Genomic DNA, 71,842 nt, shown 5'->3' on the forward strand with positions numbered 1-71,842 from the left:
TTCTAAGGGTTTCTAAGGCTAAAGATCTGGTTTTTGTCAGTGCTAGCCAAAAAAATTTAACCAAGGTATTTTTCCTGAAAATTTAGATAGTTAAAAAAAAATACAGATCATGACGAGAAATATTTATATTTGACCATTGAATTTCACTGGTTTAGGTCCTCTTTCTTGTGATTATTTATTTATTAGTCTGGTTTTTAAGTCAGATGGCATCCCCTGCCCAGCCTACAGCCAGAGGCTTCTTGCTGCCTTCCTGGCAGGAGATGTAAGGGGTGCATCTTGGATACAGCCTGGCAAGACATCCTGGTGCTAAGGTGCACATTCTCCTTAGAGCAGAAATGTTTCTACATTGATTCTTTTTTTCTTTTTAATTTTTTTTATTGAAGCACTCTACAATACTGATTTTTTTTCCTTTCTCCTGGGAAAGCTTTAATTTTCCATTGTTTTTCTTGCTTTTCATTTTCTTTTCCCCATGATAAGCTTGATATTTGATTTTCCAAGCCAGAAGAACAGCTCACAAGTGCCTCAATGCTGCTCCAGGCCCCATCTCTGCTCCCTGAATATTCACAAATGAGAGGGTCTGTGCTTCCAGGTCCCTTTCACTCACATGAAATTGTCTGCAACGCTGTGAAACGCATTGAAGTGTTTTTCTGAACATATTGCCTCAGCTCCAAGAGCTGTACCTGTGATTTTTCCATCCTTTAGTGTCAGCTCCTCATAAAATATCATCCTGTGTTCACTCCTTGTCTCTGCCTGAGCCAAGTGACATTGCACTGAAGTTATTGTCATGTGCTGCAAAGCTGGAGGCACATCTATCTTGGGAATGTGCCTTGATTATTTAGACAATGAAAAAAAAAAAGGATTTTTGGTTTTTCAGACCTGATTCATGCCCTGTTTAACAAGGCTCTTGATTGCCTGGCATTGCTCTGTCTTAGGGGATGCTGGAATTGCAGTGAAATGAGGAACACAGTGACAAACAGCTTAAACTCAGGAATAAACATGCACAGAGAGATTTGCTTTTACTCTTAGTTTGCTTTCAAAATACAGAAACAAAGTCCTTCAGAGTAATACCACCTGATGTGTGGACAGGAACTGAATTCAGGATGTTTATACCTTGTGACCGTGTTCACAGGGGTTTCAGGATGAGGGAAGAGATGAGGATCTGACTCCATGTTTCAGAAGGCTGATTTATTATTTTATGGTATATATTACATTAAAACTATACTAAAAGAGTAGAAGAAAGGATTTCATCAGAAGGCTGGCTAAGAATAGCAAAAAAAGGAATCATAACAAAGGTTTGTGTCTTGGACAGAGAGTCCGAGCCAGCTGGGCTGTGATTGGCCATTAATTAGAAACAACCCCATGAGCCCAATCCCAGATGCACCTGTTGCATTCCACAGCAGCAGATAACCATTGTTTACATTTTGTTCCTGAGGCCTCTCAGCTTCTCAGGATGAAAAATCCTAAGGAAAGGATTTTCCATAAAAGATGTCTGTGACAATATCTGGTTTTTGAGGTGTGTCAGTCTGGCTCTCAGATGTTGAGTGTTTAAGGGGTGAGAGGGAATAAATGCTCTGAAGGATGAACAGGACTAAAGCAGAAATTTAAAATGCCATTTTTCTCAAAGTCAGGCTGGGGGGAGCCAAGTAGAACAGGCAGAAGAGGAAAATTCCCTGGAGGGAACACAGAGGAGAGAGAACCAGCAAAATTCCCAGTGGAGATATTTGTTTCTGTTGCCAGCAGTTATCACCTCCCTGCAAAAGGAAAAAACCCAGAGCACCTTTTCCCCTAATCCAAAATACTACCAGTGAGGACAGCCAAGCTCTGCCACCTTGGAAACAAAGAGATAAGGAAGGTTTATCTAGGATTGGCCCTGCAATGGCCAGGATCACCTTTATTTCTGTTCTCATCCTCTGGGCAGCCACACAGCAGGGAAGGGGAGCTGAAACTACAGGTGAGTGATGCAAACCTGGCCACAGGACTGCTTAGTTTGGATGTTGCATAGATATTTCTTTGAAATAAACCAGCCAAGGTGGCCACTCTCTCTCTCTGGCAATGTCCCAGTGATCATTTGAGAATCCTCTGTTGATAATTGAACAGAGAAAATCTAACCAAGCAAAAAATGCAACCTTTGTCCCCAACCTTTCATCCCCAGGCAAAAATCCTTGTCATTTCCTTTGTGCCAGAAATGAACAAGGAGAATTTCTGCTTTGTCTTCAGTATTGTGCAAATTTTTATGAAACTTGTCTTTAAAATAAGCATTAGCAGGAAATGTGCCTGGCAGATTCCTGGGGATGGATGAGAGGAAGCTGTAGAAGACATGCTTAAATTTCATCTGTGGTATGGGCTGTAATTTTGAAAAACCCTAACCCAAATGCAACTGGTAAATGAACCCCTAATTTATTCTTAATTTCTGGTTTGATTCATTTAAATGAGAAAATATGATTTTTGACTGCTCTTCATTGCTTTTCTTTACTTATGTGGTTTTGTGAGTCTCAGTTAAATATAAACCATATTTCTTAGAACCTTGCAGGCTTTTCTGTTATTCTGTCAAAGCCACAGCTGAAAAGAGGTTTGCAGACATTAGGACCAATAGAATTCCCACTCCAGTGCCATCTAAAGTAAATGGTGTTGACTTTGAAATTTGGAATTTGTAGAAAAATCAAGTCCATGATCCTTTTTTCATTCATGTTTTGGAGCATTTGCATTTCAAAACTTGAGCTTGAATCTGCCCTCCATGAACCTGTTCCAACAGTTTATTTCTGAGGTTATGCCAAGACAAGAAAGGGGCTTGTCTTGCAGTCTGACTGCTCTCCAGTGAGAAAAGATTTGGCAGATCCCAGCTCACAGTGGCTCCTGTGGCACCTGGGTGGTGAAGTTTCCAGAATTGCAGCTCTGTCTGTGGCATCAATGCTATGAAGCATTTTTTTATTGCTGTTTTTTGGTCGTGCTCTCAGTTCTGATCTGGGTTTAACCTTGAGTTCCAAGGAGCCCATTCCTGTGCAGCCTTTGCTTTCCTCTCAGTGTTTGTTCCTATTAACAAAGGGTTTGCTTTAATTGTTTATGCTCTTGCTTTACATAAAAACAAAACTGATATTTTCCCTGATGGTGCTGAAAGCTGGTGGCTTCTGAGACAAAATTCTAAAATCCAGAAATGATAGGTGTAACACTCCATAATAATGGCAGGTGACTGCCTTCTGCTGTGCCATTGCCTTCAGCTTTGAGTCACTGAAAACAGCAGCCAGTGCATTTCAATTCCATTTGACTGTGCCATAATCCCATAGATGGGAGTAATGAGAACAGAAAGCCAATTTGCTAAAGAGCCCAAATTGATCCAAGCCACATTGCTCAGCAGCAAACTGCTGTCAGCAAAAGAATTGAACTCTGTGAGTGCCAAAGCTTGTTTTGAATGGTCTGGAAGTGATGGATGGGGCAGGGGCTGGTGGTGCTGCACCTTTCCCTGACACCTCCAGTCCAACTTCTTGCACTGAGGGCATCTTTTTGTACCACCACAGCCTCATCTCAGAGCTCCTCTTTAGGCTTTGGCAGCCTCATTCTATACCTACTGTGTGTGTGTATATATATATATATATATGTATATATATATACCTAGTATCAATGTTTAAGTATGAATTATGACTTCATATCTGCTCTGACAGCTGTAGCTTCCAATTATAAACTGTGTCTAATTCTACACCATCTTATTCTCAGTTTCATACCTGTATTTATGTTGCACATTGCTGTAGAGACTAAGCCAGCTCAGCTGACACTGGAATTTTTAGCTTTCCAGTGCTGCAGCCTCAGCTCTGCACGGACAGCACGAATCCTCAGTGCTCTCCTTACTCAGATTTTCCCTTCCAGTCCCTGCTTTGCTCTTGCCAGGCTTTACATGAGCTCTGGAGAAAAGGAGGGATCATGGGCATGAGGAACAAGGCTGAGCTCTTGCTTTTCACCTGCCCTACTCCCCTCAAACCTGATTTTATACTATAACAGTCTGATTCCTTAATGTAGGAGTTCCTCTTTCTCATTTTCATAGAACAGTACTTGTCCTGCTCCTGCCTCCTTCCCTGGTTACAACAGATGTTTGTGCCCTTTCTCCAGGGAAAGGCTATAACCAAAATTATTTAGGCATTAATTCTGCTCCACTCTGGTTATTTAGCCATCCAGGTTACAAACAAATTTTAAAAAAACCCCAAAAAACAAATTAAAAAGTTGGAGCAAGACTTTTTTTCCCCCCCACACCTACATGCCTAGGAGCATTTGCAGAGAAAGGTATTCTTGGAGCAGTGTTAACACATGGCAAGGCAATGCTTTCCAAAATGCAGTGACAGCTGCCTGCTTCTTGTCAGGCACTTGTGCCTCATGTGAGGTGCTACTGGATCAAACACATTGAATAAAAGGCAGCCCTTGAGCTCTGATTCCTGCTCCAGAACCCACATTTGCTGTCCTTTCCCATTCTCCCAGAGAGTTATCCTAAAGTTAGCCAGAGGCAGAGGTCCCCTTGCTTTCTCTGGCTCTCTTCTCCTTCCATTTCATCCTGCACAGCCACGTCCTGGTGGGAGCTCCATCCCAGCCTTTGGGCTCCTCTCCTGGCTCAGGCAGGGGCTTGATCCAGGCTTTGAGCCAGCCTGGGTGTCCTCTGTCCCTCCTGAGCACCTCCCTCCCTCCCTGCTCAGGGACAGAGAGCAGCCTGGTGCCTCTCAGGGCTGTGCAGACCCCAGCAGTGTCCCCAGAGCCCCAGGGAGCAGACACAGGGGGGTCCTGCTGGAGGCTGGCGGGGAGGAAGAAGCAGGGATGAGGTTTCCACTCTCAGTATTTTCCTGCTGACCTGCTCCAAGCAGCAGCACAGAGCCCCTGGAGCCTGTGGGAGCTCTCTGGCTCTCCCTGGAGCACAATCCAGCATCAGCTCTGCCTTTGGCTGCAGGAGGAAGGCACAGAGGAGGGAGGCAGAGCAGGGCTGGGCTGCCAGAGGCCATTTCTAGACACCAAAGTCTATTCCATGTTTTCTTCTGGACCGTCCCTGCACTGCAAATGGATCCTCCTCTCCAAAGCTCTTTTCCTAGTCCTGCTCAAATTGCACAAATGCCTTTTGTTTAGCTGTGATAAAAGCACGGGATTCCTAAAAGCCTAACAATTTTTTTTCCTTCTTGAATTGTTTTTAACACATTTCATGTTTTCAGACAGAAGATAAGTTGTACAAATACCATGAACTGTAAATGTTTTAATTGTCTGCCTGTTGTGTATATTGTGTTAGCTTCAGTCTGTCTGTTGGCTGACCCTGGTGCCCTCAGAGCTCTCAGAAAAAAAGAAAACAGTCCTGCTATATTTGAATCTCTGCAGCTAATTCATATTTATCCTTATTAAAGTTTCTTCTGCTTTGGCTGGAGGATGATGCAGGCATTTTAATTCCATCTGATCTATTTCCCAAGTGGGACACGGGGTGACTCAGCCCCTCTGGCTTCTATAACATCTCATTAGGAGCCAGCCTGATGGCTGTGACATGACTGTAGGTTTCTTACTGCTAATTCTTAAACTCCATCTGCTTTTGTTGCTGTTGTTGGGGTTTCTTTCTGCTGTTTGGTGTTGGGGTTTTTCCCCTATCCCTGCTGAAGTATTTCAGATTTAAGCAAAGCACCTTGTGGCAGTTCCAGTTGTGGGTTTCTCTGGGTCTGGATTGAAGGCACTTGAGATGGTGTTTCATGTTCACACTCGGGTGTTTATTATTTCTTATCAGTAAAACAGTCTCACTGCTGTGAGTTCTGCAGCTTTTCATTAGAAGGCACAAAATGGCAACAATCTCTTGGTACAAGGTCTTTTAAGACTAAACTATCCAATGAAGAACTGACACCTGGATTATTTTCCCTTTTAACCCAATAACTGATCCCACAGAGCTGCAATGGGGACTTTTCTGCCCAATTACAAAATGCCACCCAAACCCATGGAGAAGAAGGAAGAAGAAGCATGAAGAACAAACCCAGGACAGCACCCTGTGCCCTCCATCTTGCTTCCATCCACAACATACTAAAAACCCCAAAACCTCAATTTCTCACCAAGTGATGCACCTACACTGCTCTCTATAATCTATTTCACACTTTTGTGGATTCTGGTCTATCTTGAAGTCTGGGAAACTTTCTCCATGAATGAAGGTCAGAGTCAGTGCATCCCTGGGGGTCAGGGCAACCCAGAGCAGACAGAGAAATATTCCCTGTGTGCCCTGGGTTTCCACAGCACCTAACAAGTTCACTCCTCATCAGAAATGGTTTCAGAACTCTGGAGGCTGAGTCCCATCCCCAGACCTGTGTGAAATGATGCAGTTAATGACCTTATCACTGACTTTGTTTGTCAATGAAGCACTGCAGGTTTCCAGTGGCTGATCAACAAGGTCTGCTACAAATGCAGAGAGGCAGTGCAGGATCTCCAGGAATACCTTTTGTGTCAGACACCTGGAAGTGCTTCCCAGTGATGTATGAGTACCCAGTTTTAGCCTAGGGTGATGTCTGAAGGATGTCTTATTCCAGACATCTCCTGTGACTCATCTGCCCATGAGTTCCTCACCCTTTGTTCCCTTTACAGTCAGTGGGGAGTGTTGAAGGTTTTGGCAGCAGGAGGCTGGAGTGGGCTTTTAAACTACTTGGATGACTCTGCCCTGGAAGTGCCTATTGTGCTGTACTCGTCATTTATATTAACATATGTAAATTTCTTTAATATTAACTTGAGTTAAATTGCCCTTTTTCTGCCTCACTCCTGAAGGCACCAAGAACTCTTTGAATTTTCTGCCAATCTTCATCCTTTCATGACCAAAGTGATACCCATGACAAGCAGTCACTACCAATTCTTTTTTGTGTCTGTTTTTTGAAGAGATGTTCTTCCAAACGTCAGCCTTCCTGGGAATCATTCATCTGTGTTGGTTCTGTCACTGCTCTGTCAACATCACTCTGGGGTGATGTTGGAGTTCTGGATGCTGAGAATTTTAGACTTTCTGCACAGACAGACTCTGAGTCCCTGGAGAGCAACGCATTTGACCTGGAAGGCCTGGAACAGGCTTCCAAAATTGATTAACAGCACTGGGATTATGGGTGTGCAGTTGGTTAGAAGTGTGTAATATCACAGGGGAGGAAACTTAGAGTTTGGCATTTTAGAATATAGAAATAAATCTGAAGCAAGATGGAGGTTTTAGGGTGGAGGCAGGTTCTTCTTCTTCACCTTCTTCCTCCTTCTTCTTCATGGGTTTGGGTGATGTTCTGTAATTGGACAGAAAAGTCTGCATTGTGGGGTTCAAAGGATCATTTATTGGGTAAAACATGAAAATAATTTAGGTGTCATTTCTTAATTGGATAGTTTAGCCTTAAAATACCTTGTAACAAGAGATAGTTAACCATTTTGAGCCTTGCTAATGAAATGCTGCAGAACTCACAGCTATGGAGCTGTAACATTGAAAATAAACAATGAACACTTGGGTCTGAACATGAAGTATCATCTCAAGTGCCTTCAATCCCGGCCTCGACAGAGGTAGAAAAAGGAAACCAAAACCCATCAAGGTGACAAGTTAATGCTGATCCTTTTCTTCCCTGTTTCTGATTCCTAGAAAAAGGCCTCTCTTTGCTAGGGTACCACCTGTGCAACTACACCCTGACCAAAAGTGTGCTTAAAATGGTTGCCTACCAAAAGTCCTATGTGAAGAAGACATCCTGTGGAGGGTGGATCCCGTGGATGGTGTGTCCCCAGACACACCACAGAACAGAGTTCCACACTGTTGAAGTCCCTGAAACCATCACCCTCACAGATTGTTGTGAAGGATATGAACAAGTTGGACTCTACTGCTCTCTAGGTAAGTTTTAGCCAGATTAAGAGAGGAAATAAATGCTTCTTATGGAAGAAGATTCACTTCAGCTGAGGTGTGTAAAGGCTTAATTCAGTCCTGGGCCATAGGTTCCTATTCACTGAAATAAATGAGTGTAAAATCATGAACAGTGAACTTTGTCCAACATGGCAAGGAGTAAACATAGCAGATTAAAGCTCCTGATTCTTGCTCTTTGCCACCTCTAGTCACAAATTCACTAAACTTCCAGAGAGCCTGAGGAAGGCACCTGCTCATTAGCCCTCCAAGGGCTCATTACCTGTCCAGGTTCAGGCCAAAATCCCTGGCCAAGAGCAATAATTCACTGTCTGGTGCCTGCAATTCACTGAGCCTGCCTGCATTTACACCAGGAGCTTTCTCCTCAAAAGGAATTCAGGATGCACTTGGGATAGATAACATCTCCTTTGATGTGGAGCAGGGTCTGTTCCCAGAATGCAAACCCAATTTTGGTTCCCATTTAAAACAACCTGTGACCTCAGGGCAATGTGATATCAGAAGCTTTCCAACCAAAACTACACTAGGAGCCATTTTCTGAGGACTTCCTTGGTTACCTGTGTGGGAGGTCTGAGGACTGGTGAACTTTTTGGTGGATCTGATACAACATCTGAGTGTTAATAAGAGTCTATTCAGGAGGACTTTATCACCTTTGTCTCAAGATGGAAGCTTTTTCCCCTTCCTATATAAGGGTTACCAGCTGTCAATAAGAAATTCCCAGTTTTATCAGAACTTGAGCCATAGATGGAGGGGATTCCTTGGGGAAAAGGAACTTTCTTTTTCCAATGGATAAATTTAGATGCTTCTAAGCTGAACAGGCCTCTTGAATTATCTAAACCAGCACTGAACTTTTCTGTCATCCAGAAAAGTTCCGCAGGACGTAGTTTTGTCTCTTATTTTTTGCATTTTCCCTATTTCCACTTTTCAGTACGGACCTGGGTGTTAACATAACCCCACACAGGAACAGCAGATTGAAAGGAAAGGTCCTGTGGCAGCCATGGCCCTTGTTTTGGGTCATAAGACTTGGGTGACTCAGATCTGTGGGAATGTCCCCAAACCTGCTCCTGCAGAGGCTCATGTAACGTGCTATGAGGGGGGATGAGCCACATGTCCTGTCATGGGATCTGTCAAGAACAATGTGCTCATCCCACATTTAAGTTGCTTCAGAGCATTGGAAAAAGAATTTCCAAACATTATTTTTCCCCCACAGGCGTTTTCTCCACAGTCACAGGTAGAATATTGTGTGTCTAGCAGGATTTTAACAGGATGGGGTCACAAAAATGGTCTATATGTTTTATTTGTACCTAAAAATATTTTCTTGCTAGAGAAGAGAAATTAAAGCATAATTCCTAATTTACTGTATCCTGCTGTTGTTTGGCTGTTATGGAGTCCCAGCAAAGCAGAATTTGAGCTGCAGATTACTGTGTCCCCAAGCAGATTTGTCAGACAGGCAAAGGACCTGCTGCTGATCATCTCTATTTTCCAAGCATCAGCTCCATCTCCAGTGCATCTAATTCTGGTTGAAAAGTTACTTCAGTGAAGTCTTTTGGATATACAGACATGTGCATACATGTTTGCCTGTAAGTATCACATGGCAAGAGTGAGAGGCAAGAAGAGAAAATGGCTTTTTAATTCTGTAGTACAAGGAAAGAGCTATGCCAGCTAAATGTGGAAAAGTCACCATGGTTGTCACTGTTTGCACAAGAAATTCAGGTGTTTCTGAACCTCTGAAAGTCAAGACCATCTTCTTGTGTGGAAAAAAAGCATCCCAGTAACGCTTGAAATATTTCTTTCCCACTATAATTCTGTCTCTTAAAAGCATCTCTAGGGATATTTTAGGCTTGAGAGCTGTTGATGATTCTGTTTCATCCAACATGAACAAATCTGTAAATCTCTTGTAAAGCTCAGCTGCAGAATTTCCACCCTGCCATGTTGTTGATGGGCACTCTGGGCAGGTTTGTCCATGAAATGCTGTGGTCACCCTGGCACTTTTTCCTGTAAAAATTAATTTGGGAATATTTAAAACCATTTAAGGATTTGTATGGCTTCTAGGTGATTTCCATGTTTACATTATTCTGGTATCTTTGCTTTTTCAGGGCATTAGTCATAAATTCTGTGAATGGTAATGCACTGTCTAGACACAGTCTTAAATAAATGATGAGAAGAGAAACTGGAACTGCAGAAATTACTGCACAGCACACTGCTGAACTGCTGTTATTTTCTTCATGACATTATCCATGCTGGCATGCTCCCCATCCTGCCAGGGCTGGAAAGGTCTCCATGACCTTTCCCAGGAGCCTGCTCCTGGCCACTCCTCACCTTCTCTTCCTAGAAGGAAACATTTGCCCCTGCCTGGGATATGGCAGGCCCAGCTTTTATTATTTCTTTACTCTGGTCAAGTTGCTCTGGTAGTTCTCACACTAGTTGTGTGTCTGTCCATCAGGATACTGTTACAGGTGCACACACAAATGACTTTGACATTTTTAAATAACAGCTGGAAAGTTAAATATCTAAAAGTTAGGACGTGCTGAGATTAATTCTTAAGGTAGAATTAAATTAAAAAAAAAAAATTCTCTCTTTTTGCCCATGCATGCAGATCAGTGAACCATTTTAATTACCTGATCCAGCTCTGCAGTGCCCCAAGGACCACATTTCCCAGTGCCCAGGGATGATGGAGGAGCTCCCCAGAATGTGCCATCCTGACCTGCACATTCAGTGCTCTGCTCAGCCTCTCACTGAGTACAGAATTATTTATCACCTCTGGGGGTGAATCCTGGTGGACCCACAGGCAGCAATTTCACAAATTTCACAATTTCACAGCCTTCACAAAGGCTGTGGGTGTGTCGTTCACAGATGGGCAACTGAGCTGCAGAGAAACTGAGATCAAACCACTCTCTGTTGGTTTCAGACCTGCCTTCACACACCTTGGGTGCAGTTTTAATTTTTTATGGATTTATTCTGATTTTCATGGTGCTTAGTGCTGCTTTTAACAACTTGTGTGGTTGGAGCACAGGGCTGCAGGTCAAGCTCATGGACCTGTGAAACCCTGAAGGTTGTTTCATCATAAAAAACTTCCCCCAGCATCTTGTCTCTTAGGTAGAGACAGGACCCAGCTCTCCAGGCTTGTTTCCAGCTGCCTGAATGGATGCTATGGGTATTTCTCCTGGTGGCTGGCTTGCTGCCCACTTTCCAGCCTAAGATGAAACCAGAGAGCTCCTCATCTGCCATCTAACCCTGCCTGGTCCCAGCTAGGGAGGGAAAGAGTGCATCAGCACATGATGAAGACTGGTTTTTAAGCACACATGTACAAAAATACCTTGAAATAAGAAGGCTCAAGACAACTTTAATGGTGGAGTTTCTTGAGAGCACTTGATTTGCAATGGTAAAGCCAGGCTTTCATCAGCATGCCTTGTGTGTACAACTTCTGGAAAAGGTTTTTCAGAAAAACATTTTCAGAAAAACAACTAAAAAGTAAAAAAAGGCTCATTGTAGGTGTCCCTCAGCAGGGCTGGGACCTTGCAGGGCTGGCATGCAGATGTTCCCATGCTGGCTGTGACCAGAGCAGCAGGAGCTGGGCACAGCTGTCACAGGAAAGCCAGGGGACACGGGTGTCACATGTGGGCAGCACTGCAGCATCAGCCTGGGCTGGGAAGGTGCCAGAATGTCCTGTGGGACTGCACCCAGGAGCAGGTGGCTCTGGCTGCCCTGCAGTTTGTGTCCCTTGTGTGCCCCCAGCAGCTGCAGAAATGGGATTATTGACACCCCTGCCTGCTCCCCACAGTGTCTGCTGATGGGAATCCTGTCTGGGAATTGCCTTGTCCCTTTTTGAGCCCTCTGAAGCTGTCTGTCTCCACACCCCCTGTGCTGACAGATTGCAGAAGTTCCCTTCTGTTTGGGTGAAGAAGTGAGTTCTTTCTCCTGTTTTATTACTGTGGGCTCTGGTGAAAACCTTCACCTTGCCCCCTGCCTTTGGGATTTTGTAAACCTTGCCCATATTCCCCTCAGCCTCCTCCCCTCCAAGGCAAAAGGAACACCCAGCAATGGTGTTAAGTATTTGTCAGATGCTGGATCAGCACAAATCCCAGTTAAGGCCTTGGAGAGGCAATCAGGATGGAAAACACCCACCTGAGCAAGTAAAGCCTACCAATGCTCCAGGACCCCAAAACCAGGGCTGTGTGATGGAAACTGCCAGGCTGCCTTTGGAACAGACTTTCCCAGGGGCCTCCTCTGTCATTTCATAGATTTGTCTCCACCTTCTGATACCTGAGACAAATGCAGGGTGCTGTTCCCTGGCTCCACCACACACACCCTCTGGAAGAACCCATCCCTTCCAGAAAGAAGGAGGGAGAGGAAGGGGGTTATGGCTGAGCTAATGTTGTCCCTCAGCATCAATCTCCTGGGAGATGCCCCATCCTGCAGCCACAGCAGATCCAGAGGCAGGCTGGCAAGTGACCTTTGGTTGCTAAGCTGCAGTTCTGCTTCCATACATTTATGTAAATAACAGAGGAGAAAAGCCTGTACTTCATCCAAATGACACAGGACTTGGCTGCCTTGCTCCTCACTGCTTGCTCGGTAGGTGACTGTCCCCAGCATGATTGAAGGGGAGAGCATAAATTGAATTTCCAAAGTGCATCTGGTACAATTAGGCAGCAATGTGAAGTGAATCCATCTCTGTTTCCGTTGATCTGAAAAAGATGACCTTTTGATTTCAGATAAATGGCTCTGTGGCACCCAGCCAGGATTCAATAGTGTTTTCTGAGATTGCATGGCACTCATTAAACCATTTACACTGCAGTTAAACACACACACACAAAAAAGAGACACAGGTGGGAAAAAAAAAAACCTGCTTTGAATCTCAAAGCTGCTTGAAGTGCACTTGAATCTCAGAGCTGGAGGAATTTCCATGCCTGGGTCCAGCTGCCTGGTTTGAACAGCAAAGAGCACTGGTGAATAGGGAATTTTCTAACACAAGGAAATCCCTTGGTGCTGGTGTTTGTGCAAAATCCAGGATGAGAGGCTGCTCAGCTCCCTGCCCAGGAGGCTGGGAAGGAGCAATCACTTGAGGCTGGGAATGTGTGTGGGACTCAGCTAAGGGCAGCTGAGGCTGTTTCGCACCTGAATGTGGCTTTGAAAATCAAGAGGGATATTTCTAGGAAAAGGAGCTGTTTGGGGGAATCACTTGGGGAGTGACAGTCCCAGAGAGAGGAGGAGCTGGAATGTGTATCTGGCAGCAAGTTGTGTAGATTCAGTTTAAATCTTGGTTAATCAAGATAATTTCCCTGGCTGAGGCTGTATCACACCTGAATGTGGCTTTGAGAATCAAGAATGAAAATCACACCTGAATGTGGCTTTGAAAATCCATCTCCCTCTAGGAGAATGACCTGTTTGGGGAAACCACCTATGGAGTGCCAGCCCCAGAGACAGGAGAAGCTGGAACGTGTATTTGGCAGCAAGTTGTGTGGATTCAGTTTAAATCTTGGTTAATCAAGATAATTTCCCTGGCTGAGGCTGTGTCACACCTGAAAGTGGCTTTGAAAAGCAAGAGGGATATTTCTAAGAAAAGTTCCTGTTTAGGGAAACCACCTGTGGAGTGACGGTCCCAGAGAGAGGAGGACCTGGAACGTGCATCTGGCAGCAAGTTATGTTTAAATCTTGGTTATTTAAGATAATTTCCCTGGCTTTATAAGTTCAGTTTAAATCTTGGTTAATCAAGATAATTTCCCTGGCTAGGAAGGTTACTTGGCTGAGGCCAAAAGTGCTAGCTTCAATATCCCCTCCTGCTAGATTCAATATCCCCCTCCTGCTCAGAAACCTCACATTTACTCTCATCCAGAGCCTTGGGATAACAGAAATTATAAACCCACAATCTGACTGTTCATAACAGATTTATGGTTTGCTGTGGACTTTTCACTTGCTCTGGACTTTATTACGTCAAATGTGGTTTTCCTGCACCACAACTGTTCCTGTTGCAGCAAACAAGTTCATTTTCTCCTGGCTGACTTCAATTGCTCAGTAAAGGATCGAAAACCTGGAGGTGCAAAATGAATGGAAAAGAGATTTCTTTCAGGTTGCTTAGAAAGACCAGAGCTGAGCATTGCTTGGAGCTGTGCTTGAGAGTGTGGGTAAAGAAGGGAGTTTGTAGGGCTTGGAAATATTTTCTCTGTTCCTCCCTAGAAGAGATTTTGTGCTGGCACTGAGTCAGAACCACTGTCTGCCCTTGGCTTGGGAATCAGCCACCTCCTGCCTCAGCTGCCCTCTCTGCAGGGCTCTCTGGTGTGGGCTACCAACAGTGGCCAGCTGGAACAGAATTACTGCAACTTAGGTTAAATTTGTGCCACAAAATGTTAAATGAAAGTTCTCAACTTCTACCTTACACAGTACCTGTTTCCTTTGATCATTAGATATTATTTGGATTAGTCACAGCTGCTATCAGCCATATTTTCTGTTTCTCAGTGCTTCAGTGTCTCCACATTTAGAAACTTACCTATGAACCCATCCATCCATAATTATTAATGAAAAGTTAGAAACTCAAAATTTCTGTAACAGAAATGTCATGGACAAGAGAAAGATCTGAGAATATTTACATCCTTGAAATGAAATAATGGCATTTTAGGCTGCTGTTTTCTTCCCATTAAAAACTCAGAACAGACACGCTTCTAAAATGAGGAGGAGGTGTTTGGTATAAATTAAATATCACAATTTCTGTACTTTTGTTCTCAGAAATGTTTTTCTTACTTAGTACTCAATAGATCCAGTGTATTTGCCTCAAGACCTGGTATTTGTCCAGTGAAGGATATGGAAACATTTGATTATCCTTGCACGTTCGATACTGAATGTCCAGGGCTGAAAAAATGCTGCAGCTCATCCAAAGGAGCAGGCTGTGTGGATCCCATGCCAGAGGGTATGTTACTGATAAATTCAATGCTGCTTCTAATAGAAATATCCTTCATTTTCCCTCCTGAGGGTGGGAGTGGGCAGGAGAACTGTTACCACAGCTCTTCCTAAAACAAATACAGGAATGTGCCTTGGATGGATTCCAGGATATTCAGCTTCAGTGCTTGCACCCCTGAGCAGTGTGTGGGTGCTGTGGGTCCAGCAAACCTTCCCTGGCTCCTTCTCCTGGGCTGGCTCCCCTGCCTGTGGCATATGGCAAACGAGGCCCTAGCTGGGCTCTTTGTGGCCCCTCAATGTTTGCCAAGTGAAACCTTGCTTGGTTTCCTCAGAGCCTCCCTGCAGCCCTGTCGCCTTCTGTAGCAGCAGACCTCAGATGACTTGGCTGTTTTATTTCCTACACTGCAGGGAGGATGTTCTGGTACAACGTGACAGTGCTTGTGAAAATGGAGTTTAGTGAATTGATCCGGGTGGATTCCCACCTTCTGAATCATTCCCGCCTCTTGCACTCCGTGGTATGTACAAAAACAAACTCTTCCCTCCTTGTGCCCACGATTCTGTTACTCAGGGGCCACTCTTTGCTCCCCCTTGGTTCTGCCAGATTGATTTTTTTTGGTCCTATTTCTGATTATTTCTGTATTTCTGATTACTGAATGCCGGCTGCATCCATAAGCATTTCAAGTAACATTGATTTATCAGCTTCTTTAGCAAAATTTTCAGGTCTCTTCCAAAGGCAATTTAAAGACATATTGAAATAAAGAGGGGTTTTTTTTCTGCTTAAGCAGTGCTTGCTCCAGCTTTGTCTCAGTTCAGTTTTGGGCCTGTGAAAGACTGGGACCAGACTTCAAGCCCTTCAAAGCATGATGTTTTCTGATATGGAATTTTAAGTTAAGCCTTTCCAAGATAAACCTACCCGCCATAATCTGCTGGCACTGATGGGCAGCAGAATAGAAATGATAACAACAGCATGGGTGTCCTTCTTCCTCCTGATTTCCCCTTCTCATATCCTAAAAAAGCAAGAAACCCTGGTCCTGTTGCTGTGTAGTAGGGAGTAGGGGCAAGGATCCACCAAGGCTTTTACATCTTGGTCTAAAACAAGCAATGTTAAAGGCAAACACTCAATAAATGGGGAGTTGAGGTGAAGCTGTTCAATGAGCTGCTCCTCAGAGTGTCCTGCTGTCTGTTCCACTGATTCTTAATGCTCAGCTCACCAGCAAATCCCTTCTCTCATTCCTGACTCTCAGTTGGGATGGCTTGGTCTCTCTGGGGTCTCTCTGTGCCTCTTAATCCCACCCCTCATCCTGAGTCTATTGCTTTTCCTCTTTTTCTTTCTATTCCCTTTGCCAGCAGTCCATTTAGCTGTTCAAAGCAGCTTTATTGCAGGTGAATTGCAGTGGCCTGTGTAATTTATTGTAATCCACTGAGACTTTGCAAAGCAGGACTTTTCCCACCTCCTCCTGGATTAGTTCTTGTCTTGGTTTGAACAGACAGGTGCCTGCTAAGGAAGGCAGAAGCCACCCTTGAAATGGAAAAATGTAAACTCCCTCCCTCCAAGTTATTATGATTTTGAAATTAAGGGGTTCTCAGGCAAAGATATGGGAATGGGAATAACAGTTCTTTATTAGGGAAGAAAATAAAAATAAAAATGCAGTAATACAAACCAACACTGCCAGAGTCAGACCATGCCCTGTCCCCCTGTGTGTCAGGGGATGGCACAGCCCCATCCCATGGGGGCTCAGCCCTCCTGCAGTGCCAGCTGTGGCTCTGCTGGAGCAGGGATCCTGCACAAGGGGGGAGTTTTCCTTTGCAGCTCCAGGGCTGCTGGAGATGGGCCTGGGCTCCCTCTGGCAATGCAGGGCAGCAGAAGCTGCTCCTCTGGCAATGCCCTGGGCAGAGGCTGCTGGGCTGTGCCAGCACCTCAGATTGGATCCAGGTAGGAATGCTTGGCTCCTCCCCTGGGCAATGCAGCATCTCCCCATGGGATGATGGGATTGGATCAGCCCTGCAGGGACACTCAGTGGCCATGGACAGCAGAGATCTCCTGCAGGGAGGATTGGCTGTGGGAGAGAGAAAGAAAAAACTGCCCCATGGACAGCAGAGAACTGCCCCAGCTCTGACAGATGGGCAGTAGAACACACACTCATCTTACAACCCAGGACAATCCTTCTGCCAAAGCATTTTGAGATCAGCTCTACACCCCCCTAGGCTTGGCATTTCTGTAGCATAAATCTGCTGTGAAATGTGAAAATAAGAACTCACCTTTCATAAACACAGGCCTAAACCACTTGGCCGTGGTTTCTGAATTTCTTCCTCCACTCAGATTATGATAATAACCACTGCATAATTCATGTGCTGGGAAATGACCAAGGTGCTCCAGTGTTTGCTGCCCTGTTTTCCAGATCACTGGTGCATTGCAGCCCCTGAATGCCTCTGTGCACCACATCCAGAGTAACCCTGGGGACATCTACACTGGGACAGTGGCCTCCCAGCTTCTCCTGGGCATGCAGCATCCAGCTCCTCTGGCAGAGGTTTCCTCCTCCCTGAAGGCCATGGTGAAGCGCGTGTATGAAGTGATTGACACACAAGTGCAAGGTCACTGACTGTAATCCTGTCACATTCTAGGGGATTTGCCCCTCTTCACTTGGGATCTCATTTATATAACCATTAATTTGCTTTCAAATAGCACAGAGATATACACAAGATAGCACAGAGGATCTTGCAAACTTTGCAAACACAGCCCTGACCTTTCTGTTATAGGATGGAGAACCAATGATTATTTTGGAGTGAATAGTTTGGAAGGGAGTGCTTCTGAAACCTCAAATTTATTTTCTCCCAGTAACATAGTTTTCCAGATGAAAAAGCAAATATGTGCCTATTTGTAGCACAATTATTAGTTGTATTAAACAGGCTCTTAAAAACCTGTTTTCTTGGGAAGCAAATATATTGCTTCCAGTAGCTTGTATGAAACGAGTCATATTTGTAGTCTGTTAATTACTACAGCATATTGCTACATACTTTTTAAATGTTACATAAACATTTCAATATATTAGTTTTAAATTATGTCAAGCTACTTATTGCTCTGCAGTTGTCTGAACATTTTCACTCCTAAAATGCAGTCTTCTTATTCTGTGTTTGCTCAGTTCAGCTTTCAGTGAAATCACTGGGTAGTCCTCCTTCCTCCTGTACTGACATCTCAGGTTTGGAGGGCATCCTACAGGTGTAAGCAGGAGCTGCCCCTAATTGTCCTCTAATTCCAAAGAACTGGGGTAAAAAGTGATAGGGTGGTAACATCCAGAATGGCTTTAACAGCATTACTGCAGATTTACACTGGATTTATCATAGCCACAGCCTGGTTTACACACAGTGCAGATCAATCTAGATGCTGCTCCCAATATCTGTGCAAGGTGTGTTGTTCTTCCTAGATGTCAATGAATGCTCCTATGCTGAATTCAACGCTTGCCCTGAGAAAAGCAACTGTGTGAACCTGGAGGGTTATTACAGCTGCCACCCCCAGCATGGACGTGCCACTGTCATCCCTCCCTGGCTGAGCCCAAGGAAGGAAGGTAAGAAACGTGAGTCTCACCCTGGGAAGTGCTGAGGATGTTCCTGCAGGACTTGGTGCTCCTTTGCAGGAGTCACCTTCAGGAATTTCTGGAGTACGAGTGCCCTTTCTCCTCCTGTTGGGAGAAAATGCCACATAAACCTGTTACCTGTTTCTGATGGAAATGCAGAGTATTTATTTCATTTATTTCACAGTCCCTCGTGTTTCTTCTGTTTCACCCTCAGCTGTCCTCACTCATCTGCCAAAACCTAAAACTTCAGACCCTAATGCTTCTCAGAGCACACTTGTTGTCAGTGCACCTCCCCAGCTGTGGTGGTGTTCACAGGGGTCCCAGGATGAGGAAAGAGATGAGAATCTGACTCCATGTTTCAGAAGGCTGATTTATTATTTTATGATAAATATATTATATTAAAAGAAAATGATATATTAAAACTATACTAAAAGAATAGAAGGAAGGATTTCATCAGAAGGCTAGCAAGGAAAGAGGTGGAATGATAACAAAAGCTCATGACTCTCAGAGAGTTTGAGACAGCTGGACTGTGATTGGCCATTAATTAAAAACAACCACATGAGACCAATCACAGATCCACCTGTTGCATTCCACAGCAGCAGATAATCATTGTTTACATTCTCTCAGCTTGTCAGGAGAAAAATCCTAGCAAAAGGATTTTTCATAAAATATCATGGCTGCACCCAGCCTCTTGAGAATCAATTAATGGCATTATTTCTACCATTTTCTTTGTTCCTATTTTGACTGCAGCCCAGACTCAGTGGTTGTGTGATCCCACTCTGAGCTCCTGCACTGCTGCTGAGCTCTCTGGCACTGGCTGAAATAATTCCTTCTAGTACCAGTTCAGCAAAATATACTTACAGCCCACAGACATCAATGGGCCTGCTAATAGGCTTTAGGATAATGAGATGAATAACTGCTTGCAGATTCAATGCTTTAATTAGAAAACAATTTTACAATCCCTTAATCTCAAAAATGAAGATAATGTATTGCTTTATGCTTTTGTGATATGATAACACTTCTATTTTTTATTTATATTGCTTCTATTGCTGCTTTTCATGTGGAAAACCTGAATGGTATTATTTTGAATTTGTTTTCTTAGAAATACTCTAACTCTGATAATATGATTTTCCCCTAGACATTGTAGCATCTACTCCAAGTTCAGTAAATGCTGTTAACACTGGCAGTAGCTCTCCTTCTGTAAGGAACTCAAGTCTCTTGTCCATAACCAACCAATCTACAGATGCTGAGTGCTGTAAGTAACCTTGGATTTTAGCAAATGTTTTCTTGATTTGTGATGGGAACCAACCTCAGTAGATTTGTGTTTGTATGGGTGATCCAGCCCTTTCAGGCAAGAGTTATTACAATCCTTTTAACAGCACCCTGTTCTTCTGTGGGAGGAAATAGATTTAAGTTGTTCTTTGAGAGTTCAGAGAGACAGGCTGGGTATTCTTGATCTTCATCCACAACTCCTGATCGAAGCTGAAGCCAGAGGAATTAAACTGAGGCCCCTCTAGCACAGGGGGGAGTGGCTTGGGGGGTGTTTGGCAGCCACCTGGCTCAGAGTGCTGGAAAAAATTGTGTTCTATTGATGAAAACAATTTATGAATGTATGAAAACAACCTTTTCTCCTTAGTCTACCCATTAGCATGAAAGAGCTGAAGCTGTGGCAGCAGCGTGCCGTGGTCTCTGGGTTAGTGTGGGGTGTGATGCTCATCTCTCCTGCTCTCTCCAGCAGAGGTGTCTTGTCTGGGCTCTCTCTCTTGAGCCAGACTGACTGGCTCTGCTGCAGGGCAACTCATCCTACCCAGTTCAAACACCTCCTCCTCCCAGGACAGGAATCATCTCTGAAGGGCCCTGTCTTTTCCCACTGACATGACAGTGACTGCACTGCACTAGAGTGCAATGACAGGTGAAGTGCTGCACACCACTCTCCCCCAGCCTCTGTTAGCTGGCTCTGGGGGGGTTTCCAGGATAAATCCAGGCAATCTTTGCCTGAACAGGGGCATTTTGATGATTAAAGTGACAGGAGGCAAAGCAGGTGTCAACACATGTAGAGTACCCAGAGTCAGTCTTCCAAACTTGTTCCTGTTGCTTGCACCCATAGCTCAATGGCTGATTATCTCTGTGACTGGAGATTTGGAGGAGATGAGGTTGTCCAGAGGGATTGTGGCTGCCTCATCCCTGGAGGTGTTCAGGGCCAGATTGGATGGGGCTCTGAGCAGCCTGGTCTGGTGGAAGGTGTCCCTGCCCATGACAGGGGGTGGAACTGGATGATCTTTAAGGTTCTTTGCAATCCAAACTTTTCTGTGATTCTATGATTTTACAGAATAGCATATTGTAAAAGGAAATAAAAAGGTCAAACACTAAATCAGTCACTCTAGTGGGGTGGTTCATGGATGAGGGGATCTGCTGGTGTGAGAGGGGCAGATTCTGTCCTGACCCTATTGACTGTCAAAGTGCTTCTCTGCAGTGGATTTAGAACAGCACAAGGTTTTGAAACTGAAATGTTGCTTTTTCTGTGCCAACTCCTGCAACAGATCCCTCTGCAGTCACAAACCATCGAATCCTCAGCGTCACCAGCAACAGCTTTGAAATGTCCTGGCTTGTCAGTTCCACTCTGAACCACACTTTCCATGTTGGGGTGGCCAAGGGCAATGAAACTGTGCAAAGCCTGAAGACAGAGGAAATGCAGGTGGATGTGTCTCACCTGGAAGCAGGTGTGATGTATTCAGTAGAGATCAGCTATGAAGCTTGTGGAAAAACCATTATCTCCCGTCAAAATGTTAAAACAGGTAAAGAAACACTTTAAAATACATTAATATAATATAATATAATATAATATAATATAATATAATATAATATAATATAATATAATATAATATAATATAATATAATATAATATAATATAATATAATATAATATAATATAATATAATATATCTCTGTCTTCTCCATTCTCCTCCTTCCATTCCCACTCATTTGCAGTTCAGCAATGACCCTTTGGTCCTCACTGAACAACATTTCCTACCTTCTTCAGCACTTTTTATCTCATCTTCTCCAGCATTTATCCAATCCAGAATATCAGGCAGCAGAACTTTGGCCTTAGTTGATAAAGCAGTGCAGGAGCTGATTAGACTATTACAGATATCAGGCTAGGCTACCTATAATTCTTTTTTTAAAATGTATTTCTTTGGTGCCTGCCACTGCTTTCTGCTGCCACCCATCTCCCAGGAGGCCTTGTTTTTCCCTGGTTGATGGCTGTGGTCAGAGGGAAATCCAGGCAACTGGTTTGTCAAGGGCTCAGCTGAGCTAACAGGAGTGCCCAGAGGAAGGGCAGATTCTGCTGAATAAAGGGTTAAAGAGAATTACAAGCTCTGAGTAAGAAAGCTGCAGACTACCTGCCCAGTTCTGTTCAATTAACTGGTGGTGGGAGCTTCCTGAGGCCCTAGTGTGTTGATCAAACATAATTTTGCTTTTTCTCTAGTCTTAAATTATTTCCTAAGCCTCCATGCAAATAAAGAAATAAATCTCTCCCCTCTTTTTCAAAGAGCAGGCAGTGAACTCTTTATTAGTGACCACAGCAGGAATGCTGCTGTTCATGTTTATCCCTAAGAGCCTTGCCTTTGATGAGATGAGGGATGACTTCAGTTTGGGTCAGAAGGAAATTACTCTCTTTGTGGAGGGAAAGTAGGAGGTCTAGTGGTTATGAAAACAGTGGGCTGAACTTCAGAGTATGAAGTTGGAGCCTTTGAGAAAAAGAAAATTTTTCCAAGGATCAGTCCAAGGAGTAACAGCCTGGGAGTGTTTATACAGGACAAAGCAGTTAGAGATTCCTTGGCTCTTGGTTTTTGGCTCCTGTGCTCTGTACAGTATCTGTCAGGGCTCACCACACACTCAAGGGGCATGCACAGCTTTCTGTTGTATTTTCAGTTTGAGAATATATTTACTATCCCCACTGCCAAGATCAGGAAAATAAAGAAAGAAATTAAATAAAAACTGTGACTGGTGGGCCAGAGATGATCCCACAGGCAATTCAACCCTGGGTGTGACTTCAGGGCAGGAGTTATGTAGGGTCAGGCCAGGGATGTGTAAACCCACACATAAAGTATGTGTACACCTAGTACATGCAGTTGCAATCAGGCACCAAAATATCTCTTTAGACCTAATATAAATGCATCTTCTCAATATATCAGAAGCTTGTAGGAGCCTATTTGCCTTATTTTTTTTTTTTTATTTAATACCAAAATCTCTCAATCCTGCCCTCCTTTCTTCTATCAGCTGAGATTTTGGTCCAGGTACATAAATTTTAACTGAATCCTTTCCTACTTTGTCAGTGTGTTTTAATGTTGTGTTTTACAGAGGCCAAGCTATTTGATGTTACTATGAGGATTCTCAACCACAACTTCACTGATGATTTCCATAATTCCAGCAGCTCAGCATATGAGGAATTTTCAAGACTGTTGCTTACAGAGGTAAAATGACTACATCTCTGGGTAATACATATGGGTTTTTTTTCAATGTAAAATTTATTTAATCTAATAGAGGATTTTATGCCTGGATGAAATAGTCCTTCAAAAATCAGCATACAATTTCCTGTGACCTTTCTTTATAATTGCAACAAAATTCAACTGACTAGACAGATCAAGCCCTTGGCCTTGTTAGCAATGAAGCCAGTGAGAATTTTCCTCTGCAGAAGAGTGGAGGAATTATAAATGCAGGCATGCAACAGGGGCTCCTTTCCTTGGATCTTTAATTTGGCAATAAACTCACGGTAAATTAACTTGAGGCTTTTAAATGGATTATTGAAATGGCATTCCTGGCATTCATTTCAGCACAGTCTGCTCAATAAATGTCTTTCTCCTCTCAAATAAATAGTTCTCTCCCTGCTGTCTTTCTTCTTTCAGGGAAAGTGTCTGGGTCAGGCTTTCCTCTCCTTACCTGCACACATGTGGCCACTGTCCACAGTCAGGTGTAATCAGCCTGAAACAAAACCTGAGTCGTGAAGTCTGGTGGCAGCTCTGAGCTTCCCAAAAAAGGGAGAGGTTTCAGATGGAGCACATTTCCTACAGTTTTGCTGCACAGAACAGGGCCCATACAGAGGTATTGGGATCTCCACCCAACACAAGGCTTCCCCAAAACAAAGGGTGAATTGTAGTTGTGTTTGAATTTAGATGCAAGAGAAAAACCCAAAACAGTAATGGAGCTATACATTCAAGGGCAGCAGAGGAGAAGCATTTGCCCAACAGAAATTGCAAGTTGAACCTCCTCACATGGCTTTATTTCCCACTGTTGCAAATTATTCACTTTTGTTGTGTAGGAAGATTTTGGTAACTGAGTCTTCTCTGGGATTAATGCAGACCTGATTGGCTTCATCAGGATGGGAAGAAAAAGGAGCATTGCCCATGTGTTGCTTCTGCCTCCTTGGGTGTTTGTGAGCACAACATCCCCCTCTCATTTCTTCTCTCCTCATTTTCTTGCCTTTCTACCCTGATGTGAGCTTAGACCAGCTACACATTTTGTTTGTAGGGATCTTTTTGAGCAAGCTCTGGCTGAATGGGAACAAAGCTGTGCTGATTTATGGCTCTGGATTCCTGCTCAAAGACACACTTTGAGGTGTATGCAGCAACAAAAGGCTCAAGCAAGGAGCTGCCTTCTAGATATGTAAGGTGAAACTGCCAGCTCCTGCACAGCTCAAATGCTGACAGCAGTGTGCCAGCTTCAGTGTTCAGAGTAATGCCATTTGTTCAGCTGGTTTGGTAATTAACCATGATGTAATTGTGATGCTGCCTTGAAGCTGGGCTGTCTCAAACACATTTTTTGAAGTTATCCACCCCCATTATTCTTGTCTCTCATCCTGAGTTTTCTTTATTATTGGACTGGGCTGCAGGCTGAACTTGAACTGGTGAGTTTCAAATGCTCCCTGGGAACTAAAGCCATGGTCACACTTGCAAATGAAACAAAATATATATGTGACATACAGAGATAACATCAAGGCTCTGCTGCATGCATTTACCAGGACAGTTCAGCTCTGCTGCAAGCAAAAGGGGCCAGGGGGAATTCTGCTCCCTTGAGCCAAAATTTGGAACTTGGTCTGTAACACCAGTGGTCAGATACAGTTTTCAAAGGTAGAATTATATAATCACAGAATGGTTTGGTTTGGAAGAGGCCTTGAAGATCATCCAGTTCCAAACCCCTGCCATAGACAGAGACCAAGTTGCCCAGAGCCCTGTCCAACCTGGCCTTCCAGTGGTGGAGCATCCCCAGCTTGTCTGGGCAACCTGTGTCCAGGCTCCACCACCCTCAGAGTAAAGAAGTTTTTCCTAATATCTAATCTAATCCTACTCTCTGTCAGTCTGAAGCCATTCCCCCTTGTCCTGTCACTCCAGGCCCTTGTAAATAGTCTTGCCTCATCTTTCCAGTAAGTTCCCTTCAGGTACTGGAAGGTCACAACTAAATCTCCCCAGAGCCTTCTGCTTTGCAGGCTGAACAATCCCAATTCTCTCAGCATTTCCTGACAGCAGAGCTACTCTGATCCTGCTGCCTCCTCTGGACTGGCTCCAGCAGCTCCTTGTCCTTCCTGTGCTGGCCCCAGGGCTGGATGCAGCTCTGCAGGTGGGGTCTCTCCTGAAAGGGGCAGAGGGGCAGAATTCCCCCCTCTCCTGCTGATTTTGAGGAAGCCCAGCAAACAGAGGTTTTCCCAGTGCACACAGCCAGGGCATGTCCAGCCTCTCATCCACACAAGTCCTTCTCAGCAGGGTTGCACTACTTTGTGCCACAATAATCTCTGAAAAATAAGATTTCAGAAACACTTTGGAAATTTTCTTTTTCCAGCATCTTCTATGCTGTGCTTATATAAATATTTAAAGAGGTACTTCTTGGCTCCCTAATCATCAATGCTTGTCTCCCTTTGCTCAGCTTGAAAATTCATTCCCACCCAACATTTCTGCCTTGTACAAATCTGGGAAGCTGAAAGTGCAGATTGAATCCCTGGCAGCAGGAAGCATCATTGTGAGGCTCAGAATCACCGTGCAGGATCCTGAGTTTCCAGTGGATGCCTCCACATTTGCCCCAGTGCTCTCCTACCTGCACAATGGCTCTGTGCTTGTGGTGGATCAGCAAAACTCTGCAGTGGAAGGTAATTTTTGTTATTGTTTTTTTCAAAGAGGAAAGCACCATTTGTGTTTTGATCACGTGCAGTGTCACCAGTATTCTTCTCAAAATAGAGAAACAAAGGATGTGGTTTGTTGAAGAGAAAACCATGATGTGAGAATTCTTCCAGGGGTTTTATCCATAAGCCCAGGAGGGTCAGACAAATGACCACTGGCTGTCCCCAGGTACCTGCAGGCACTGCTTCTCCTCACTGTGGTTAACCCAAGTGGAGCCCTTGGTTTCCCTATTCATTTTCCTCCCTCTCCTTTCTGTCCCCAGCTGGAATTTTGCCATATCTTTCTCAAGCTGAAAGGCAGACAGGATTACTGTGGAATATCTGTAGCCTCTAGATCCACACACCCTCTAGAGAGTTTTGTGCTCCAAGACTGGGGGACTGTATTTGGGCCAAGGTTTAAGAAATCTAACATCTTCCCTCTAGAAACCCAGCCAGAGGAATTCCCAAATGTCCTTCCTGTGAATAGGACTGAAGGAACATGCATGGAATTTATGTTAAGTTAGGCCTTTGTTTGATCTTCAGTAATCACCACTTTTATCTTCAAAGAACTGAGTTCTGTCCTCAAGTTTCCCAGCTGGCAGAGACAGCAGAGTTCAGAGAGTTGCCAAAGCCAACAGAAATGGGTTATTCTTCTCTCTTGGTGTGTTGAGCCTTTTTGAGCAGGAAAAGCTCCCTCTGGAGTTGCATATGCAGGCTAAGGAGAACAGGACAGGAAAAAACCAGGAGACAAATTGCACTTGAAGCCTACAAATATCACAGTGGCAGCTGAATTGCAAGAGGCTGATGTGTGCCAAAATACTTTGTAAATGTTATTGATCCTGGGACCAAAAGGCTGAGGAAGAAGAAGGTGATGGCTCTGGACTGTCACTTTAGCTGCAGAAAACCAGGTGGCTTCCAGCAGCACCACACTTATCCAGGGGCACAGCCAACACCTCCACTCCTCCTCAGGGACATTGTGCTAGAAGGGTCTTGGGCCTGACTCAGCACACATCCCTTTCTCTTCTCTCACCTTGCCCCACAAAACAGATTTTATTGTCTTTATTCATCGTGGCAATAAGTTTAATAATTAATGCATCTTCAAAGATGATTTCTTATCTCTACCCAAAGAAGAGTTTCTTCAACATGAGTTTCCTAAGTGGAAAATAAGGAGTGAAACACAGGAAGGAAGGATTTGTATAATGGGGTGTTTTCCTTCCTGACCCTGGAGAGCCCCAGGACATGACCTTTGGCAATAAGCCCACCCAAACCCTGTCCCCTGGATCCTCCCTGCAGCCTGGCCACCACCTGGCTTTGTGCTTGGTTTACTGACAGTCCATTCAGCTGTGAAAAGCAGGGCTGAGCAGTCAGAAGGGACAGCACAACTGAAGAGAGTGGATCAGATCTCTTTGAAGATGCATTAATTATTAAACTTATTGCCATGATGAATAAAGACAATAAAATCTGTTTTGTGGGGCATGGTGAGAGAAGAGAAAGGGATGTGTGCTGAGTCAGGCCCAAGACCCTTCTAGCACAATGTCCCATCCAGGAGCCAATTCCTGGAGAAGGCATCACCTCCCACAAATAATCCCTTAGCCAACAACTGGTTTTAGTTCCAGGACTCCCTGAATCCAGAGGGATTTCTTTGGGTTTGTTTATCCTCCATGGATCTCCCCCATCAAATCAGATAAATCTTCAACATCTGCAACATCATTTGGCAAGGAATGTCAAAGATTTTTACCCTTTGCATGTACCCCTTACAGGTGTAAAATAGGTAATCAGAGTGAACACAAAGGTGGCATTTTAATAATTTTTGGACTAGGACTGTTGGTTGAGCTGTGTGTAGGGAAGTGCCAAATGTGAAGGGCCAGAGAGGTGCCAAGAGTGCAGAAAGAGAGCTCAGAGCAGATTTTGGCTGAGATGTGATGGTTTGGACAGGAAAAAAGGGCAGTGTGTGTGTGTGGATGTGCACAAGTGATGCACCAGTCAGTGGCAGCGCTTTTACCCCATGCATGATTGAATGTGGCCATCAGAGGTGAAGGAATTTGCTTAAAAAGCCGTGCTAAGTGAGGAGAAAGGAAACCCTCAGAGACAATGGAGGCAGTGAATGTAAGTGATTTGGCAATTAGCATCTCTCAGATGGTGTTGGAAGCCACCAAGGGTCACAATTATTTCATAGCACAGTTAGGAATTAATGAGATTTCATCTCTGGTGTTCAGTCAGTCCTGCACCCTTCTTCATTCCCTCTAAGTGGCTTAGGCTGGAATAATAGGCAACTGCTGGCCATAGGCTCATGAAATTGTCTAATGGAGACTATCATGGATACAGCAATTACCCAATGACAAAAAAAAGTGAAAAGAACTGAAATATTAGCTAAAAGGAAGGAAAAGCAAGCAGAAAGATGAGTGTGTGTATGTGCATGCACATGGAGTGGGATATTCCTTTGTTTCAGAGAATTAATCACCATCATTAATCTGCAAGTTTGCAGATCAAGCACTTCTGTTAATTTGTTATTCAGAACAATTTTCTAGCCTCTGATCAGGATTATTTGTCCCAACACACAGTTTTTAGCCTCATTTGCTGCTCTCCCTCTTTCAGGACCCTGAGGCAGAAGGTGAGTGCAGGAGGCTGTCACACAGGGAGGGCTCACCTGGAATTCACTGGAATTATTCCTGTCCAAAGAACTAACTCAGCCCTTGCAGATTTGCTGGAATAGGGCCTGAATGGCAGCACAAGACTCCAGATATAAATCCCTCAAAAGAGAAGAGACTCAGCAATAAAATAGGTCTATAACTACATGAAAAAGCCACTCTGACTGATACAGAGCAGCTGAAATCAGACATAAGGAACACCCTTAGAGCATCTTCATGCATTGATGAATCAGGATGTCTTTTCTGACACTACCAGAAAGAGGGTCACAGTTTTACAGCATTACTTTTGAGAAGAAAAATTGTATAAAAAGAGATTTTGCCCTTAGCACTTCCTCTGTTAAGAACAGAACAGTGCTTCCCCTGGGAGTTACTAGCATTTACTTTTTATGTGAAGCAGAAGATTATTTGGATTAAGTCTCTATTTAATGTTGTATCTACTGGTAACTAGTGGTAACAGATCTATTCATTACCTGATATATCTGGAGGTGCTGTACATAGAACTTGGTGTAGTGAGTGATTTTGATATAATTGTAGTACAAACCTACAGCTTTTTCTCTTTAATGTGTTTACCTCCTAAAAGAATGATTTTAAAAGTCTTTACCCAGAGAAAATACTTTTCAGAGTACAAGAACAAGAGAATAACAAAACAGTTAGTGTTCTGCATCACTCAAAGCTTGGCTGACAGGTAAATGATGAAAAAGGAAGACCACAAAAGTAAATTAAAAAAGGACTACTTAATGATTATTTCTAGCCTAATGCAGCCAGCAGGGAGGCTCTCTGACCCTTTCTCTTGTTTTGGTCCCACAGACTGGGATGAATGTGCTTCCCAAGCTGAGAATGACTGCTCTGTGTTTGCAGAGTGCATCAATTTGATGGGCTCCTACATGTGCAGATGCAAGACAACCATGGATACCAATCCATCCCGACCTGGAAGGAACTGTGAGGGTGAGAAAAAGGCTGGCATGTAGGGTTTTATTTTTGCCATGAAACATGGGAATAAGTTGTGGGGTTTTACATCTGCTTTTATAGTGTCTGTTTATATAATTGCACCTTTGCAGTCTGTGGCTGAAGGGGTATATGTGACCTGTCTCTAAATATATATATATATATATATATGTATATATATATGTGTGTGTGTGTGAATAAAATTATTCTTTAAATAAATAAATAAATCAATAAACAAATTCAGGTGAAATCTCTCTGAGATCCTCCTTGATAAGCTTGATAACTGCAAGGAGTACTTTTCCCTCTTTTGCTTTGTCTGTGGCTAATTTCCTCCCACCAAACTGATCCACAGCTTTGCCAACCAGAACAGGAGACCCAGGAACCAAATCTGCTTCTTTGTGTCAGCCCAAACCAGATTCAACCCCACAAAAATCCCATGTTCTACATTGTGTTCATGACCATCCAAGACCTGGTTTTGTAATGCTGCCATGGGTGGTTGAGCGCGCTCGGTGCCATTTTCAGGCCAGGCCCTGGTGCCTCCTCATCCAGTTTCAGGCCCCATTTCAGGGTGTGTTTTCTGTGTTGCAGGTGAGATTGTGGATCCTCTCACCAAAACCGTGGCTCCTGAAATAAAAACCAGCACGGACTTGGCTCCTGAAGAAGGCAGAAGCCCTGCAGGCCCTGCTCCCACTGCCACCATGGGGACAGCGGCTGCTGCAGGCCCTGCGTCTGGCGCCACCACACTCCTCCCTGCTGCGCTGGCCTTGAGTGACAAACAAGCATCCCACAGTCCCAGCAGTGCTCCTCCAACCCCTTGGCAAAAAGGTCTGTCCCCACAAATGACTTTCAGCAGGGCCAGCAGCCCCGTGGCCGTGGGGGTCACTGTCAGCAGGGCACTGGCCATGGGGGCAGTGGCTGCTGCAGGCCCCACATCTGGTGCCACCACACTCCTCCCTGCTGCGCTGGCCTTGGGTGACAAACGAGCATCCCACAGTCCCACCAGTGCTCCTCCAATGCCTTGGCAAAAAGATCTGTCCCCACAGATGGCTTTCAGCAGGGCCAGCAGCCCCATGGCCATGGGGGTCACTGTCAGCAGGGCACTGGCCATGGGGGCAGTGGCTGCTGCAGGCCCCGCGTCAGGCACCACCACACTCCTCCCTGCTGCGCTGTCCTTGAGTGACAAACGAGCGTCCCACAGTCCCACCAGTGCGCCTCCAACCCACTGGCAAAAAGGTCTGTCCCCACAAATGACTTTCAGCAGGGCCAGCAGCCCCATGGCCATGGGGGTCACCTCCAGCAGGCACTGGCCATGGGGGCAGTGGCTGCTGCAGGCCCCACATCTGGTGCCACCACACTCCTCCCTGCTGCGCTGGCCCTGGGTGACAAATGAGCGTCCCACAGTCCCACCAGTGCTCCTCCAATGCCTTGGCAAAAAGATCTGTCCCCACAGATGGCTTTCAGCAGGGCCAGCAGCCCTGTGGCCCTGGGGGTCACTGTCAGCAGGGCACTGGCCATGGACACAGAAACCATGAGCCCATTGCAGCAAAGCTCCATGGCCAGGGCTGCTCTCCCAAGCACACCCATGGGCACAGCCAGGCACGAGCAGCTCGGCTCACTTGGGCTGTTTCCAACTCAAGCAGCCTCAGCTGCCACCAGCACTCACACAGTGTCCCAGGGCAGCTCTCCAGGTGGCCCTGACACAGCTCTGCTGGCCACCAGAACGCTGGCATTGCCACCCCCAGAGCAGATGGAGGGGTGGGAAGGGAGAACAGCTCTTGGTCTGAGGGACATTCTGGAGTCCTGGGGACACCACCTTGGCCAGGCACCTCTCCAGCCCCCAGCCTGGACCTCAGTGAGTGCACATCCCATGGGGTCTGCACATGTGGGAATTCACCTGGGGGAGGAGCAAGTCTCACTCAGAGTTCAGAAAAAGGCATCTAAAACTATCTTTTCAATGTCAAAGTTATTGTCTTGGTGCCTGCAATTTTTTCTATGTCAATAATATTTTCTGCAGGAATTGGCACTTTCTCTTTGCTAAATCAGCTTGTGAAAGCAATTCCTCTTCCTGGCAATTTAGCAGTTGCTTTTATTGATGTTACATTTCTTCACTCCAAAAGGAGGAAGCACAATAAAAGAGTGCACTGAAATGTGGCTCATGGCAACATTTGCTGCTTGTCTTTTTGCCACATATCCTGGTTTTTCTTGCAGCCTCTGGCACCAGGACACGGCAGCAGCAGCTGTCTGTGGAGTTAATTTAGGGAGCCAGGGAGGAAAAGGACCTGCCTTCCCATTGCTCTCAGCAGATGATGATTAGACAGAGTCCTCCACAAATCCCCTGTGAGGCAGGAGCTGCCTGGAAACCCGAGAGACACTGCTTCAAGAGATGCAATTGAGAGCAACAAAGCTGCTGAAGGTTTCATCTGTTTGGGTTTGGGCAGATGTATTGCAGTTAATTAGGGGATTTTTCTGTTGGTTGGAGCTGAATCATATTTCAGAGAGTCAGATTTGGTGTTAAAATTACAGTTCTGTTTGGGGTAGGAATGCTGCTGTCTCTGCCCATCACTAATGTATATTTTTTCTGTAGTGTGTCACTATTTAGTTTGGCTATTTCAGTTTTGCTTCTGCTTGTCTTTATTCTGTCTCATGCCCTCTACATCTCTCTGATCCCAAGTCACACATTCCTCTGCTCTTTTATCTCCCTCTCCCCCTGTGATCTCATGTTCCTGGTGGTCTCCACAGTTCCTGCCCCACTTCTGGTGCTCCCTCATTCCTTTCTCCCTGGAAAATGCCTTTTTCAGCCATGTAAAGCCAGTTCTGCTGCTTCTCCAGCCTCTCTTGTCCCCCCAGCCCTGCTCACCAGGTGTCCTTTCCTGCCATCCTGCCCTGCCTTGGTCAGCTGTGCCACTGCCCTGCTCAGCTGCTGCCTTCTCTTCTCTTAAAAAGATGTTTTGTTTTGTTTTTTAAATGAAAACAAAGATTTTTTTTTTTTAATGCAAACAAAGATTTTTTTAAAGTCTAAAATTAGCTATTTTTAACTGACAAAAAGCCACATAAAGGCTGTTCCCAGCTGGAAAAAAAAAATGAAGAATTCTACACAAAAGGAGTTCAGTTTATAAAAACTTGTTTTATATTCCTGATGAATCAAATATTTAGCCAAGTGCTTTTGCTGGGAAAGAAACTTGTAGAGGGATTATGCCTAAGGAATAAGAGCAAGAGCCACCAGAGTGGCATCTCACTAGCCTGGGGCAGGAAATCCAGAGGGCAAAAGCTCATGTTTGGTGAGGTTTCATATGCAGCTCCTCCTTGTGGCATCATCTCTGACCTGGAGGCTCAACCTCAGCCAACTCTTCATAGTTTGGTCTTTTAAATACCAGGGGACGTTTTTATTATTATTTAAAAATTGTTCAGAACATTTTCCTCTCTCACCTGAGACAACTGAATGTGTTTTATCCCCTAAATACCTGTGCTCACATGACAGGACAAGCCATGGCAAAAAGCAAACCCAAATGCTTTGATCTGACTCTCAGTGGTGAGGATTCCTTTGGGATCAGGATTATGCTGGGATGAAGGAACCCTCCTCCAGTGGGCTCAGGAGGTTCAGGCAGGCATTTCTCCCCTCCTCTGTAAAGCTTTACCTGATTACTATTTCCTTTCCTCTAGTACCTGTCCTGGTTCAAGTGATTATTTTCCCAATGTGAGTAGAACTTGGGTGTAAAGTGGTCCACAGAGATTATGCAGAGCTTTATAATTCCTCCTGTTTCAAAGAAAGCAGCTGAAATGGCAGATTAAAACTGAATATAGGAGTCAGACAGTCTCAGAGCTGGAACCTGGTGCCTGATCCCCTGTGGAGGTGCAGTTGGGTGTGTGCAGGGGGGAAAGCAGGTTGCTACAGCAGAAAGCAAAGACTGGTAACTTGATTCAGAATTTTAAACTGAATCCTTAGCCAGATGATAAAGTTCTTGAGGTTTTTGGTGAAGACAATCTTGTATTTATATAAACCAGTGAGACATTAGGTTTTGCTGTGGCAGGAGTGATGATTTGTTAGGAGCTGGGGGCAGAGTGAAGGCAATTTGCTGGCAATGGTCACAGCATTGGATGATTGCAGTCATCACTAAATGCATGCCAGGGCACAAACCATGCCTTGAGAAGCCCTTTCTCTGCTCTCTGATCACTTCAGTGTCTGTAGTAACAATGCCAAGCCCAGAGACACTGGGAAACACAGAGAAATCAAGAAATAAACTCAAAATGTTTGAGTCTGCCTTGATGTCGTTCAGCAGATGTGAACTAGGAGGGAAGTGTACAAACCCTGTTGGGATTCATCTCATCCCACCACAGCTGTCCAGAGTGTAGATGTGTAAGCTCAGGCAGCAGCCCAGCCTTCCTCTGAGGCTGCAGGGAGGATTTGGTGCTGCAAGGGTTTCCCTCTGGAGGGACTGGTGGAACATCCAGCTGAGCCTGGGAGAGCAGTTCCAGTGCCTGAACAGAGCAGCATTCCAGACATCAGGAAGGATCCCAGGCAGAGCTGGCAGATATGAGACCTGCAGGAGGTCAGTGCCTTTCTTGAGAGCCATCTGGGGCTCAGGCAGGGCAGACTAAGATGCTGGATGATTTATTTTTAGAATTTTGGGGTTTGGGCTACATTTCAGAGGGCTGGCCTTCTGCTGCTATAAGTTGATTCATGTGGCCACCTGTCCATGGGCTGCAGCCCATAAAGTACATATTATATTTATATAATTGATATATTTATAATCTATATATATATTTTATATTTATATAAGATATTAATATATTTATTATATTTTTCTTACCTTGCAGACTTCCAGAAACTTAGTGGCACAGTTCGGATAACAAACATGGAATACTCTCCAGGCTTTAGCAATAACAGCAGTGAGGAAAATCAAACCTTTGCACAGCTCTTTGTTGCTGAAGTAAGTGGTGAAGAAGGAAGTGACCTGTTACCTGTCTCAATAAAACCCTGTGTATGGTCTTTTTCCTCCAAGGCCTGTATAACTCATGTGTGTCCCTTGATGCACCTGTAAGGTTTGGCTTCCCCTGACTGCCTGAGGCTGCAGGATAAGTGTGCAGCTGTGTTTTAGAGGAAGATCAGGATTTTGGGATTCTCTGGTACCTCCATGTCCTCTCCTTCTCATACCTAGGTATATTGAATTATTGATCTCCTCCAGGGGTGTGGTGGAAAGGTAATGGAACCAGCAGAGTGCTCTGATACCCTTGCCCTGAACAGCACTATCCTAATTAGCTGTATAATTGTTATTATCCTTTGCAGCAGTACCTCAAGGCTGACAGTTCTTGTAATCATCCTGGATTTTGTAGCCCCATATCTGGGAAGGGAGTGGTTTCTTGAAAAGTCACCTCTGTCCTCACTTGTAATTGGAGTTCAGGATATCAAAGCACAACCTGATATCTGCTGTGCCTTTAACCCTCTCAGCATTCTGGGGTGTTGCCTTTGACAATATCTTATATTGCAGTGAATTTGCCAGAAGTTTCTTCCTTCTGGTGCCTCCTCCAACACACCCATGCCTGGAAATCCACTGGTTATGCTGGGCTGCCTTCCTGCCTCTCTTACCACCCCTTCACTGTCTGTGTTTTCAGAGGCCTTGAGAAATGTGGTGATAAATCCATCACTGGCAATTTGATGGATTTTCAAATCCTGCAGAGGCCTCCCAAGACTCACTGGGGACAGAGTCACCACTGGAACACAGCTGGCACGGGGGCACAGGCCAGCCTGGGGTCACAGACAGCTGCAGGGAGGGAAGAGGGGGATCCATTTATCCTTCTTGCACATCAAATCAGTTTCCCACTGGTTTGCACCTTTCTGGGTGTGTTAGCAGAGCACAGCTTTCCTGGAGCTGTTTTGGCCCCAAGCTGTCACATCAGAAAAACTGTGACAAAACGAGAGTGATGTGATTAGCAAAGTGAAAAGGGAGCAATTCTCCACTGACCTCTCTCTCATTCAGCACCACGCTCTGCCCGAGGCTATTACAGAGCAGCACAGTATTGAAATGGACTGAAATTAATGTATTTCCTTCATTCAGTCAGATATCTTAGTCCAGGAATATAATAGAATACATTTAGAAATTTATATTTAGGAAATATATTATATATATATATAGGAAAAATATAAAATATTTACCAAATATATATATATTATATATTTAGGAAAATATATTTAGGAAAATATAATATATTTAGGAAAATAAATATATTATATATTATACATTATATATTATTATATAATATATTTAGGAAAATATATAATATATTTAGGAAAAATATATAATATATTTAGGAAAAATAGAAAAATAATTGTAAAATGGTTACATGTAAAAGAACAAAAAATTGTAAAATGGTTACATGTAAAGGAACAAAATGAAGTTTTGTGTCAGTTTTACCTGGGTCTCAAATTTTCAGGCAGTAAATGATCATTTGGGATTGTAAGGAACTCACTCCTTTTCCCAGCACTCTGGTTTTGTGGATCAGCTGGAGAGATGTGTTAGTGTTGATTCCTTCCACCTCTGAGCCACTGTAAATGGGCTATAATTGCATAGCTGCTGTAAATAATATTATAAATATTGTATTTCTAGATGCCAAAGAAAATTTAGGAGACCAGAAAGATCTGTATATTTTCTTTTCAGGTTATGAGGATGAGAAATGGATCTTTTAAAGTAAATGAGGAAAGTTTTATGAGCTTTAAAAGCACTCTCAGGTTCCAGTTAAATACAGTTTGCCAAACATTTTTTTAAACCTCTTTGGAGTCATAATCTACAATTCAAAGGATTTATAAATCCTAATGTGTATAATGTTCTTAAGCCCCAGCACTTAAGTGCCATGTGGTTAAATTGGCAGCACAGCAAATGGAAATATCATCCTTTAAATAATGAGAAGGAGGTAAAAACTTGATGTGACAACCTGCACTGTCATTGTCCAGGCCAGTTCCACCACCTTTCTTGTAATGCCACTTAAAAACAACAGAGCTAAAGGCAAAAAAACGTATTTAAGTCCTGGGGTTTGTTCAGCTTGTGTTTTGTAACACCCCAAGGAGGATATCATGGCTTGTCCTCAACAAAATGTTGGGAAAGCAAAAGGTTTGAGTTGAAAATACATTCCCTGAGGTGCAATAAATTCCCAAGTGGAAAACTTGATTTGAATTTGGGTGTCTTAAACTTAGCTGAGTGACAAAAGGTGTGAAACTAATAAGTGATGATGCCTTAAGAGTGACCCCCTCATTTGGAAGGCACATGGCCTGAGTTTGTGTAGCTGAATGCACCTAAAACGATTGTAGTTGAAGATACATGAATGTGGAATGAGTGTAGGAACAGGGATTAAGGAATTTTCACTATTCCAGTGGAATTTCACCCTTTTGGTAATTTGAGTTTCTCCAACTCCACATCCTGGAAGCTGCTGGTGATGGTGGCTGGGCAGATGTGTGCTCTGGTACCTTCTCCCTCAAGGTGCACCCAAACCACACACAATAGGGAGGGGTTTTTTTCCTTTCTGAGTGAAAAAACAGTCTTCAAACAATATTCTGTTCAAATTACTGTACCTTTTACTTATTTATTCACAGTTTCCAGACTGTCAATGCATTCCCTGCTTAGATTTCCTTTGTGTGTAATAGAAATTGCAGATCTAATGACAGACCTGAAGATAATTTCTCTTGTAAGAACTCCCCATACTCAAGGGTATTATATGTTGAATATTTCATTCCAAAAAGTTCCGTTCCCACACCCCCATCCCGTTTTGTTTTTTCCTAGCCCTGCTTCATCAAGCAGGGCTTGATAACCCAGGGTGTGGTACCTGTTGGGAAATCCCGGAGCCTCTTGGATAAAGGGTTTTGTAGTGTCACCTAGTGGCTAAATACAAATACTGTGGATGTGCCCTGACACTGTTCAAGCTCTGGATCCTGTTTTGGGAGGAAAAATAGGAATAAGGGTAGAAACAAAACAAACAAACACCTGTAGCCAGGTGAGGGTCAGGCTCTGGTCACAGGGAACAAGTGGAAATGGCCTCAAGCTCCTCCAGGGGAGCTTCAGGTTGGCTATAAGGAGGAATTTCCCCATGGAAAGGGTGCTCAGGCCTTGGCAGGGGCTGCCCAGGGAGGTTTGGAGTCCCCATCCCTGGAGGTGTCCAAGGAAGGCCTGGATGTGACACTCAGTGCTCTGGGCTGGGGACAAGGTGGGGATTGGTCACAGCTTGGATTTGATGATCTTAGAGGTCTTTTTCCAACCTCAATGATTCTGTGGAAAAGAAGAACTGATAAAATAAAATTTCCAGATAGGGAAAGAGAATGAAATCAGGGTGGGCTAAGAGGATGTCACAGGTGCCTGTGTTTAATGTTGAGAAATTCAGACAAAAATTATGACAGCTGAAAACGTAGGTCTGACCTCCAACTTTTCAGTACCTGCTTGTGAAACAGCAGAAAGAGAGAGCAGAAGGAGCCCAATAGGCCCTGTCTTGGTGAAATGGGAGATTTGGGGTCTGACAAGGACAGTTTATGTTCTCCCCAGGTGTTCAGAGGGGAGCCAGGTGTCTCCATGCTCCCAGCTCTGCTCCATGGGGCACTCCCAGGTTTGCTGTGCGGGACTTGCAGGCCCAAGGCAGCTATTCCCAGGGGCACACAGGGGTTTGCTCTGTGCCATGTGGCCTTGGCACCCAGCACAAGAAACTCACCAGCTCTGGGACTCAGGAAAGGGCTGCAGGACACCTGCAAATCCTGGAACCATCTGCAGGGCTGGGAAACAGACAGTGGGGAAGTCAGGGCTGGGTAATGCACAGCAGGCAGGGCACAAGGCTGTGCAAAAGCTGTGAGAATCCAGCACTAAAAGCACCAGCTCTGAGCGTGGGTGCAAGGCAAACAAGGCTTCTCCTGGTGGCTCCCAGTGTTTGCCTCTTCCCTGGGCTCTTCCTGGTGGGAATCATTGCTGGCATCCCTGAGAATCACACACTGAAATAAACTGTGCCTTAAACTCATGGCTCAAATCCAGCCCTGCTGCTCCAGATTTTCCCTGCAGAAATCAGGGAGAGTAAGAAGCAGTTGGAAGTGGCCACAGTGTGGCCCCCACCTGGGCCCTTAATCCCCTGGTGTGGGCATTTAGAAAGAGGTGGGTATTGCTTGGCTCTGGTGAGAAATCAGCTGGAAAGCAAAGCTTGAAGGTCAGCTGCTCCAAGTTGTAATGTTCCTGGGCTGAGAGAGCCCTCTGAGCACTGTCAGGAGCACCTTCACTTCCACCAGCAACTCCTTGTACTGGATTGGATTCCTTGGATTGGATTGGATTGGATTGGATTGGATTGGATTGGATTCCTTGGATTGGATTGGAATTCCTTGTACTGGATTGGATTCCTTGGATTGGATTGGAATTCCTTGGATTGGATTGGATTCCTTGGACTGGATTGGAATTCCTTGGATTGGATTGGATTGGATTGGATTGGATTGGATTGGATTGGATTGGATTGGAATTCCTTGTACTGGATTGGATTCCTTGGATTGGATTGGATTCCTTGGATTGGATTGGAATTCCTTGGATTGGATTGGATTCCTTGGATTGGATTGGATTGGATTGGATTGGATTGGATTCCTTGGATTGGATTGGAATTCCTTGGATTGGATTGGATTCCTTGGATTGGATTGGATTGGATTGGATTGGATTCCTTGGATTGGATTGGAATTCCTTGGATGGGATTTGATTGGATTGGATTGGATTGGAATTCCTTGTACTGGATTGGATTCCTTGGATTGGATTGGAATTCCTTGGACTGGATTGGATTCCTTGGATTGGATTGGAATTCCTTGGATTGGATTGGATTGGATTCCTTGGATTGGATTGGATTGGATTAGAATTCCTTGGATTGGATTAGAATTCCTTGTATTGATAGTATTGGATGGGAATTCCTTGGGTTGGATTGGATTCCTTGGATTGGATTGGAATTCCTTGGGTTGGATTGGAATTCCTTGGACTGCCCCTCTCCCCAGAGGCATTTTGAGAGGCAGAACATGGGAGCTCCCCTGCAGTCTCCTCCCTCCCTGTCTGTTACCAGAGGCAAGGGCTTGTGCCAAATGACAGATGAGATGTCTTAATCGCTTGGCTCATTTAATATTTATGGTTAAATGTGCACCACATCCTTCAGCTGCTCTGGATTGAAAATGTTACAAAGCAAAAAGGTCAATTTTCTGCTGCTTCCCTCCAGAGCAGGAAGCACAACACTCATTTCTGAGCAGTGTACACAGCCTGGAATGTAATTGTTCCATTTGCCCATCCCCACATACATTTTGTTTTTATTCCAGGTGCAGAAATCTCTGCCCCTGGAGGTGCTCCAGCAGATGGATGCTGGTCTGATTAAAGTGCTGGTAACTGGTGTTACTAATGGGAGCACAGTGGTAAGTTTCAATTTGCTGCTTGCAGAAGAAGTGGATGTCCACCATGTCATCACCACTTTTTGTGAGGCCTTGGAACACAGCTCCTACTTCACCCTGGACAGGAGCAGCCTCTCCATACACGGTGAGGAGCAGCTTGTGCCCCAGTAATTCTTCAGAGACAGATAAATGGCAAAATCTATTATTAATCTGTGTCTTCTGAGGTGAAAATACCTGTAAAACACATGGATGAAAAGCCTTTCTCTCTCCTTATATTGCTCCTGCTTATCCACCCAGTAAGTTTTTCAGAGAGCACCCACAGGTGACATAGGAAGTGAGGTACCACTGATCCAAAAGGACAAAACCAACTGGTCTTTGTGACAATGTCTAGAACCAGATTTACAGAGAAAAAGTCAAGGAGATGTTAGAGGTCATGGATTGAGGGGTTTATAAGCTACCAGTGGAAATGAGTCCCTGAACACAGCCATAACTAGCACTGTTTAAAATCATTTAAAAACATATTACACTCTGCTTTGCACTAATAATTTTTCCCTGAAATAGAAATCCCAAGAAATAAATGAATATGTGGGTTCTTCTTCACTGGGAATAGTTGTTTTCCTCACACACCTGCGGGTCTGGAGCTCAGGTGAAAGCCCACACTTTGCCAAGCCCAGCATGATGGCTGATTGTACAACTTCTTTTCTTTTAAATGTAATTGAAGGAAGTAACAAAAAACATTAATCTCCTGACAATGAGCAGCTGAATTCTGTTTCACAAGTCACTTCTGGAAAAATAAAAAAACCAACAAATATTGTATCCCTGACATGATCCATTTGTTCTTTATTGTAAGCTGTCAATTATAATCTCATGCAAAATTACTTCAGAAACATTTATGCTCTGCTCCATGTTTTTTTTTCCTGTTACACTCACAGCTGTAAATCTGGAAAGTTACATATCCTGGTAATTAGAAGGATCACTACTCTCTTGTGGTGGTGCTTTGTAGAGTGCTTGGCCCCCTCAAACCTGGGCTAAAACAAAGAGTTTGTTTAGGGACAGGTCCTCATAGAGCAGGTGGCTGCTGCTGCTGCTTTCTGAGTGCCACCTATGCTCTGGTTTGCTCCAGTTTTTAGACTTTGGAAAGAGAAAGAGAAGTAAAAGCATGGTTTTTCTCTCAAAAATGAAAGTTTTGGCTGGGTAAAAATTAAGACAGCAACTAGATTACATCCTGAATCAGTGACACAAACCTTTGCTTCACTCATGCTGGGTATTTACTGAGCATCTCCTCACAATTGTGAAATGGGGGAAAAACTGTGGAGGCTCCTGGGGTTAGAAGCATCCCCTTGGGCAGTGGATCACTTTGGGAATGGGAATGTACTATATTAATATTTAATGCTGTAAGGTTCTTTTAAGAGTTCTGTTTCTCATACTTGTCACAAAAATTAGACAGGATTGTCAAGATTCTTAGTGATTTTCATTAGCAGTAGCAGAGGGGACAGAAGAGGTAATAGAGAAAGTAACGGAAAATACTTGATCGGTGGCTTGACCTCTGTATGGCAGCAGGGAGAGAATGCTGATATTACAAACTACATTTTTCTATGAGCTGATTCATCAAGCTTTTCTTTCCTCAGGTCATCTGTTAGCTGCTGTATGATAGGTCTTTAATTTCCTAAATTCTCTTAAGCTTCTTCAGTAATTTATATTTGGTTTTGTAACGACAATGACAAGGAACATTTTTTACTGAAGTCACAGTGATTTGTCAATTGATACCAACCTTTGTTCAGTTTTAACTAAGATATTAATGTGATGATAAGCTTTTGGGAAATCCAGCTCTGGAAGAGCTCCAACTTTTATTTTCCTTTCTTTATTGTGCAAATCAGTGACTTTTCATTTGGGGCATTTCTGGAAGCTGGGCAGTTCCATAAGGATTTATATATGTGTACAGATTTCATATGTTGCTTGGGAAATAGGTGGTATTTTTATGTTTTAGCCACTAACATTATTTAGAGAAGTTTTGTGCAATGAGACACATTGTTTGTGCTTCCCTGCAAATGGAGTTTATTATCCTGATTCTCTCTCAGTCAGTGGTGGGTGAATACTCAGGGTGTAACCCCAGACCTGTGCTGGATGTTGGGTGTTTGACACACATTGACCTGAACCTGTACTTCCCTTTTCCCCCACTTTTTTCTTCCTGGAACCATTACAGATTGCCACTGACAATTATTTATTCCTCTCTCTCAGGACACACCTGCAATATGGGACTGCCACATGAGGTTTATCCCATGCATCCCCCAAAATGAGTTTTCCAAAGCACTCAAGGTCCCATCTTTTGGGTAGTAACTGGTCACAAATGAGCCTGTGCTTTTTTATCAAACTCCTGGTGATGCCCCCAGCCAGAACTGGGCAGTCTCCTACAGCTCCAGGCAAAAACATACAAGCACTTGCTGAGCAACCTCCAGTGGGGAATATTGTGCAAGCACTGATCTTCCAAAAGCTGTATGTACATGTGTTTCACACTAATCAATGCAGCTGCCAGGAAATAAAGCACTTCAGCTTTACTGATGGACAGGCACTTTATGTGTCTCATGGGCTCCTTTCTAAAAAAACCCCAGCTTTGGCAGTAAGTAGAGCAGGTTTAAAGAACAAAAGAAACTAGTTTCCTGCCAGTAACTGTGAGTTTCCTCCTAAGAATTTGCTTTTGCCTAATGAGACCAATCTCAACATGTAAATTACAACAGTACCTTTATTTTTGGCTCTCTTCAGCACTTCCCTTCAGCCAGAAGGCAACAGTGACAGATAAGAAACCTGTGAACAGCACAGTTAAACCTGTGAACAGCACAGTTTTACCTGTGACATCTCTGCAAACTTCAGCTCATGTCTCCTCCCCTGCTTCACTGGACTTCTCTCCTGCTGAGCACAAAGCTCTGGAGGACCCCATGTTCTCCAGCACAGTGCTGAGTCCTCTCACCATGGATCCCATGGCAACTCCTGATGTTTCTCCTCGAGCATCTCCAGCCCCCCTGGCCAAACCCGCCCAAGAGGTTTCCATTAAAGACGCTGTGAGTGTGTTTTGTGAGGTTGAGAGGATCATCCTTGCCATCCAGAGGAGGTTCTTGCAGCAGGAGTCTATCCCAGAGAGTTCCCTGTTCCTGGGGGAGCCTGGCTGCAATGTGAGCACCAGCAATAGCACCCACGTTGTGCTGCAGGCGGGCTGGAGCGACTGTGGCACCCAGGTTGAGACCGTAAGTCCTCTGATAAGGGAATGCCAGCAAGCTCTGGAGCACTTTATTTCTCTTTCAGGAGGGGAGAGGCAGTGGCAGATCCTTAGCCAGATGTGCAGGCTATTAGCTGCTGAACTTCTGTTGGAGAAAGAAATCCCCTTCCTGTGATGGAAAGTTAACTCTGTCACCAAAGAGAAGAGGAATCTTTGAGGTCAGGCAGCAAAACTCAGCGGCCTGTCCAAACTGAGAGTCACTTCCCATGCCTCTTCTGGGTTCCCTTTGCAGCTGCCTTTACTTAAAAGTATTTTCATCACCTCATGCTGACAAATAGCTACCAGCAGTGGGGACAAAGAGTGACAGCTCTCTGTGGATCCCAAACCAATGGCTATGTTCAGACCATGCCAAAGTACAGAAACTCCCTCCTGGAGCAATGACCATTGCTAAGGAATGATCATTGTCCCATCCCTGGAAGTGTTCAAGACCAGGTTAGATGGGGCTCTGGGCAACCTGGTCTAGTGGAAGATGTCCTTGCCCATGGCAGGGGGTTTGGAACTTAATGATTTTTAAGATCCCTTCCAGCCAAAGCTGTTGGTGGAGTTCTGTGATTCCATGTTATGACAAAAAGGAAAAGGAGGAAGACTGGTGTATTTTCTTTGCCTTCCTGTACAGCAACAAAGATACTGGAGGTTTAATCTGTTTGATTTTTGCTGTCAGGAGAATGAGGAACAGCCAAACACCTGAAACTGGAAAGCTCTGGTACAACCCTGGAAATATTGATGTGTTTTCTCCTTTCTGTGTGCAGAACATGACTACCACTGTGGTGAGAACCACCCTTCAGAATGATGTTTCTGCTCAGGGAATAATCCACCACTTGAACATTGCCAGTCCCATCCACTGTGTGTTTCAAAATGATGTCTTGACTTCCTCTGGCTTCACTGCAGAAGGGTGAGGAAATTCTGCTTTGAAATTCTGCTGTGTGGCTGAGTGCTGCTGCATTGGGAAACCCCCAGGGGCTGTAGCACTGGAGCAGTCTGCCTTCCTGGGAGTCCTGTGCTCAGAATGATGTCTTAAGTTTTAGCTGTTATATTTTTCAGATCCTGTACTGCATTAGTGTATTACTCTGAACTCCATGTAGAGTGTTTGTAAGCTCTCTTCACAGTGTGGTCAGACAAAACAATCCTTCCAGGCCTGAAAAACAAAGTCATCATCACAGCCTCAGGTCTGAAAAGTATAAACAAAAGTAAATTGGGAGGAAGCAAACTGAGGAAATGTGACTTAATTACTTGGACAATTAACCTCTGATATGCAAATAGACCAAACTTGTATCTGCCTGAAAAACTCATGACCCTCATCCATCTTGGCTGTAGCCTCTGCCAGGCTCCTGCATGGCCCAAGATGTGTTTGTTAAAGGCCTTTAATAAATATCCACTTTATTCTCCAACTCAGTCTAGCCTGTACTCTAGGTAGCCAATCCAAGGCATCAAGGAGATCCCTGCTGTGTGCTCCTCTCCTACTCCTGCTAATGTGCCAGTAGATCCAACAAGCTTGGCCTTTACCTGGCTAAACCACAGGTGGAAATTATCCTTTGGGAACTGCTGGTTCAGGAGTCAGAATTCCTGTCTCCTCATTGCCTTCCCGGGCAATCCCTTGTAACAATAACAGCATTTTTCTGCTTTTGGAGCACATCAGTTGTGTTTCTTTCCACCTGATGTGGGCCTGTAGATTGCTGTGTGGCTTCTGAGAATGGCAGTTTTCAACCCCTCACAAATCCTTATTTGGTCAACTTGAAAAACCAGAAGATACATCATGCAAATACTTTTTTTTGTTGTGAAATGCCCCACCTTCAAGTAAGATGGAATCAGAGCCACACTTCACAGAAAATCAAGGCTGTGCTGACAGAAAATGTGACAGCCCAAGCCTTTCTGTCATGGGGAGTGTCCTCCCTTCATACAAGTGCACCTCCTCTCCTGCCTATCATCCTGCTTAAACTATTGGCACCAAATCCAGTTCCTGTTTCCTAGCCCTGTCCAGAGATTGTATTTTCCTTCCTATTCCCCAGCAAAGTCTTTGTCAGGCCACTTTTCTTTGAACTCTATAATTTTCTCATGCCTTTCACTTTCTGTTCAGATTTTCCCCATCTCATTTTTTTTTTTTTTGCTCTTCTCTTCTGCACTAAGCTTTTACTGTCTTTATTTTGAGCTTTCAGAGAGCTCATAGCCTTGTTCCCCTTCTGCTCCAATCTGGTCTTTCTCTCTGTCCTGCTTGAATTGCTGAGACCACCCTTTGGATTTTCCCACTTGTGTTTCCATTCTCTCTACCTTCCCAGCTGAAAATTCAATGCTTTTTCACCTTTCCTTTTGAACAGTGTCCTGCCATCCTGGTCTGCATATTTTAAATATGTGAGAAAACAGGCACTGATTTAAGACTTGCAGAAACTTACAGTCAACTTTGTGGTCTTTAAAAAAGGATAATTGATTTTTCAGACTTTACACCATCTTGGAGGATTTGCATGGATCTGGATACTTCAGAACAGAAATGCAGTTGTTCATTGGGAACTCCCCAGTCCCCAGAAATGTCAGTGTCTCTGCCAGTGAGGATGTGCTGATCGAGGTGGGGATGCAGAGGGCAGCCAGCCAGCTCAAGGTGCTTCTCACTGACTGCTGGGCCACTCCAACCAATAATTCCATGGATTCCCTGGCATTTGTTTTTATCAGCAACAGGTACAGCAATGCCATTTGCAAATACTTTGAGCCATGCCTTAGGTCTTGCAGTGGTACTGACTAATCATGTGTTGTATTTTAAATGACTTTTGCATGTGTTCTCATCATTCACATGCCCAGCCCCTTTCTATCTGGCCTGCTTACACCTTCTTTGAACAAGAAAGGTAGATATGAAAAAGGATTTCAAAGGGCTATGTGAAAGTTTTTTGGGTTTGGTCATCTTCCTTCCAGTTTTGTGGGGGAATTGTGCTTTTAACCTGAAGAAATCACTTGAAGGTGGTTTTGACAGTCAGCAGTGAAAGGGCATTTGAGAAATGGGTGCTTTATCTCCTGCTCTATGGTTCAGAGCTTGTGGTTGCAGCTTTATCAAGAGCTTATGTGTCTCTTGTCAACAAAGAAATAGGATATTTAATTCCTCACACATGATATTAGAGCAGCCCCTGGGGAAAGAGGAAATTTGTTTCTGTCTGGATCCCTGATCTCACCCCAGTTTCATATTTCTTAGGCTCACCTTAAAATACAGAATAATCATTTTGCTCATCTAGTCCTTTAAGTTTGAGGGTTTTTTCAATTTGTGTTTGGTGAAGCCAAGTTTAAATCCTTCTTTCTGTTACTCTTTCCCTCCTTCTCCAGCTCTCCAACCACATCTCACAGCTCCTGTTCCACTTGGTTACTGTGAGACTAAAGCAGCAAAAAGCCCCTTATCACCACTGCACTGCCAGAGCTGCTTCATGAAGGGTCTGGCTGTGACTTCCTAAAGGAAGGCAAGCCTTAAAACCCAAGCTCTGTGCTAGAACCAAAACCTGCCTTCTCTAGCCTTAGCTGCTCTGTGTGGTTTTTGTCTCCCTTTTCAGCTGTCCCATCCCAAATACTTCCACCATGCTGCTGGAAAATGGGAATTCAAGCAAAGCTCAGTTTAAGATGAAAATTTTTCCCTTTGTCAACCACTCTGTGGTTTACTTACACTGCAGAATTCGTATTTGTATGGAGTCACCAGGAAGCACCTGCAGGACTGTAAGTGTTTTGCTCTATTTCCCCCCTTAAAAATATATTTTTCTCAGTGCCATATGGAGTCCTGCAATGGGATAGAAGGAGTAATGTTTCCAAACAAGGTTTAAAATAACTCTAGAGTTTTCCTTTGTTCTCTGCTGAGAGCAGAGAGGAATGGGGAAACACCACAACCATGTGGAGGTTTCAGTTTTTCCTCCTGTGGCTCATCTCCTAGAAAAAAGCATGGAGCTCCACAGAGCTGGGGAACCTGAGAACTGGACCTTTCACTCATTTTAAGGATGACTAAAAAGCAATGAAATTAGGCTGGGTAGAAAAGTGTCAGCTCAGATGGATGTGTCACAAAGTAGGAACTCCCAGAGTAGCAGTGTCAGAAGAATGTCTGAGTAAATGTATATATTTTTCTGTCCTTTTTTTTCTTATCCCCAACAGATTTGCTTCTTCAACTGAGAGTTTAGGTGCCAGGAAAGGAAGCTCAGTGTCATTAAGTTTCTAGGGCTGTGACTTTTAATAGAGATTATTATGGCTTTTTACAGCCTGATTGCTTTTTAAAGCAATAATCCAAGCCATGTTCTGACAAGAACTGCAGTTTTTAATTGTCTGTGTTACAAAGCATTGCATTGTTTCTTTTTACTTGCAAGTAAGTGATACAGTAAGCTTTATCTGAAAATGTGTTGCTACCATAGAAAGAAGGAAAAATATGTTTAACTGATGGCTTTTTTTATTACTAACTGACACTTGGGAATTCTCCTCTTCCTCTGCCAATGTTCCTGGCTCTTTTCCTATCAAGGATGTTTTCATTAGCAGTTCGATATTCCCTCATTGTTTAACACTTTCCTCTAGCTCTAAATAAAACAGTTTAAACTCATTATAAAGCAAAGGATCTCTTCCTAAAGGATTTTAAAAGGCTACCAGAAGATGCTTGTTTCCTTTCTCAAAGTATAAGGCTTCCTCCAGATTAAAAAAAAATAAAACAAAAAAAAAAGTAGGGACAGGAAACATGACTGACAATGGTAAGATGGCTCCAGTTTTTGCAGCTGAGTATGAATATAAATATATATATAGGATGCATTGTTCTTTCTCTTATGCAAAATTTACCCCTATTCAGAAGTTCTTGTCTTCCCCACACCACAATTTAACCTCAATTTAGTCAGCTGAGGCTAAATTGTGATGTGGGGAAGAGAAGCACCAGGCACATCTACACAGGGTGAGCAATGGCTTTTACAAAGGGAGGAGGAGCTGCAGAAGGTGCAAAGATCAAGGAAGAGGAGCAAGAACAGAGGATATTTGTAAATAATGTAAGATGGCTGGGAAAGTGCCCTGGGCCTGGGATATGACCCCTCTGATCTGTTACTCTGGAGAATAGGGACTTTCTTCAGGGCAGGTTCAGCTCAGCTCTTCACCCACACACTCAATACTTACATCTTGGGTTATTTCTTCTTACTCAGTCTATTTATTCCTTGTTTTCTCTGTGGAAGAGAGTAAGGTGCTCTAAAGTTTGGAGCTGAAAAAAATGGACTGGCTGAGGAGGAAAGCAGTAAGAAATGAGTGAGAAAAATTACTTTGAATGGGAAGAGGAGTGATGTGCCACCACCATGCAGATGCTTGCTGGAATGTGGCTGCTCCATGGCCATGTGGAACCAAAAATTCATTGCCACCAAGGAGCAACTACATAAATGTGTTCTCTAATGCATCCACCTACCTGGGAAAGCTCCTTGAGAGCAGACCAAAGTCATAAATAACCACATGGGTATTTTTCTGGGGGCTGACCCAGCTGAAGACGCTGTTGCTGGCAGGGGATTGTAGAGGTTTTCCAGGGCAGCCAAACTGGTAACTCTGATGGGACATTCTGGTGTAAACAAGCTGGTAAGACAGCCTGCTGGTTTTGTTAGTCATGGTGTGATGCTGCCACTTCTCTGGGGTTTTTTGTGCCCTTCCAGGAGAGCCACAGTACCCTTTGAATAATGCCAGGAGGTTTTGACTCCCACCAGGGACCTTTGGGCTATGACTTAAAATGAAAAGGCAACAAACAAAAAAAAAGGAAGTGCACAGAAAATGCCTGTGAATGTGCTGCCAGGACAGGGATTTCAGCCCTGTAGTTTACCCAGATTAGTGGTTCTCTTGTCACTGAAGCTGTGGGTAGCTTCAGAATGGCACCTGGCTCAGCAGGGTCTGAAAGCTGCTGCTGCTTCTGCTGGTGCTGGCTGCGGGATCTGCTGTGCCTGCCATGGGCAGCACAAACATCCAAACAAAAGTGCCTGCAAACCCCTGGCATTAGTGATAAATTTACTCTCCCAAAAGGTTTCTCTAAAACAAACAGCAAGTTAATGAAAAGGTTGTCTGTGTGAAGTGTCTGTTCACAGCAGTGTGTTCCAGTGTGACTAATTACAGATTTTATACTGATTTTTCCCTGATGCCATTTCTTTTGGTGCTAATTTCAGTTTAACAGAGCATAACATTAAGAAACAAAAGCTGGTTGGTGAGAGTAGCACTGGGCTTTCACAAGCCCATCAGAAGGTTTTGTATTTTGCATTAATAAGCCACATGACTTGTTGGAGTTTGAATTGATGTTGCAGAGGTGCCATGCAAGGGCTCGGCTCCTGAAGGCTGGAGAAACCATCTCCCTGCACAGAACATCCTGGGGACCCCTGTGTAAATCAGCTGGTGAGTTGAGAACAGACTATCATGCCAGGATTGTTTTGTGCTGGCCTGTGACACACAGGGGGTTTGTGCCCCTCTGTGTTCCCTGGGAGCAGGCATTCCTGCTGGAGCCACGTGGCAGCCTGGAGAAGCAGGTGCCCTCCTCGGAGCAGGGACTGTCACGTTGTCAAGGGAATGTAGAAAGGAAGATAAAGTGCTTTTGTGTGGCTGTTTGCACAGGGTAGCAAGTGCAACAACCACAAAATCAAACAATCATTTCAATTGTAAGGTGTGAAAGCAGACTCGATCCTGCAGATTGCAATCAGTTTTCCAAGTGTTTACACTGCTGTTAGTCTGCAATTATTCTGGGCTCTGAAGTCCCAAATCAGAGGATGTAAGAGATTTTATTGTCGTGTTTCCTTTGGCTCCCTGGTGCTGGCTTCATTACCACAGTGAGGGGAAGTGGCAGAGCACAGCTGATGCACAGAACCCTTGGTGAATTTGGTGCAGTGCAGGTTAATTGAGGGCAACCCCAGCACTAGGGACAAGCAAGGTCTAATTTGTTATGCACCTGCTTTTTCTGCATTTAACCTGAGTGATGCTTTCAAGGGCACCTGTGGTGTCCCATGTTTTCAGTCATTTGGCCCCTCCAGCTTTACATTTATAACTTCTTAACATAAAATACTCATTGAGAGTGGCTTGGCTCACCAATATCAGAGTCTTAACTTGTGGCTGCCATAAACAGAAAGTTCATAATGTTCTTTTGGACCTAGGCACTGACTCTGACTTAAGAATATATTTTTCTTCCATTACACGGTCTGTTCAAATAGGCCCTCAGTGCTCATTTCTGAATTAGTTCTTAAAATAAAATAAAATAAAATAAAGCAACAAATGCAAATTTCTTTGTCTAGCTCTTACAACAAGTAGGTCTCACTCCCATTTTTGCTGGAGATCCTGATTCATTTCTAATTTTGAAAAATGGTCATTTCCCTGAAGGGCCTCTGGTGAGGGGAGCTTTCTCTGGGTTGTGCTAAATGGAGAAGTTGATTTCTAGGTAAAGGTGGCACTTTTGGATGCTGTCTCTTATTTCTAGTTTGGATAACCACCCCACATTTTAAGTGATCTACATCTCTGTGTTGAAGGGGATAACATGGATAATGATGTCAGTAATAACAGGTGTAAATGCAACATGAAAACCTTTACCTGCTCTGCCAGCACTTGGTGACATGCCATGGCAAAGGCCACTGCTCCATGTCCCCAGGAGGGCCTGCTCTGTGTCTGGCCACAGGCTGCCATTTCCCCAGTACATGTTCTACTTTATTCCTTTGTTTCATGCTGAAATTCAAAAATGAGACTGAATATATTACACAGCACTGCTTTGGCCAGTCTTGGAATGATGCCCTGGGTGTCTGTAGCTTGAACTGCTCTTACTGCCCTTTGTGGCTGCCAGCAGTGCCCTTTGGCCAAAAATCTTGTCTCTAATTGCAGTGATATTTATCTTCTGTGTACCTCAGGTACCACACAAGTGCCTGGCAAAACAAGTGCTGTCCTGAAAGTGTAAGCAAACAAATGTTTTGTAAATGTAAGCAAATGCAGGAAGGAATTATAAGAACTTGTATAAGCATGAAGAGAGGCATAATAATAAAGGGAGAGGGGTTTCTGCTTGCAGATTTGGACAAATATATGGAAGTGGTTCAAAGGGAACCAGGAGAGCACTTTCTGCCTGTGACCTGTGGTGCCTTGGGAGGCACTTGGCAATGTGGGACTTGAGTTTTGCCCACACTGGAGCATTTGGGTCATTCTTTGCTTCCCCTCTGAGTTTGCCCTTCCAGCAGAGCACAGGGCTCCTGCAGGTCCTGTGCCCTGTCTGCCAGACTTGTGCAGACATTGCAGCCAACCTCAGGCTGCTCAGCTGGCTCTAAATGAGTGCTCAGGTGCAGCACTGACACCAAGCCAGTGTCCCCCCACTGAGCCACATCTCTGCAGGCTCAGCTGGGAGCTTAGAGACCCAGCAGAGACTCCTTCCCCAAATACTCTGTGTCTGAAGAACAGTTACATACATGAGAAAAGCAAATCAACTCATTTTTATAATCATAGATGAATGGAGGCAGGGGTAAGATAGGGGAATACTCCATCTCTAAAGCACTTCTGAAAGTAAGGCAGCATTTTAAAAAGTCACCAGTAGTAATTCTTTAATTCTTACTTTAGCTGAAAATCACACTCATGTCTGCAGGAACTCTACACTGGTATGTGAAAAGAGAACATGGTCTGTCCTCACACCCTTTCCATGAGAATCACCCTCCCCAGAAGGCTGATACACTTCTGTAGCTCAGTTCTGTACTGGCACATTGGCTAATTAACATGCAGGGCTTGTTTCTGTCCTCACTAAAAGATTTAGGAATTTCTGATTTTTTTTTCTTTCACTTCTGATTTTTTTTTTTATTTTAAATTTTTTTTTTAGCACCTGATTCCAAGAGAGAGAAGGAGGCTGGAATGGGAATTGGATACATCATCCTCATAGCCCTTGCTGTGTTTGGTTTTGTGCTGGGAGTTGTGACCCTTCTCATTTTCCAGTACCAGCGAAAGACAGGAAGATGCAACCTCAGGATCAAGTCTGACAACTTCAGCTACCAAGTGTTCTATGATTAATGACTCACAGGTCACCACATGTAAGTACTCAATTATGATCAGTTGCATTTTTTGGCTGTTTATCTCTTTCTGAAATGGTGCAACACTTGTATATGACCACCTTTTATATGAGAATATTTGAAGCTGCTCTCCTTTTTGCTGTGGGTAAAGGCCATACAAGTAAGAAAGAAATTCCTGCTGTTCTTTCCTGTTTTCAAATGATGCAAACTACAAGAGGAGGAAAACAGCATTTTGTCCTTCATCTTCCTTCATGGCTTTGATCTCAGTCAGAGTAAATGACCCATCACCTTAGAAAACACCAATAAGCCCTTCCACAAAAAAGCCATGTAATTTTTGGGTTTAAATCAGTGTAATAAAGGAGAGAAACTTTACCACTCTCTTTATAAATTTTTCTCAGAAGTTCAAGAAGAATTCTCAGAACCCTTTTTACAAAAGCTTGGGTTTAATTATTATTTTTTGAGATTTTTTTTTGAGAAAGTAGTAGAATGTTAAACATAAAGAGCTTGAAATATTGAGATGCATAAGCAGTGCTTACATGTGCTTGCAGAGACTCGGAAAACACAGCTCTGAGGAGACTTAACCACTGCCACATGGTCTTGGGAATTTAACACTTTTCCAGGATATGACAGGATTCAGCCCTTTTTCTGTAAAATCAGTCTGTTCTAGCAGCTCAGCATCATTTGCATGCTCGTCTCTTTAAGGGGAGGAGAGAGAAGTGAGAAATCTGGGAGGCTGAGGAACAACACCTAACAGCACTTCACAGCTCAAGGATGTTTGCTGTGGATGGAATTCTGTTCCTGGAAAAGGGTTTATTTGTCATTATTGCCAGAGTTAGTCAGTGACCCTTCCCTGGTGCAGGCCTCCCACAGGACAATGCCATGGCCTCAGGAAAGGCACTGGACACATCCCTGTGGCATTTGCAGATAATCCATTTCAATTCAATGAGCACAGAATGATATCATTTAATATACACCCAGGTAAATGGCAGGGAGCACTATCCCAGCTTCCTGCTTGTAAGTCCTGAGTGGTCACATTTGCTGTATTTCCATCTCTTTGATCCCTCTTACCCATCTCTGGGCAGCTCCTGGGAGATGGCTGCAGGTGAGGGTGATGCTCTGGTGGCTTCCCAAGGGCTGGATGTGCCAGGAACCCCAAGGGAAGGTACCCAGGACTCCTTGGTACAACTCCAGCAGCTGCAGTTCCATCAGAAATCCCACCATGGAGCCATAACCCAGCAAAAGGGGCATATTGGGGTTCACTGAATTCAAACCTACACGTGGAATCTCTGAGTCTCTCCACAGAGCAGGGATGGCTTCTCTTGCATTCATCATTCTGCTCTCCTGAGTAATACCTCAGCAATGGGAATTCTGGAGCTGTGCAAAGATGCTGTAGCATAAAGGACATTGTCAGGCTCATAACACTTCTACCTCATGATGGAGCCTCAGTTGATGGCTCCATTTTGGAGTGGCACTGCTCAGCTCTTCTTTCCCATGTATTTACTGCCTTTGGAAGGGAGTTGATTACCTGTCTCAATCCTGATTAATTTGGTTTATATTTTTTTTTTTCCTAGTGGAATCATATCTCATCACGTGGAGAACTGAAGTTTGTCTTCACTCAACATTTGGCTTTCCTTGCTCGACACATCACTGACTCTTTCAAATTATTGTAATATAAAAAAAGCTTCTATACCCCCTTTCTCCCCTGAGCCTCTTTTTTTCCTTAGCAATCTGGTTCTTCCCTGGTATCCTAAGAACTCTTTGTGACAGCAGCTCCAGGTTGAAGTGAATTTTGGCAGTTTTTCCACTGATAAAATAGAAGGGAAGAAAACAAAGACATCTGGGTCTCTCTTTTGAGTTTCAAGATCTGATTTTCTCACTGTGACATATCACTATGTGCTCAGCATCCCTTGTGCCATTAATATTGACAAGCTGCATGTTTCCATTGATATTCAAGGAAGTAAATCAGCAAACCCTCAGAGAGATCTCTTTTTCAGTAATTTGCTGTTTACTCAGGGTGAGGTTGAAACTTTGAGCTGCAACAGCTTTGAAGAGCCAATTGTGCAACGCCTTAAGTATACAGAAGCTGGGGAGCCAGCACTGGACTTGCCACCAAGTAAGGAAAAGCCATGGTGGATCTGGGGTTTAACCTGCTCAGGGTGTTCTTCAGCATGAGTTTTTAAATTTGATTCATTCTGTAACTGACAAGGTCTCAGTGGAAAAGAAAGAAAAAACAAAAAAGAAATTATTTTTGTTGCTGGCAGCCCATGTTTTGCCAGATAAATCAATTGGTCCCTGTGTATTCAGCTCAATTAGACCCTAATGATTGTGCAGTCAAGCCACACACTGCTGCCCACCTAAGTGAGAGCTCTCCAATTGCAAATGAAGAGATAAATTTGACCTGAATTTTGCCTGGCTGCACGACCATCAGTGCAGCAGCACAGGCTCACTGTACACAGTCAATTGTGCAACAACAGACTGGCCAGCTGGATAAACTGGAGCAAAGATCTCTTTATGCAGGGCTCTTCCCTGGGCTGCTCTTCTCTGCTGCCCCAAATCTCCTCCTCAATGAGTGTGTTGGAAGATGGGAGGTGAAGAGGTGGCAATAACTTGTCCCACCAGCCCTGGGTTCTGTTTGCTGCAGTCACTCCTCCTACACAGTGATAATCTGCTGTGCCTGGGGCACATCCAACTTAGTAACTTATAAATAAATTCCTCCTTAAGCTCAATGGACACCATTATAAATAACTCTTAGTGGAAAATGGTCCTTAGCTTGAAGTCATGAATGTTTCTAAGTAGTCACAGCCCTGAGGTGCTGATTTTTGGGTACAGAATAGCATAGGAAAGTGGCTTTTCTATCCTCCTCATCCAATTCCCATTAGGTAGTAAGATTACTGGGTAAAAGACTTCCACATTTTGCAAAAGGTTGAACTGATTGATTTTGGAGATTATTTATATCAATAAATTTCAGAGTAATCATTTGCATTCTGCTTTAGATTCAAGTGACTCTATAAGGACTAAGACACTTTGACTTGACTTTTCCTTTTGGAAATGAGAGTTATGAGATCCTGATTTTAAAAAAATCCATTTAGTTGTAAGTGGTGAAACTATAAATTATCTTTGCAGTCTTAGTCTGATGAACATGGAACCATAGTATGGTTTGGTTTGGAAGGGACCTTAAAGACCATCTAGATCCAAGATGGTCCTTCCACTATCCCAGGGTGCTCAGCCTGCCCTTGGACACTTCCAGGGATGGGGAGTCCACAACTTCTTTGGACAACAACATAACCATTAGTTCTTGTTATGTAGGAGTCTCTTAACCTTTGCTCAGTTTGCTGTTAAATGTGAAATGTGTTTGCCTTGTGTGCTCAGTGACAGGCTCAGCTATTTTACTATAAATATTTCTCTAGTTTTTAGTACTTACAATCCTGAACTTCTTGGAGGTGACAGGGTTAGAGATCTGCCTGTTGATTTTGGTGGAGCTATGCCATTTTCAAAAGCTGAGCACTACTCCTCAGGCTGAAATGTCAACCAGTAGCTTGTATCTGATGCCTTGCATGCTCAGCAGAAACTGCTATTTGTGACTGAGTCTGTTTATAGGAATTTTGGTATCTTAATAAAAGCAGCCTTGTAACTTATTGCTGACTTCTGTCCTGATATGCTTTCCTGTGTGATTTGGTCACAGGTATTAAAGATGTGCCCTTGGTGGATGTGGCAGCTTCTGAACAGTTCCAGTATCAATATAATGTTCAGAAATCACTGAAAACATGACACAGGACCTTATCCAAAACCCAGTGAACTGCAGTTTCCACCAACTGCAAGAGAAAAGATCTCCTAAGGGTCTCTTTCTTCATCTTTACAAAGGGCAAACACACTTTAGTTTCATCCTTTCCAGCAAAGACAACCAAAAGAGCATTCAGCATTCCCAGTCCAATTTATTGCAGCAATGTGGTGATTCAATCTGAAACTACTGTCACACCAGCCTGCCCAGGTGTTCAATTTGCACAGTTCTGACAGCTGCTCCAAAAGAAGAATTGAGTGTTCTTTGTTTGAGTAAATAGGTTCCCAAAGAGTGGCCAGCTCTGCACAGCTCCTTTATCCCTGAAGGAAGTTGTCCAGGGGGTTGTGTCCACTGATTCCTTAAGAAACTGAAAGTTTGGTCTTCTAAAATTCAGGGTTCTGCCTCTTTGCCTGGCCTGTGTACCTCAGGTGGGGTGGTGTTCACAGGGGTCCCAGGATGAGGGAAGAGACGAGGATCTGACTCCAGGTTTCAGAAGGCTTGATTTATTATTTTATGGTATATATTACATTAAAACTATACTAAAAGAATAGAAGAAAGGATTCCATCAGAAGGCTTGAAAGGAAGGAAAAGAATGATAATAAAATCTTGTGACTGACCAGACAGTCCGAGCCAGCTGGGCTGTGATTGGCCATTAATTAGAAACAACCACATGAGACCAATCCCAGATGCACCTGTTGCATTCCACAGCAGCAGATAACCATTGGTTACATGTTGTTCCTGAGGCCTCTCAGCTTCTCAGGAGGAAAAATCCTGGCAAAAGGATTTTTCAGAAAATATGGCTACATCTCAGGTTTGTGAAAACCACCAGGCCATGATCACTGCAGCCCAGGCTGCTGCCAACGTTGACTTTTTTACCATTTAAAAACAAAAATGTAAACAAATAAACATCAATAAATTAAAACAAAGCCCCCAACATTCATTTTATCTATGCTGGGAAGCACCAGGTGCAGCAATGCTCCTTCTCTTTTTGCACCATCACTTGGATGAAGAAATTAACCTCCTTGTGCCCCAGAGCCTCACTGATTCCTTTCAAATCCCTGAGCTGCTTTTCCCCTTTCCAGTTTGGCATTGCTCATATTTTGTTCTTTCAATTAAGCAATTATTTAAAACAATGGATGGAAAATATGGAGAAATGAAGATTTAATTCTGGCTTCTCACACTGTTTCCTAAGGAGCTCTTTGGGCCAGTGCTGTGCATGTCAAATGTCCCCATTGTTCACTGGGAGCAGCACTGCTGACACCTGATGCAAAACACTCACCACTATTCCTTCCCCCCATATTATAATGCTGCCAAATTCTGGTCCCAGTGGGGTTGGGAAAAAGCTGAGATATTGGAAAATTTCCTCATCCATTAAAATATAAACAAGACAGGTTTTTAATGCCTGCTTGGAAAGTTTTCTCGCAGGCTGCGGAAGGAAACAAAGGAACTGGAAAAGTTTGGCTGGAATTGATCTAAAACCATGATGTTGAGTGTGATTTAGTCAAAAACCTAGAGCAGAGAGCCTCCTATTGGCTTCCCTGATCCACAGGCAGCAAATTCCCTTCCCTGCCTCTCCTGCTCTCCTTTGCCCAGTGATTTTTCCTCTGAAATCCACAGAAGGAAGAGTTTCAGAGATCTAACACAAATAAAAAACAGCCATAGTGAAAGTGAAAAAGAAGAACTGAGAAAAAGCCAGAATATTTGGAGATGGCAAGGAAAAGATCAGAGCCATGAAGTTGAAATTCTGTGTGGAAGTTTCACAAATAAAACACTGGTGTAGTGCTTAGAGTGGATCTCAAAACATCCACTCACAATATTCTCTTTAAATCAGCTGGTGTTCAGTCCTCTCTATGCTGAAGGCTAAAACAATTAGGATGGATGGGGTAAATGAGTTTTTCTGCTTAGAACCTGGATTTGGTGAAATAATAACTGTAAGGAAGGAAAAAATATTAGTTTTATCCAACTATCTTTTTGCCTTTTTAGGTGTGTTTTAGGGAAAGTTAAGCATATTTAGGAATACTGCAATTTGATAGTGCAGAGAGATCAATTTGAGCTCACCTTTTCCCCTTTTCCTCTCCCTGTCCTTACAGAGGAAATATTAGTAAAAGTGCTTTTTCCTAGGTAATTTTCTCACATATAAAAATATTTAATACCTTCTGGAAAATTACAAGTATTTGTAAGAAGGTGAAGTAATTACAGGTGAATTACAGGTGTATTACAGGTGAAGTAATAAACCTTTATTTAAACAGTGGTTTTCTTCTTTTCCTGCTTTACAACAGAAGTAATCAATTTGAAAAGTGGCATTTCTCTTCCACAATATTTCTGTTTAAGCCCATAAAGAACACGATCATCTGGCAGCTGCTTTTCTTTGAGTTGTTGGGTGTCTGGTTTTGCTACAGGTAACTCTGAGGAGGACCAGAACCTAAGGAAAATGAGAAGAAAAAATAAGCTTTGGTTCCTTTATTGCTGATGCAGTGAATATTTGGCAAATTGCTGCATAGGACTTTTACTCTTTCCTCACCTGGATCAAGCCTTTGGGAAAATCCAAGGAAAAATTTGATTTAAGCATTGAGGAGTGCTTGGGACCTCTGGGTATGGTGGCATTTGGAGTTGCTTTCACTGGTATTTGGAGGCAGATCAGGCATGGTTCAGCAGGGTATGAGGAGCTGCATTCTCAGCAGGCTGACACAAATCAGCCCAATAAAACCTTTCCCCTTCCAGGACTATGAAGGTTACTCTGAATTCCAAGAAGAGGCTGCCTTCCTGACAGAGACATTTGGGTAGAATTTCCATTGAGGTGTAACTTTTCCAGCAAACCATACCACTGTATCCTTGGGATGTGCTGGCAGCCAACACCACCAGTGCCAGTGTGGATTCTGCATGGCTTATGCTTAGTGATACTGAAACTCTGCAAATCCACTCAGGAAATGCCTGGCTTTGCCTCTCAGGGTGTCTGCAGCTTTGATGTGCAATGTTGGCCACAAACAGGGCTCTCATTTATTACCTGCCTTTGGCACCTGGCAGTTTGAAAAGATGAAGGAAGGGATTCACAGCAATGTTGTGAACAAATACAGCTATTATTGGTACATGGAGACAGAAGGGTGGTGTGTTTGTTCTTGTGCCAGCCTTGAGAAAAAACCTGGTGAAAACCACCAGGCCATGATCACTGCACCCCAGGCTGCTGACAATGTTGACATTTTTACCATTTAAAAGCATCAATGTAAATAAATAAACATATCAGTAAATAAAAACAAAGCCCCCAACATTCATTACTCCATTACTGAGTGCTACATATCAATAGTGTTCTCAGGATTATTCCAGCACATTTAATTGTGCTCTGTACCATACCTGCCCAGTGAGCAAAGCTGTCCACTGGGTTACTCAGCCAAAAAAGTGAAAATATGGAGGAACCGAAATTCAGAATGTTTTACTGAATCCAACTTCAATTTTTACAGAGCAGCTCTGGGGCCCCACCTTTGTGTATGTCTGTAAGGAATATATCAGAAGATGCTGTTTGCTTCTGGACATGTTTTTACTGTCCCAGAAAGATTTTCATCTGATAAGTTGCTTGAGACTAAACTTTGTAGCCCATAAAAAAATCAGCTGGCTTACTCACAGGAGATGGTAAATACTGCTGCAAATTTCCTGAGTTTCTTGGCATTTATTTTTATTTATTATTACCATTATTATTGCCTGTTAGCATTTATCTGACTACCTGTTCTCCTCCTTTTCACTTGATTGGCTACAGCTGTGACATCAAATTCTTGAGCAGGGCAAAGACACCTCTGTTTTCTGAAAGGTCAGTGAGAAGCATGACCTTGTGAAGTTTGGTCTGTCCCCTGAAAGGACATCCAGCTCTCACCTGAGTTCTCAGGAAGCCAAAGTCACCATGCCAGGATGTCCATGCTGTGTCTTTGTCCTGCACCTGGGATGTTCTGTGTCCTGCACTTCCCTTGTGACACAGCACTCCCAAAGATAACAAAGTTCTTATGCCCTTCTGTGACTCTTCTGGTACTCCCTATACAGACTGGAGGCTGTGTGGCTTCCCTGAGAAAATGCATGTTTGGCATCTTCCAGCTTTGTTATTTCTAGCACTTCCCCCAATACTGAATTTTTTAAACTGGGATTTTCATGGGGTAAAGCCATACAAAACAGAGAGCACCTGGGGTGGCCTCTGCTTGTCTCCCCATCCACATGAGCAACTGATGTTTGTGCCATGTCTTGGTGTGCTGCATCTTTGAATTCCCCAGTGCCTCTCAAATCCATTCAGCTGCTGTGACAGCCCCTGGCACTTGTCACTGAGAGCAAGATGTGACACACATTTGCCTCCCAGCAGCTTTCATTCAGGCCTGTGCAGGCGTCTGCTCAACTTTGTCAAGGAAATTCAAAATTAAGAGTAAGAGGTGCAGTTTGAAGTTCATGTGATGGTGCCTGGGTTTTTTGAAAGTGGGTGCTGAGTGAAAATACAACTTCCCTTAGTGCAAGTTGCTGATATTTGAGGTAAGTCTTCGTGGCAGCTTCTTGCTGGAATTCCTGCTGCATTTGGCAGGTGAGGGATGAAGCAGGAGGTAGAATTAAGGACGAAACAAAGCCTTAAATTGTTTCTGTGATTGTACAGCTTTTGTTTGTGTAGGGACAGGTATTAGTGACTGTCAGCTGAACAAACTGTGTCTGTGCTTTAAAGTCACCTGATTGGAGTTTGTTTTCTTTCCCAGTCTCCATAAGGATGCAAAGAGATCTGTGTCTATTTTAGCACTTTCCTGGGGAGTCAGATGGACCCTGCTAACCTACAGAATCCCTTGGCCATGCTCTGCATTTACTGGCACAGGTTTACTCAGGTTTTCTGTCTAGTTACACACAGAATCTGCAATTACAACTGCTGGACTTAATTTGTTCTTCCTGGTGCCCTTGCAAAGCAACCTTTCATTATTAACATGCCCAAGTAAAATCTCATGGAAAGTTTTACTGCGTTTTTACTGCTGCCAACACAGCCTTGACTGATTCACTCAGCACAGGCAGGTGAGTTAATGTTCTGTACCTGTTTCCCAGTTTTCTGAGCTGTGAAAAACACCAATCACTTGGTTTTTTTAAAATTTTAAATGTTTAATGATAATAAAATGGTTATAAAAATAACAATCTAATTAGAGTAATAATAAATTTGGACAATTTAGTTTAGGATAGTATAAGACAATAAAAGCAAAGAGTTATAGACAGTCTGGGTATCTTTTTCTGGGCAAAATAAGCCCAAAAAAGGACCCACATTAACAGAGGATTAACCCTTAAAAGCAACAGCCTGTTGAACATTCAGACATCTCATCCATGATGCATAAATTCCATTCAAACACAGGATTCTGTCTGGGCAGTGTCAGCTCCTTCCTCTGAATCCTGACGGCATCGTCCTGGCTGAGTGAGGAGGGAAGTTCCTTTCTTCTGAAAATGGAGCAATAAATTCTCTTTCTCTGAAAGATTCAGGTGTCCTGTGACTGATATCTCAATGTGAGTCCTTTCTTTAGAAAAAGTATCTTACATAGCATAGTTTCTATTTTAACATTATGTTATAACCTCAAACTATATTTATCACACTACTTAAGAATACAGCATAACTTTCTAACACAACACATATGATATTCATTTGAAAATTTACAAAGAGAAATATGTGTATTCAAAATAGAATACACATTTTTCACATGAGCTCTCTGCTGGGAGCTCACAGTGCTGCTTTGGCCTCAGCTTTGCTAGGAGAGGATCTGCTGCAGTCCCCAGCAGCCCCTCTCCCTGTACAGCTGTAAGCAGCTCTTTCCATAGATGCACAGAGGGATTCGAGCTGGCAGAACCAGGAATCTGGCAGCTGATAAAGCACCACCCTCTGAGCAAACACAGCTTCCTCCTGGGGATGCCCTGGTTGAGGATCAGCCATGCAGCCCCTGACCCTGCTGAAGGGAGAGGGGAACCTTTCCTCTGCCTTTCACAGAGAATCTGTTTTCCCTCCTGCCAGAAGGGTTTGGGTTTTATTTTTTATTTTATTTTTATTTTTTATTGTTTTGCTAATCCTGCCATTGCTTGGCCATGTGCTGGTGCCAGTGGGAGGGGAGCACCCAGAGGTCACTGTCAGGGTGGGGAGGCCCTGGCACAGGGTGCCCGGAGAAGCTGTGAATTCCCCAATCCTAGAAATGTCCAAGGCCAAGTCGAAGGGGGCTCTCAGAAACCCCTTCTGGTGAGAGGTGTCCCTGCCCAAAGCAGAGGGTTGGAAATAGATGATCTTTAAGTTCCCTTCCAACCCAAACCATTGAATGAATCTATGATTCTAAGTCTTAAAACTATGCTCACTTTTTACCTTTCAAAAAATTATTTATATTTATTTTATATTTATAGAATATAAATTATAAAAAGTTAAATTTTAATTTAATTACCCTGCTGTGTAACACTGCAAAGTCAATTTCCTCCTTTTCTTTCACAGATTCCATAATCCCAAAACCAGGGGGAGGCAGCTGTACTGCACATGCCAAGGTGAGCCAGCACTGAGGTACCTGTGGACAAAGTGCTTTTGTCACATCCCTTCCTTGTCACATGGTTTGGCACTGGTGGATTTTCCTTCCCGGCAGGAGGGGGAAGCTGGTCAGGATCTGAAACGAAAGTGTTGTTCTGTTCTCAGCAGTGATTCATTCTGCAGTGAGGATTCCTCAGCAATTTGGCAAATTATTCTGTTTATCTACCAAACAGAAGATGACACATAAATAACTGTTCAATGTAGTTTGAAACCATGTCCCAGTAATAGCACAGGTTCTCACACTTTTTCTGATAAACAATAAATGGTTTTTGCCTTTGGTAGGATTTTTTTCTTGTTGTGACTATACTTATATGTCCAGTTTAAACTTCTTAAAGTATTTTATAATTTCTGCCATATTTTAAAGCTGAATGCCTTGCCATGTCTTGGCAGGGTACATCTATTGCTGCACACTATATATCATATTCTTTTGTCCCACAGATATATGTAAATTCTCAGTGTGGGCTTTTAGCTGACAAAGGGATTTGCAGAGCCATGCAGAAGAAATCTTTGTGTGATAAAAAGATCACACAAAACATATAAAGAGCATTTTTCCCTGGATGCCTGACCTGTAACTGCCTCTTGAGTCTGTGCAGGTGGTTCTGACCACAGGACAGAAATTTTTTACTCATTTCTCCACACCTTTCTCAAGCTCTCCCTTTAAAACAGCAACAGATACAATAATTCACAGTGGTTCACAGTTTGCTGCCACTCACCATGTACTTTCATCACTGCCTGTGGATTTCTCTTTTCCTTGCCCTGTGGCAAATAACACATTCCCATAGAAATCAAAGGACATATCACTTCCTTTACAGAACTGGAAACTCAGTGATTTCTATGCTTCTTCAAATGGAAATGGCTTCTGTAACACAGATCCTGTTCTGTGGCTTGAATCACCCAACAGAATAACAGACTTTATACAAGAGCATGCAGTGAGAGGACAAGGGGGAATGGGAATCTAAACCTACTGTCCTTCAAAGATGGAATATTAGAAAGAAATTCTTCCCTGTGAAGGTGCTGAGGCACTGGAACAGGTTGCCCAGAGAAGCTGTGGGTGCCCCTGGATCCCTGGAAGTGCTCAAGATGAGGCTGGAGGGGGCTCTGAGCAAGCTGGGACCGTGGAAGGTGCCCCTGCCCATGGCAGGGTGTTGGAACTTGAAGGTCCCTTCCAACCCAAACCATTCTATGATTCTGTGAAATAACTCATCTCTGAATGCAGCCAGAGGCACAATTGAAAAATTTGTGGTCAGATGGGTTGAACTGAAAGAGGAAAGGCAGCCAGCCCTCTGTAGCTCCCAGGATCACCTCTGGGAGAAGTGAAGGTCCAAAGATGGGAGAGGAGGGCAGTGCAAGTCTTCCTTCATGTAGCTTTTCCTCTGCTGTGCACTTGATTCTACTGTCAGGAATATTCCTGAATCCACCCTCAGGAGATGTTCCAGCCCATCTGTCCATCATCTCCCTGGAAGGCATCCCATGGCCTAAAGAGGATTTGAGACCTGATGGATGTGGGCAATGTTTTAACTCTTCCAACTACTGCATTCACAGAGCTGGATGAGCTCACATGTTGTACACTCCCATATTTACATACAATGACAAATTTATTTACAGCTGACCCTTAGAGATGACGTAAATACCCTTTTTATAGTCCCAGTGTCTGCTGATAACCATCAGATGAAGCTGTTGACTCTCTACTCACATTGCTGCAGGGAATTTCCCCAGGCCAGGGGAACAAGGACAGCCATAAGTGAGCTGTGTCATTATTTCTGTCCTTTCCCTCCTCATTTTATTTTTCTTATTATGAACAGCTAGAAGGTGAACAGAAACTTTCTCAATTAAAAGTGCACTCTAGGGGTGCCTTTCTGAGGTATCTTTTTGTGTGTGTCTTTGAGGTATCTTGCTGTGTGATTGCATCACTACTGAAAACTGCTTTTCCATTTCTGCTCCTTCAAAACTCCTCTGTCCTCCTCTTTCCCCCTTACACCTGGGGTAGTCAGACTCTTCTCCCTCTTCAGCCAACAATAGTTTGGCTGAAAATACTCTGAAAAACTCTAAAAGTGAATTCTTGCAAGGCTGGAGTGTATCTGGTAAATTCACTACACCGGCAAGATGAACCTGCTCATGGTGTCAAAAAAAACCAGAGTTTGGGTGGTAAATCTCAACAAAACCAGAAACCTCCTTGGCTTTATTCTTTTATACACAGAAGAGCAAAGATATTGTTTGCTTGGAGAAAGGAGGGAAAGCTTTGGCATATTAAGGGGTTTTGGAGAGCCAACCACAATGAGTCAAATCTCAGGCTTTGTGGGATAAGAGTGGATCCTTTCTGGAATCCTGCAAGAATATCTTTGGATTAATCACTTAGTGGAGAGAAGACCAGCCTAGGATAGAAAATATGTGTTTCCAGTGAGATAATGAACCTCTCAGTGCTCCTCCCTCCACTCCCTCTATTTCTGTACTGGCAGCAGTAACAATAACTATTAATTTCAAGTGTCATGAATTTGGGAAAGTGCTGCTTTCCAGTGCACTAATGCAGGAAATAAGCAAAACCACAAACCTGTCTATGATATAGGCAGCTAATGAGACCCTTTTCTGAGCCCATGGAGACCTGCTGTGCTGGGCACTGGAGCCTGGAGATTGCTTTGTCCTGTTTACCAGGGAATCTGCCATTCCTGGGAGCTGCTCTGGTTCCTTGTCCCCAGGTGACCCAAAGCTGCACATGCAGCACTGAGAGCAGGGCTCTTACAGAACCACATCTGGGACAGGGGAAAGATGTTTTGAAGTGTCTGCACATCACAAAGTACAAAGCAAAGTGTTTATGTGAAAAATGCGTGTATTTTATGATTGGCTTTTTGCAAATATTAACACGAATATTATATGTGTTGTGTTAGAAAGTAATGCTGTATTAATTCTCTTAATTAGTGTGTTAAATATAGTTTTAGGTTATAAAAAATGTTAAAATAGAAACTATGCTGTGTAGGATACTTTTTTTAAAGAAAGGACTCGCAGCGAGATACCAACCACAGGACACCTGAATCTTTCAGAGAAAAAGAATTTATTGCCCCATTATCAGGAGAAATGAACTTCTTCCTGCCTCGAAGGCGCTGTTAGGATTTGGAGGAAGAAGTTGACGATGACCACCAAATCCTGTATTTGAATGGAATTTATGCATCATGTATGAGGTGTATGAATATGCAACAGGCTGCTGTTTTTAAGGGTTAACCCTCTGTTAACGTGGGTCCTTTTTCAGGCTTATTTTGCCCACAAAGGAATACCCAGACGTCTGTAACTCTTTGTTTTTATTGTCTCATCTTGTCCTAATTCAATTTGTTCAAATTATTATTACTCTAATTGTATTGCTATTTCTATAACCATTTTATTACTATTAAACTTTTAAAATTTTAAAACCAGGTGATTGGCGTTTTTCACAGTCTATAACATGACTTAGAGCTCAGACAGATTCCAACACCAGCGGGGTGTGCTCTGTTTCTAGCTGGGATCTGCCTTTTTGTGTCTGGAGGAGCTGGGCTGTGGCCAAGCCATGGATTTTTTCCCAAACCTCCTCTCAGGTAGAGCAGTTCTGGTCCCTCCTTCATCCCCCACATCTGCCTTACCCCAGCACAGTCAGCCACATCATAATGGACAATGGGAAAGGCCCTCAACAATCCTGCTCTCAGGCTGGGCCATGAGGCACTTCCAGCCAGGAACAAGGAGAAAAGAATGAGCTGAAGCAAAAGCAAACACAGATCTGCACTGATAAGATCAGAAACGGCAACGGAGTCTTTTGTTCTCCTCAAGTGAATGCAGGTTCTGACCTTTGTCGGTTAATTTTGGAGACTTGACTTCAACTTTCAGGTGGTGTTGCTTGTTTGGACAGCACCTGCAGTGTAAATTGGAGTCAGATTTATGAAAATACCTTCACTCAGCCAATAAATCCCACAGTTAAATAGGAAACCTAAAGGGAAATATATTTCAAGAGTTCTTGAATTATTGCTTTTCTTTAAATATCCGGGGTGTGCGCTTTTCTTTTAAGTTTGCACATGAGTCTTTCCCCATAAATTTTATTCACCTGCTGTCTGAGTAACTCATGTTAGAAGGCAGTTTTCACCTGCCTGTTAACATTGCTAAATGATGTGTGGATTCAGGATTGCTCAATAAAGGAGGAGCTCCTTCCTTGGCTTCTTTCCCCCTTCCCTTTCACCTCATCTCTGTGTAATTTCCCCTTCCCTCTTACGTAGCAGAGCTGAACAGAAAGTTGTAACAGAGTCAGAGAATCACTGGATGGTTTGAGCTGGAAGGGACCTTAAAGATCATCCAGTTCCAACCCCTGCCATGGGCAGGGAACCTTCCACTATCCCAGGTGGCTCTCAGAGCCTCATCCTACCTGGCCTTGGACACTTCCAGGGATGGGGCAGCTTCTCTGGCAACCCATGCCAGAGCCCCACCACCCTCAAAATAAAAAATTTATTTTAAATATCTAATCTAAGCCTACCCTCTTCCAATTTGAAGCCATTCCTCCTTGCCCTGCCACCACTTGCCCTCATAAATAGTCTCTCTCCATCTTTCTTGTAGGCTGAATTTTCAGCTTAGTCTTACAAGGCTAATTCAGAATGTGTAGCCAGTTTTCACTTCTTGAGACAGAGTTCACAGCTCCTTTTGTGCTTTCAGCAGTAACTGGAAGACAAAGGCAGTAGAAATGCCTTTGTAGAAAGCAAGAGGGTTTAATAATTTGTGTCACAGTAGAGCAGGGGGGCAGATTGGCAGTGAAGCCACTGTGCCTTGTGCTGACTGACTGTCCCTTTCCCCAGGAGATCACAGAGCAATAAGTGGCAGTGGAAGAAATAAGCTGTATGCAAAATACTCAGCCACTGATCTAAGAAATATTTATGGGGTTTTTTTTAATGCCATGCAGTTTCACATCTCCCACGCAGTAATATATGCCACATCACAGAAAAGGAGATTACTTACCAACAGCCTGTGTGATTTATATTTCATATGTGCATATATTGATATATTTTCCCTATCTGTAAGGACACACATATCATGAGGACCTCAAGCACTGGGGCTTTTTCATTTCAGTGACTTCTGCACACACCTCCCCTTATGTTCCCCACAAAGGGGCACTCACCACCCTCCACACCTCTGGTATTTTCAGAGTCCCCCATGGCAGGAAGGAAATGATGAATTTGACTCCATGTTCTTAGAAGGATAATTTATTATTATATTATATTATATTATATTATATTATATTATATTATATTATATTATATTATATTATATTATATTATATTATATTATATTATATTATATTATATATTATGCTATACTAAAACTATACTAAAGAATAGAGAAAGGATACAGACAGAAGGCTTAACAAGGTACTGATTAAAAACTCCTGACTGACTCCTCAGAGTCCAACACAGCTGATGGTGATTGGTCATTAAGTCAAAACAATTCACATGAAACCAATCAAACAATGACCTGCTGGATAAACAATCTCCAAACAACATTCCAAAGCAGCAAAACACAGGAGAAGCAAATGAGATGATATTGTTTTCCTTTTTCTCTGAGGCTTCTCATCTTCCCAAGAGAAGAAATCCTGGGCAAAGAGGATTTTTCAGAAAATATGATGGTGACACACACCCATTCTATTTTGCACACTGGTGCCCATTCACCCTCAGAAATCTTTTGATCAGAGATAGATATGGTGGAGAATGAGCAGAAAATGTGCAGATGGACAATGTATCTCAAAGTGCTCCAGTCAGCAGTAGGTAACCATTTCTTCCTTTCTTGAGGACATACATTTACAGTCCTAAAGCTTCCCTATTTCTACATCTCTCCACAACTTACGTTGCTTTCATAAAAATAAATAAATAGAATACATATCCTCATGTTGTTCAACCACTTGCATGTATTTGGGTTTTAAGCTTTCTGCAGGGAAATAGAAAGTTTTCCAAGTGCTTGATATTTCCACACACCAGTTCCTCACCTCTTGTGGTACCAATTGATCTGCTGCTCTAATTAATCTGAAAGATTTCTGTGCCCAATCTGAGCAGATTTTTAGTCTTTAAGGAGTGGTATCCGTAGTCTTCAGGAAATCTTTGTGGAAGTACTTCAGCCAAATATCGAACCACTGAATTCCTCTGTTAATAAAACAAGGGAAATCCATCTCAGCAAAACCCTTGGGGCAGATTAATTGTGAAATGTGGCCAAATTGTGTTTCCAGAATGTTCTGAAAATCTCAAATGTCAGCTGCAGCAGAATTACAAACTTGAAGGTTGTTTCATAATCCTTAGGTGTGCTGATTGTGAAGGTTGAGGTGAAGAGATGAGAACTTGACTCCATGTTCTCAGAAGGCTGATATATTATATTATATTATATTATATTATATTATATTATATTATATTATATTATATTATATTATATTATATTATATTATATTATATTATATTATATTATATTATATTATATTACATTACATTACATTACATTACATTACATTATATTATATTACATTACATTACATTATATTATGCCATACTAAAACTATACTAAAAAAAGAGAAAGGATACATCAGAAGGCTTAACAAGAATGATAAAAACTTGTGACTCCTCAGAGCCTCAACACAGCTGGCTGTGATTGTTCACCAAATTAAAACACTTCACATGCTGGATAAACAATCTCCAAATCACATTCCAAAGCAGCAAAACAAGGAGAAGCTGAAGCTTCCCAGGAGAAGAAATCCTGGTGAAGGGATTTTTCAGAAAATATCAGGGTGACACTTATGCACTGAAATCAAGTGACTGCCAATGTCAACACAATCTTGGAGGACTTGAATGGATATTTTCAATTATTTTAATATTGTTTTGTTTGCCAGTTATCACAGATCCTCTTGTTATCCTACACGCCCTACACTTGAAATACAGAATCACAGAATATCCTGATTTGAAAGGGACCCACAAGGATCAGAGTCCAAGCCCTGGTGGCACAGACACCCCGACAATCCCAGCCTGTGCCTGAGAATGTTGTCCAAACTCCTGGAGCTCTGGCAGCCTTGGGGCTGTGTCCATTCCCTGGGCAGCCTGTTCAGTGCCCAGCCACCCTCTGGAGGAAGAATCTTTTCCTAAAATCCAACCTAAACCTCTCCTTCATCCATTCCCTCCAGCCCTGGCACTGTTCACAGGGAGCAGAGATTGGTGCTGCCCCTCCACTGTACACACACATTTCCTTTGCAGGAATTTGAAGGATTGTTTTGTGGTGGTTCATTTAAATAACTGGTGCTTCAGAGAAGGATTGTCAGCTTAATTTTTTTTTGCCATAAGATCCCTTTGTTTCTGGGTATATTCTGAGATAAATGCGCCAGCTTCTCATATATTTGTTTTGAAACAGGGACAGATCAGGCTGGTGGAGGAGAAAGTCTCCAATGCCAGAGTCTAGCCTAGAAAATTATTGAATTAATACCCCTCAGGAGAGCAAACCAGACCAGATTAAAGTGAGGAAAGAAAAGAGCATTCTAAGGAACTGAGACAAAGAAATAACAGCAGAGGACAAGTCTCAGTCATTGATCTCCTGCTGGAGCCCTCGAAGGAAGACAGGAACAGGGAAACAGAGCCTTCCATTATATTTAGTCCTGAAAACAAACAAAACAAGATTATGGGTCCCATCCTCCTCCCATAAATGCTGGCAGGCCCCAGAAGAATAATTTGCATTCCAGCTAAGCCCTTGTTGTTTTCCTATCTGACTTGCAAAATGGTTTCTCAGAAATGAGCAGGAACAGGCACGGGGAGCTGAGCCCACCTGGCAGGGGGATTAACCTAGAAAGGAGCTTGGTGTCTTTGAGCTGCCCCAGAGCAGCATCACAGGAAAATTCAAAATCATCTTAGGCTGAAACATCGCTCACAAACTTATACCCTGTTCACAAATGTCACCGAATTCTTGTTCCCACACCTGTGCTGTGTAGGGACATTTTCTGTGAGGCTTTGGAGCACAAAAAGGGATTGTGATGCCATGCCTGCTATACTCAGCACTCATTACAGGTAATTAATTCTTTTTTTTTTTCAAAGTGCACAAAGGTTGAAGCTGTTTTTCACTGTGGGAAGAAAAAAAGCAGCTAGAAGCATTCAATAACTCACATACTCATGGAATTAACTTTGTCACTAATTGCAATAATTGGCACTGACATTCTGTTGTGGTGCTGAGGATAGGCAGAGAGTGGGAGAGTCAGGCTGGGTATTTTTAGGGATGGAAATTTCTGTAACTCCATATCCAGGCTGGATGGGGCTCTGAGCAGCCTTGGACTGGGAGGTGTCCCTGCCCATGGCAGGGGGTGGAATGAGATGATCTTGAAGGTCCCTCCCAAAACAAACCATCCTGTGCCTCTGTGCTGTGCACACCCTCAGGGTGATGTGTGTTTAATGGGTACAATATTTATATTTGTACAATTACATGAGTCACCTATTATCTCATTTTCATATCTGCTCACTGCTTTGAAAATGTTCATTATATTGTCATTTACCTGATTCATACCTTCATTTATTAACTGTTGCTAATGATAAATACCAGGGTTTAAGGCTATTTAAATGTCTGAGGATAAATCCCAGATTTTTGCTGGGATGATTCTAGGATGAAGGCATACCTGTCTAGGTAAAAACAAGTTGCAACTGCCTTGCTCCTAGTGAGCAAAATCTTAATTTTTGGGAAAGAAAAATTGACATAGTGGAAGGAAATTTGAACTAAGTGCCTTTGTGCTCCTCTGCAGGCTGAGCAGGTCAGAATTGCAGGGTCAGCTCCATTGCCCCTGTGCTGTTTGTGCAGTTTATCCAACCCAGACTGGATTCCAAGGCTGCTCAAGCATGGAATATTTGGCTGCTGCACACAGTTGGTTAAATCAAACATATAGAGTGAATTGTTGGAAGGAAATCACTCATTTAGCACAGCAACCAATGACCAACATTCAGTAGTCAGCCAAAAGAGATCCCCACATACCCTTAGCACATTTTCTTCATGATGGTCTCATCTTCTAATTCTGGTCCTGAATCTTTTAGATCTTGCACCTGTCACTGAGACAATGAAAAATGTATGGTTGGAGCCTTTCCTTGCAAAAAAAACCCCAAAAACCGAAAACCAGAGAAAAGCTTCCACAAACGCTTGCTCTGAATAAAAAGAGGTAACACATTCTCCCAGGGACATTCATGATTCTGGAAAAGTGTGGGCCAGGGAGAGAATTGATGCACTGAACCTCTGCTCTCTCACAGTGCTTAACTCTAACTCCCTCCCTGGTCCTCCCCAAGACAAAGCTTTAGAGGGATGAGCTTTAAGCAGTGTCATTTTAGCCAATTTTTGTCTCTGGTCTTGGGGCTCAGGAGCAGTCCCTAGCTCCTATTTAGTGATATTTGTGTTGAGGGTGATATTTTGGCACCTGCTTCTCTTTTTCACTTCCCATTTCTAGAAAAAAATGGGGGTTTGCTGTTTTGGTTTTTGTTTGTTTTTCTGTTTGTTTTTATTTCTTTCTTTGTTTGTTTGTTTTGTTGGTTTTTTGTGTTTTTTTTTTTTTTATTTGGGTTTTTTTTTGTTTGTTTGTTTTGTTTTTTTAATTCTTTTTTGGTAAAACTTCCACAATTTGAAAAAGGTAGTGGAAGTGTGGAATCCTGATTCTGGCTGTGCTGATATTTTTCACATTGTGTTGAAGCAAAAGTAATGATTTACTATGAAAAGGGTGGAGGTATGAAATAAGGCAGCCGAAGATGGAGGAAGGTTTTCTTGCACAGTCATTACCTAAAGCATATCAAAGAAAATGATCAACATAGAGGAGTCACTGGCAAAAAAAATTGCTCCATTGAAAGGTCTTGAACGATGATTTTTCCCCCCTGAGAGAA

At 43.4% G+C, this 71,842-nt stretch overlaps 1 protein-coding gene across 1 annotated transcript; it reads left to right on the top strand.

Moving 5' to 3' along the window:
• Positions 1–1,875: 1,875 nt before the first annotated feature.
• Positions 1,876–53,341, top strand: UMODL1 (uromodulin like 1). The gene is made up of 22 exons (XM_077171177.1): positions 1,876–1,951; positions 7,583–7,825; positions 14,589–14,750; positions 15,149–15,255; positions 17,140–17,332; positions 18,163–18,303; positions 19,451–19,567; positions 20,853–21,107; positions 22,674–22,786; positions 25,230–25,449; positions 28,914–29,051; positions 29,640–29,734; positions 31,260–31,290; positions 33,867–33,979; positions 39,349–39,562; positions 42,178–42,656; positions 43,438–43,580; positions 45,119–45,355; positions 46,210–46,369; positions 48,940–49,027; positions 51,465–51,672; positions 53,223–53,341. The coding sequence occupies exons 1-21, from the start codon at positions 1,876–1,878 to the stop codon at positions 51,650–51,652; spliced, it is 3,513 nt and encodes a 1,170-aa protein (XP_077027292.1). The 3' UTR covers positions 51,653–51,672; positions 53,223–53,341.
• The last annotated feature ends 18,501 nt before the right edge of the window (positions 53,342–71,842 follow it).

Source organism: Agelaius phoeniceus, chromosome 2 (assembly GCF_051311805.1).
Source record: "Agelaius phoeniceus isolate bAgePho1 chromosome 2, bAgePho1.hap1, whole genome shotgun sequence".
NCBI classification, from domain to species: domain Eukaryota; kingdom Metazoa; phylum Chordata; class Aves; order Passeriformes; family Icteridae; genus Agelaius; species Agelaius phoeniceus.

Coding starts and splice junctions, on each gene's coding strand:
- UMODL1 (XM_077171177.1), top strand. CDS start 1,876: ATGGCCAGGATCACCTTTATTTCTGTTCTCATCCTCTGGGCAGCCACA. Junction 21,108..22,673: donor CCGTCAAAATGTTAAAACAG/GTAAAGAAACAC, acceptor TGTGTTTTACAG/AGGCCAAGCTATTTGATGTT. Junction 31,291..33,866: donor AGGACACGGCAGCAGCAGCT/GTCTGTGGAGTT, acceptor CTTACCTTGCAG/ACTTCCAGAAACTTAGTGGC.